This window comes from Schistocerca americana, unplaced genomic scaffold, assembly GCF_021461395.2.
Source record: "Schistocerca americana isolate TAMUIC-IGC-003095 unplaced genomic scaffold, iqSchAmer2.1 HiC_scaffold_33, whole genome shotgun sequence".
Classification (NCBI taxonomy): Eukaryota; Metazoa; Arthropoda; class Insecta; order Orthoptera; family Acrididae; genus Schistocerca; species Schistocerca americana.
The window spans coordinates 1,118,812-1,190,900 of record NW_025726049.1 but is presented as its reverse complement, the minus strand read 5'-3'; positions in this window follow the sequence as shown (position 1 = coordinate 1,190,900).

The following is a 72,089-nucleotide window of genomic DNA, read 5'->3' as shown; positions in this document are numbered from 1 at the left end:
AATTCCGATGCAATTTCTGTGTTTCATCGTCAATAAGAAGGTCCAAGGGATACAGTAAACCTGAAGTGAAGCATCGGAATCTATAACTAGTGTCACAGGAATGGTTCAAATCATAGTCAGTACGATGTGTCCGTCTTCATGTACTTAAGTCGGCATTGTGCCTTTTGTATTTAATTCCGATGCAATTTCTGTGTTTCATCGTCAATAAGAAGGTCCAAGGGATACAGTAAACCTGAAGTGAAGCATCGGAATCCATAACTAGTGTCACAGGAATGGTTCAAAACATAGTCAGTAAGAAGAGTCAGCCTTCTTGTACTTATGTCGGCATTGTGCCTTTTGTATTTAATTCCGATGCAATGTCTGTGTTTCATCATCAATAAGAAGGTCCAAGGGATACAGTAAACCTGAAGTGAAGCATCTGAATCTATAACTAATATCACAGGAATGGTTCAAAGCATAGTCAGTAAGAAGAATCAGTCTCTTGTACTTAAGTCGGCATTGTGCCTTTTTGTATTTAATTCCGATGCAATTTCTGTGTTTCATCGTCAATACGAAGGTCCAAGGGATACAGTAAACCTGAAGTGAAGCATTGGAATCTATAACTAGTGTCACAGGAATGGTTAAAAACATAGTCAGTAAGAAGAGTCAGTCTTCTTGTACTTAAGTCGTCATTGTGCCTTTTGTATTTAATTCCGATGCAATGTCTGTGTTTCATCATCAATAAGAAGGTCCAAGGGATACAGTAAACCTGAAGTGAAGCTTCGGAATCTATAACTAGTGTCACAGGAATGGTTCAAAACATAGTCAGTAAGAAGAGTCAGCCTTCTTGTACTTAAGTCGGCATTGTGCTTTTGTATTTAATTCCGATGCAATGTCTGTGTTTCATCATCAATAAGAAGGTCCAAGGGATACAGTAAACCTGAAGTGAAGCATCGGAATCTATAACTAATATCACAGGAATGGTTCAAAGCATAGTCAGTAAGAAGAATCAGTCTCTTGTACTTAAGTCGGCATTGTGCCTTTTGTTTTTAATTCCGATGCAATTTCTGTCTTTCATCGTCAATACGAAGGTCCAAGGGATACAGTAAACCTGAAGTGAAGCATCGGAATCTATAACTAGTGTTACAGGAATGGTTCAAAGCGTAGTCAGTAAAAAGTGTCGGTCTTCATGTACTTAAGTCGGCATTGTGCCTTTTGTATATATTCCGATGCAATTTCTGTGTTTCATCGTCAATAAGAAGGACCAAGGGATACAGTAAACCTGAAGTGAAGCATCGGAATCTATAACTAGTGTTACAGGACTGGTCAGTAGGAAGAGTCAGTCATCTTGTCCTTAAGTCGGCATAGTGCCTTTTGAATTTAATTCCGATGCAATTTCTGTGTTTCATCGTCAATAAGAGGGTCCAAGGGATACAGTAAACCTGAAGTGAAGCATCGGAATCTATTACTAGTATCACAGGAATGGTCAGTAGGAAGAGTCAGTCTTCTTGTCCTTAAGTTGGCAGTGTGCCTTTTGTATTTAATTCCGATGCAATTTCTGTGTTTCTTCGTCAATAAGAAGGTCCAAGGGATACAGTAAACCTGATGTGAAGCATCGGAATCTATAAGTAGTGTCACAGGAATGGTTCAAAACATAGTCAGTAAGAAGTGTCGGTCTTCATGTACTTAAGTCGGCATTCTGCCTTTTGTATTTAATTCCGATGCAATTTCTGTGTTTCATCGTCAATAAGAAGGTCCAAGGGATACAGTAAACCTGAAGTGAAGCATCGGAATCTATAACTAGTGTCACAGGAATGGTCAGTTGGAAGAGTCAGTCTTCTTGCCCTTAAGTCGGCATTGTGCCTTTTGTATTTAATTCCTATGCAATTTCTGTGTTTCATTGTCAATAAGATGGTCCAAGGGATACAGTAAACCTGAAGTCAAGCATCGGAATCTATAACTAGTGTCACAGGAATGGTTCAAAACATAGTCAGTAAGAAGTGTCGGTCTTCGTGTACTTAAGTCAGCATTGTACCTTTTATATTTAATTCCGATGCAATTTCTGTGTTTCATCGTCAATAAGAAGGTCCAAGGGATACAGTATACCTGAAGTTAAGCATCGGACTCTATAATTAGTGTCACAGGAATGGTCAGGAGGAAGAGTCAGTCTTTTTGCCCTTAAGTCGGCATTGTGCCTTTTGTATTTAATTCCTATGCTAGTTCTGTGTTTCATCCTCAATAAGATGGTCCAAGGGATACAGTAAACCTGAAGTGAAGCATCGGAATCTATAACTAGTGTCACAGGAATGGTTCAAATCATAGTCAGTACGATGCGTCCGTCTTCATGTACTTAAGTCGGCATTGTGCCTTTTGTATTTAATTCCGATGCAATTTCTGTGTTTCATCGTCATTAAGAAGGTCCAAGGGATACAGTAAACCTGAAGTGAAGCATCGGAATCCATAACTAGTGTTACAGGAATGGTTCAAAGCGTAGTCAGTAAAAAGTGTCGGTCTTCATGTACTTATGTCGGCATTGTGCCTTTTGTATTTATTCCGATGCAATTTCTGTGTTTCATCGTCAATAAGAAGGACCAAGGGATACAGTAAACCTGAAGTGAAGCATCGGAATCTATAACTAGTGGTACAGGACTGGTCAGTAGGAAGAGTCAGTCATCTTGTCCTTAAGTCGGCATAGTGCCTTTTGAATTTAATTCCGATGCAATTTCTGTGTTTCATCGTCAATAAGAAGGTCCAAGGGATACAGTAAACCTGAAGTGAAGCATCGGAATCTATAACTAGTGTCACAGGAATGGTTCAAATCATAGTCAGTACGATGTGTCCGTCTTCATGTACTTAAGTCGGCATTGTGCCTTTTGTATTTAATTCTGATGCAATTTCTGTGTTTCATCGTCAATAAGAAGGTCCAAGGGATACAGTAAACCTGAAGTGAAGCATCGCAATCTATAACTAGTGTCACAGGAATGGTCAGTAGGAAGAGTCAGTCTTCTTGACCTTAAGTCGGCGTTGTGCCTTTTGTATTTAATACCGATGCAATTTCTGTGTTTCATCGTCAATAAGAAGGTCCAAGGGATACAGTAAACCTGAAGTGAAGCATCGGAATCTATAACTAGTGTTACAGGAATGGTTTAAAGCGTAGTCAGTAAAAAGTGTCGGTCTTCGTGTACTTAAGTCGGCATTGTGCCTTTTGTATTTATTCCGATGCAATTTCTGTGTTTCATCGTCAATACGAAGGACCAAGGGATACAGTAAACCTGAAGTGAAGCATCGGAATCTATAACTAGTGGTACAGGACTGGTCAGTAGGAAGAGTCAGTCATCTTGTCCTTAAGTCGGCATAGTGCCTTTTGAATTTAATTCCGATGCAATTTCTGTGTTTCATCGTCAATAAGAAGGTACAAGGGATACAGTAAACCTGATGTGAAGCATCGAAATCTATAACTAGTGTCACAGGAATGGTTCAAAACATAGTCAGTATGAAGTGTCGGTCTTCATGTACTTAAGTCGGCATTGTGCCTTTTGTATTTAATTCCGATGCAATTTCTGTGTTTCATCGTCAATAAGAAGGTCCAAGGGATACAGTAAACCTGAAGTGAAGCATCGGAATCTATAACTAGTGACACAGGAATGGTCAGTTGGAAGAGTCAGTCTTCTTGCCCTTAAGTCGGCATTGTGCCTTTTGTATTTAATTCCTATGCATTTTCTGTGTTTCATCGTCAATAAGATGGTCCAAGGGATACAGTAAACCTGAAGTGAAGCATCGGAATCTATAACTAGTGTCACAGGAATGGTTCAAAACATAGTCAGTAAGAAGTGACGGTCTTCATGTACTTATGTCAGCATTGTACCTTTTATATTTAATTCCGATGCAATTCCTGTGTTTCATCGTCAATAAGAAGGTCCAAGGGATACAGTGTACCTGAAGTTGAGCATCGGAATCTATAATTACTGTCACAGGAATGGTCAGTAGGAAGAGTCAGTCTTCTTGCCCATAAGTCGGCATTGTGCCTTTTGTATTTAATTCCTATGCTAGTTCTGTGTTTCATCCTCAATAACATGGTCCGAGGGATACAGTAAACCTGAAGTGAAGCATCGGAATCTATAACTAGTGTCACAGGAATGGTCAGTGGGAAGAGTCAGTCTTCTTGACCTTAAGTCGGCGTTTAGCCTTTTGTATTTAATTCCGATGCAATTTCTGTGTTTCATCGTCAATAAGAAGGTCCAAGGGATACAGTAAACCTGAAGTGAAGCATCGGAATCTATAACTAGTGTCACAGGAATGGTCAGTAGGAAGAGTCAGTCTTCTTGACCTTAAGTCGGCGTTGTGCCTTTTGTATTTAATTCCGATACAATTTTTGTGTTTCATCGTCAATAAGAAAGTCCAAGGGATACAGTAAACCTGAAGTGAAGCATCGGAATCTATAACTAGTGTTACAGGAATGGTTCAAAGCGTAGTCAGTAAAAAGTGTCGGTCTTCATGTACTTAAGTCGGCATTGTGCCTTTTGTCTTTATTCCGATGCAATTTCTGTGTTTCATCGTCAATAAGAAGGACCAAGGGATACAGTAAACCTGAAGTGAAGCATCGGAATCTATAACTAGTGGTACAGGACTGGTCAGTAGGAAGAGTCAGTCATCTTGTCCTTAAGTCGGCATAGTGCCTTTTGAATTTAATTCCGATGCAATTTCTGTGTTGCATCGTCAATAAGAAGGTCCAAGGGATACAGTAAACCTGAAGTGAAGCATCGGAATCTATAACTAGTGTCACAGGAATGGTCAGTAGGAAGAGTCAGTCTTCTTGACCTTAAGTCGGCGTTGTGCCTTTTGTATCTAATTCCGATGCAATTTCTGTGTTTCATCGTCAATAAGAAGGTCCAAGGGATACAGTAAACCTGAAGTGAAGCATCGGAATCTATAACTAGTGTTACAGGAATGGTTTAAAGCGTAGTCAGTAAAAACTGTCGGTCTTCATGTACTTAAGTCGGCATTGTGCCTTTTGTATTTATTCCGATGCAATTTCTGTGTTTCATCGTCAATAAGAAGGACCAAGGGATACAGTAAACCTGAAGTGAAGCATCGGAATCTATAACTAGTGGTACAGGACTGGTCAGTGTGAAGAGTCAGTCATCTTGTCCTTAAGTCGGCATAGTGCCTTTTGAATTTAATTCCGATGCAATTTCTGTGTTTCATCGTCAATAAGAAGGTCCAAGGGATACAGTAAACCTGATGTGAAGCATCGAAATCTATAACTAGTGTCACAGGAATGGTTCATAACATAGTCAGTATGAAGTGTCGGTCTTCATGTACTTAAGTCGGCATTGTGCCTTTTGTATTTAATTCCGATGCAATTTCTGTGTTTCATCGTCAATAAGAAGGTCCAAGGGATACAGTAAAACTGAAGTAAAGCATCGGAATCTATAACTAGTGACACAGGAATGGTCAGTTGGAAGAGTCAGTCTTCTTGCCCTTAAGTCGGCATTGTGCCTTTTGTATTTAATTCCTATGCATTTTCTGTGTTTCATCGTCAATAAGATGGTCCAAGGGATACAGTAAACCTGAAGTGAAGCATCGGAATCTATAACTAGTGTCACAGGAATGGTTCAAAACATAGTCAGTAAGAAGTGACGGTGTTCATGTACTTATGTCGGCATTGTACCTTTTACATTTAATTCCGATGCAATTTCTGTGTTTCATCGTCCATAAGAAGGTCCAAGGGATACAGTGTTCCTGAAGTTAAGCATCGGTATCTATAATTAGTGTCACAGGAATGGTCAGTAGAAAGAGTCAGTCTTCTTGCCCATAAGTCGGCATTGTGCCTTTTGTATTTAATTCCTATGCTAGTTCTGTGTTTCATCCTCAATAAGATGGTCCGAGGGATACAGTAAACCTGAAGTGAAGCATCGGAATCTATAACTAGTGTCACAGGAATGGTCAGTAGGAAGAGTCAGTCTTCTTGACCTTAAGTCGGCGTTGTGCCTTTTGCATTTAATTCCGATGCAATTTTTGTGTTTCATCGTCAATAAGAAGGTCCAAGGGATATAGTAAACCTGAAGTGAAGCATCGGAATCTATAACTAGTGTTACAGGAATGGTTCAAAGCGTAGTCAGTAAAAAGTGTCGGTCTTCATGTACTTAAGTCGGCATTGTGCCTTTTGTCTTTATTCCGATGCAATTTCTGTGTTTCATCGTCAATAAGAAGGACCAAGGGATACAGTAAACCTGAAGTGAAGCATCGGAATCTATAACTAGTGGTACAGGACTGGTCAGTAGGAAGAGTCAGTCATCTTGTCCTTAAGTCGGCATAGTGCCTTTTGAATTTAATTCCGATGCAATTTCTGTTTTTCATCGTCATTAAGAAGGTCCAAGGGATACAGTAAACCTGAAGTGAAGCATCGGAATCTATAACTAGTGTCACAGGAATGGTCAGTAGGATGAGTCAGTCTTCTTGTCCTTAAGTCGGCATTGTGCCTTTTGTATTTAATTCCGATGCAATTTCAGTGTTTCATCGTCAATAAGAAGGTCCAAGGGATACAGTAAACCTGAAGTGAAGCATCGGAATCTATAACTAGTGTCACAGGAATGGTTCGAAACATAGTCAGTAAGAAGAGTCAGCCTTCTTGTACTTAAGTCGGCATTGTGCCTTTTGTATTTAATTCCGTTGCAATGTCTGTGTTTCATCATCAATAAGTAGGTCCAAGGGATACAGTAAACCTGAAGTGAAGCATCGGAATCTATAACTAATATCACAGGAATGGTTCAAAGCATAGTCAGTAAGAAGAATCAGTCTCTTGTACTTAAGTCGGCATTGTGCCTTTTGTATTTAATTCCGATGCAATTTCTGTGTTTCATCGTCAATACGAAGGTCCAAGGGATACAGTAAACCTGAAGTGAAGCATCGGAATCTATAACTAGTGTCACAGGAATGGTTAAAAACATAGTCAGTATGAAGAGTCAGTCTTCTTGTACTTAAGTCGGCATTGTGCCTTTTGTATTTATATCCGATGCAATGTCTGTGTTTCATCATCAATAAGAAGTTCCAAGGGATACAGTAAACCTGAAGTGAAGCATCGGAATCTATAACTAGTGTCACAGGAATGGTTCAAAACATAGTCAGTAAGAAGAGTCAGCCTTCTTGTACTTAAGTCGGCATTGTGCCTTTTGTATTTAATTCCGATGCAATGTCTGTGTTTCATCATCAATAAGAAGGTCCAAGAGATACAGTAAACCTGAAGTGAAGCATCGGAATCTATAACTAACATCACAGGAGTGGTTCAAACATAGTCAGTAAGAAGAATCAGTCTCTTGTACTTAAGTCGGCATTGTGCCTTTTGTATTTAATTCCGATGCAATTTCAGTGTTTCATCGTCAATACGAAGGTCCAAGGTATACAGTAAACCTGAAGTGAAGCATCGGAATCTATAACTAGTGTCACAGGAATGGTTCAAAGCATAGTCAGTAAGAAGTGTCGGTCTTCATGTACTTAAGTCGGCATTGTGCCTTTTGTATTTAATTCCGATGCAATATCTGTGTTTCATCGTCAATACGAAGATCCAAGGGATACAGAAAACCTGAAGTGAAGCGTCGGAATCTATAGCTAGCGTAACAGGAATGGTCAGTAGGAAGAGTCAGTCTTCTTGACCTTAAGTCGGCGTTGTGCCTTTTGTATTTAATTCCGATGCAATTTCTGTGTTTCATCGTCAATAAGAAGGTCCAACGGATACAGTAAACCTTAAGTGAAGCATCGGAATCTATAACTAGTGTTACAGGAATGGTTCAAAGCGTAGTCAGTAAAAAGTGTCGGTCTTCATGTACTTAAGTCGGCATTATGTCTTTTGTATTTATTCCGATGTAATTTCTGTGTTTCAACGTCAATAAGAAGGACCAAGGGATACAGTAAACCTGAAGTGAAGCATCGGAAGCAATAACTAGTGTTACAGGACTGGTCAGTAGGAAGAGTCAGTCATCTTGTCCTTAAGTCGGCATAGTGCCTTCTGAATTTAATTCCGATGCAATTTCTGTGTTTCATCGTCAATAAGAAGGTCCAAGGGATACAGTAAACCTGAAGTAAAGCATCGGAATCTATAACTAGTGTTACAGGAATGGTTCAAAACGTAGTCAGTAAGAAGTGTCGGACTTCTTGTACTTAAGTCGGCATTGTGCCTTTTGTATTTAATTCCGATGCAATTTCTGTGTTCCATCGTCAATACGAAGGTCCAAGGGATACAGTAAACATGGAGTGAGGCATCGGAATCTATAACTAGTGTCACAGGAGTGGTCAGTAGGAAGAGTCAGTCATCTTGTCCTTAAGTCAGCATTTTGCCTTTTGTATTTAATTCCGATGCAATTTCTGTGTTTCATCGTGAATAAGAAGGTCCAAGGGGTACAGTAAACCTGAAGTGAAGCTTCTGAATCTATAACTAGTGTTACAGGAATGGTTCAAAACGTAGTCAGTAAGAAGTGTCGGTCTTCATGTATTTAAGTCGGCATTGTTCATTTTGTAATTAATTCCGATGCAATTTCTGTGTTTCATCGGCAATAAGAAGATCCAAGGGATACAGCAAACCTGAAGTGAAGCATCGGAATCTATTACTAGTATCACAGGAATGGTCAGTTTGAAGAGTCAGTCTTCTTGTCCTTAAGTTGGCAGTGTGCCTTTTGTATTTAATTCCGATGCAATTTCTGTGTTTCTTCGTCAATAAGAAGGTCCAAGGGATACAGTAAACCTGATGTGAAGCATCGGAATCTATAACTAGTGTCACAGGAATGGTTCAAAACATAGTCAGTAAGAAGTGTCGGTCTTCATGTACTTAAGTCGGCATTGTGCCTTTTGTATTTAATTCCGATGCAATTTCTGTGTTTCATCGTCAATAAGAAGGTCCAAGGGATACAGTAAACCTGAAGTGAAGCACCGGAATCTATAACTAGTGTCACAGGAATCTTCAGTTGGAAGAGTCAGTCTTCTTGCCCTTAAGTCGGCATTGTGCCTTTTGTATTTAATTCCTATGCTATTTCTGTGTTTCATCGTCAATAAGATGGTCCAAGGGATACAGTAAACCAGAAGTGAAGCATCGGAATCTATAACTAGCGTCACAGGAATGGTTCAAAACATAGTCAGTAAGAAGTGTCGGTCTTCATGTACTTAAGTCGGCATTGTACCTTTTATATTTAATTCCGATGCAATTTCTGTGTTTCATCGTCAATAAGAAGGTCCAAGGGATACAGTGTACCTGAAGTTAAGCATCGGAATCTATAATTAGTGTCACAGGACTGGTCAGTAGGAAGAGTCAGTCTTCTTGCCCTTAAGTCGGCATTGTGCCTTTTGTATTTAATTCCTATGCTAGTTCTGTGTTTCATCCTCAATAAGATGGTCCAAGGGATACAGTAAACCTGAAGTGAGCATCGGAATCTATAACTAGTGTTACAGGAATGGTTCAAAGCGTAGTCAGTAAAAAGTGTCGGTCTTCATGTACTTAAGTCGGCATTGTGCCTTTTGTATTTATTCCGATGCAATTTCTGTGTTTCATCGTCAATAAGAAGGACCAAGGGATACAGTAAACCTGAAGTGAAGCATCGGAATCTATAACTAGTGGTACAGGACTGGTCAGTAGGAAGAGTCAGTCATCTTGTCCTTAAGTCGGCATAGGGCCTTTTGAATTTAATTCCGATGCAATTTCTGTGTTTCATCGTCAATAAGAAGGTCCAAGGGATACAGTAAACCTGAAGTGAAGCATCGGAATCTATAACTAGTGTCACAGGAGTGGTTCAAATCATAGTCAGTACGATGTGTCCGTCTTCATGTACTTAAGACGGCATCGTGCCTTTTGTATTTAATTCCGATGCAATTTCTGTGTTTCATCGTCAATAAGAAGGTCCAAGGGATACACTACACCTGAAGTGAAGCATCGGAATCTATAACTAGTGTCTCAGGAATGGTCAGTAGGAAGAGTCAGTCTTCTTGACCTTAAGTCGGCGTTGTGCCTTTTGTATTTAATTCCGATGCAATTTCTGTGTTTCATCGTTAATAAGAAGGTCCAAGGGATACAGTAAACCTGAAGTGAAGCATCGGAATCTATAACTAGTGTTACAGGAATGGTTCAAAGCGTAGTCAGTAAAAAGTGTCGGTCTTCATGTACTTAAGTCGGCATTGTGCCTTTTGTATTTATTCCGATGCAATTTCTGTGTTTCATCGTCAATACGAAGAACCAAGGGATACAGTAAACCTGAAGTGAAGCATCGGAATCTATAACTAGTGGTACAGGACTGGTCAGTAGGAAGAGTCAGTCATCTTGTCCTTAAGTCGGCATAGTGCCTTTTGAATTTAATTCCGATGTAATTTCTGTGTTTCATCGTCAATAAGAAGGTCCAAGGGATACAGTAAACCTGATGTGAAGCATCGAAATCTATAACTAGTGTCACAGGAATGGTTCAAAACATAGTCAGTAAGAAGTGTCGGTCTTCATGTACTTAAGTCGGCATTGTGCCTTTTGTATTTAATTCCGATGCAATTTCTGTGTTTCATCGTCAATAAGAAGGTCCAAGGGATACAGTAAACCTGAAGTGATGCATCGGAATCTATAACTAGTGTCACAGGAAGGTCAGTTGGAAGAGTCAGTCTTCTTGCCCTTAAGTCGGCTTTGTGCCTTTTATATTTAATTCCTATGCATTTTCCCTATTTCATCGTCAATAAGATGGTCCAAGGGATACAGTAAACCTGAAGTGAAGCATCGGAATCTAAAACTAGTGTCACAGGAATGGTTCAAAACATAGTCAGTAAGAAGTGTCGGTCTTGATGTACTTAAGTCGGCATTGTATCTTTTATATTTAATTCCGATGCAATTTCTGTGTTTCATCGTCAATAAGAAGGTCCAAGGGATACAGTGTACCTGAAGTTAAGCATCGGAATCTATAATTAGTGTCACAGGAATGGTCAGTAGGAAGAGTCAGTCTTCTTGCCCTTACGTCGGCATTGTGCCTTTTGTATTTAATTCCTATGCTAGTTCTGTGTTTCATCCTCAATAAGATGGTCCAAGGGATACAGTAAACCTGAAAAGAAGCATCGGAATCTATAACTAGTGTCACAGGAATGGCCAGTAGGAAGAGTCAGTCTTCTTGACCTTAAGTCGGCGTTGTGCCTTTTGTATTTAATTCCGATGCAATTTCTGTGTTTCATCGTCAATAAGAAGGTCCAAGGGATACAGTAAACCTGAAGTGAAGCATCGGAATCTATAACTAGTGTTACAGGAATGGTTCAAAGCGTAGTCAGTAAAAAGTGTCGGTCTTCATGTACTTAAGTCGGCATTGTGCCTTTTGTATTTATTCCGATGCAATTTCTGTGTTTCATCGTCAATAAGAAGGTCCAAGGGATACAGTAAACCTGAAGTGAAGCATCGGAATCTATAACTAGTGTCACAGGAATGGTCAGTAGGAAGAGTCAGTCTTCTTGACCTTAAGTCGGCGTTGTGCCATTTTTGTATTTAATTCCGATGCAATTTCAGTGTTTCATCGTTAATAAGAAGGTCCAAGGGATACAGTAAACCTGAAGTGAAGCATCGGAATCTATAACTAGTGGTACAGGACTGGTCAGTAGGAAGAGTCAGTCATCTTGTCCTTAAGTCGGCATAGTGCCTTTTGAATTTAATTCCGATGCAATTTCTGTGTTTCATCGTCAATAAGAAGGTCCAAGGGATACAGTAAACCAGAAGTGAAGCATCGGAATCTATAACTAGTGTTACAGGAATGGTTCAAAACGTAGTCAGTAAGAAGTGTCGGTCTTCTTGTACATAAGTCGGCATTGTGCCTTTTGTATTTAATTCCGATGCAATTTCTGTGTTTCATCGTCAATACGAAGGTCCAAGCGATACAGTAAACATGGAGTGAGGCATCGGAATCTATAACTAGTGTCACAGGAATGGTCAGTAGGAAGAGTCAGTCATCTTGTCCTTAAGTCAGCATTTTGCCTTTTGTATTTAATTCCGATGCAATTTCTGTGTTTCATCGTGAATAAGAAGGTCCAAGGGATACAGTAAACCTGAAGTGAAGCTTCTGATTCTACAACTAGTGTTACAGGAATGGTTCAAAACGTAGTCAGTAAGAAGTGTCGGTCTTCATGTATTTAAGTCGGCATTGTTCATTTTGTAATTAATTCCGATGCAATTTCTGTGTTTCATCGCCAATAAGAAGGTCCAAGGGATACAGTACACCTGAAGTGAAGCATCGGAATCTATTACTAGTATCACAGGAATGGTCAGTTGGAGGAGTCAGTCTTCTTGTCCTTAAGTTGGCAGTGTGCCTTTTGTATTTAATTCCGATGCTATTTCTGTGTTTCTTCGTCAATAAGAAGGTCCAAGGGATACAGTAAACCTGATGTGAAGCATCGGAATCTATAACTAGTGTCACAGGAATGGTTCAAAACATAGTCAGTAAGAAGTGTCGGTCTTCATGTACTTAAGTCGGCATTGTGCCTTTTGTATTTAATTCCGATGCAATTTCTGTGTTTCATCGTCAATAAGAAGGTCCAAGGGATACAGTAAACCTGAAGTGAATCACCGGAATCTATAACTAGTGTCACAGGAATGGTCAGTTGGAAGAGTCAGTCTTCTTGCCCTTAAGTCGGCATTGTGCCTTTTGTATTTAATTCCTATGCTATTTCTGTGTTTCATCGTCAATAAGATGGTCCAAGGGATACAGTAAACCGGAAGTGAAGCATCGGAATCTATAACTAGCGTCACAGGAATGGTTCAAAACATAGTCAGTAAGAAGTGTCGGTCTTCATGTACTTAAGTCGGCATTGTGCCTTTTGTATTTATTCTGATGCAATTTCTGTGTTTCATCGTCAATAAGAAGGACCAAGGGATACAGTAAACCTGAAGTGAAGCATCGGAATCTATAACTAGTGGTACAGGACTGGTCAGTAGGAAGAGTCAGTCATCTTGTCCTTAAGTCGGCATAGTGCCTTTTGAATTTAATTCCGATGTAATTTCTGTGTTTCATCGTCAATAAGAAGGTCCAAGGGATACAGTAAACCTGATGTGAAGCATCGAAATCTATAACTAGTGTCACAGGAATGGTTCAAAACCTAGTCAGTAAGAAGTGTCGGTCTTCATGTACTTAAGTCGGCATTGTGCCATTTGTATTTAATTCCGATGCAATTTCTGTGTTTCATCGTCAATAAGAAGGTCCAAGGGATACAGTAAACCTGAAGTGAAGCATCGGAATCTATAACTAGTGTCACAGGAAGGTCTGTTGGAAGAGTCAGTCTTCTTGCCCTTAAGTCGGCTTTGTGCCTTTTATATTTAATTCCTATGCATTTTCCCTATTTCATCGTCAATAAGATGGTCCAAGGGATACAGTAAACCTGAAGTGAAGCATCGGAATCTAAAACTAGTGTCACAGGAATGGTTCAAAACATAGTCAGTAAGAAGTGTCGGTCTTTATGTACTTAAGTCGGCATTGTATCTTTTATATTTAATTCCGATGCAATTTCTGTGTTTCATCGTCAATAAGAAGGTCCAAGGGATACAGTGTACCTGAAGTTAAGCATCGGAATCTGTAATTAGTGTCACAGGAATGGTCAGTAGGAAGAGTCAGTCTTCTTGCCCTTACGTCGGCATTGTGCCTTTTGTATTTAATTCCTATGCTAGTTCTGTGTTTCATCCTCAATAAGATGGTCCAAGGGATACAGTAAACCTGAAAAGAAGCATCGGAATCTATAACTAGTGTCACAGGAATGGCCAGTAGGAAGAGTCAGTCTTCTTGACCTTAAGTCGGCGTTGTGCCTTTTGTATTTAATTCCGATGCAATTTCAGTGTTTCATCGTCAATAAGAAGGTCCAAGGGATACAGTAAACCTGAAGTGAAGCATCGGAATCTATAACTAGTGTTACAGGAATGGTTCAAAGCGTAGTCAGTAAAAAGTGTCCGTCTTCATGTACTTAAGTCGGCATTGTGCCTTTTGTATTTATTCCGATGCAATTTCTGTGTTTCATCGTCAATAAGAAGGTCCAAGGGATACAGTAAACCTGAAGTGAAGCATCGGAATCTATAACTAGTGTCACAGGAATGGTCAGTAGGAAGAGTCAGTCTTCTTGACCTTAAGTCGGCGTTGTGCCTTTTGTATTTAATTCCGATGCAATTTCTGTGTTTCATCGTCAATAAGAAGGTCCAAGGGATACTGTAAACCTGAAGTGAAGCATCGGAATCTATAACTAGTGTCACAGGAATGGTCAGTAGGAAGAGTCAGTCTTCTTGACCTTAAGTCGGCGTTGTGCCTTTTGTATTTAATTCCGATGCAATTTCTGTGTTTCATCGTCAATAAGAAGGTCCATGGGATACAGTAAACCTGAAGTGAAGCATCGGAATCTATAACTAGTGTTACAGGAATGGTTCAAATCGTAGTCAGTAAAAAGTGTCGGTCTTCATGTACTTAAGTCGGCATTGTGCCTTTTGTATTTATTCCGATGCAATTTCTGTGTTTCATCGTCAATAAGAAGGACCAAGGGATACAGTAAACCTGAAGTGAAGCATCGGAATCTATAACTAGTGGTACAGGACTGGTCAGTAGGAAGAGTCAGTCATCTTGTCCTTAAGTCGGCATAGTGCCTTTTGAATTTAATTCCGATGCAATTTCTGTGTTTCATCGTCAATAAGAAGGTCCAAGGGATACAGTAAACCTGAAGTGAAGCATCGGAATCTATAACTTGTCTCACAGGAATGGTCAGTAGGAAGAGTCAGTATTCTTGTCCTTAAGTCGGCATTGTGCCTTTTGTATTTAATTCCGATGCAATTTCAGTGTTTCATCGTCAATAAGAAGGTCCAAGGGATACAATAAACCTGAAGTGAAGCATCTGAATCTATAACTAGTGTTACAGGAATGGTTCAAAACGTAGTCAGTAAGAAGTGTCGGTCTTCATGTATTTAAGTCGGCATAGTGCCTTTTGTATTTAATTCCGATGCAATTTCTGTGTTTCATCGTCAATAAGAAGGTACAAGGGATACAGTAAACCTGAAGTGAAGCGTCGGAAACTATAACTAGTGTCACAGGAATGGTTCAAAACATAGTCAGTAAGAAGTGTCGGTTTTCATGTACTTAATTCGGCATTGTGCCTTTTGTTTTTAATTCCGATGCAATTTCTGTGTTTCATCGTCAATAAGTAGGTCCAAGGGATACAGTAAACCTAAAGTGAAGCATCGGAATCTATAACTAGTGTCACAGGAGTAGTCAGTAGGAAGAGTCAGTCTTCTTGCCCTTAAGTCGGCATTGTGCCTTTTGTATGTAATTCCTATGCAATTTCTGTGTTCCACCGTCAATAAGATGGTCCAAGGTATACAGTAAACCTGAAGTGAAGCGTCGGAATCTATAACTAGTGTCCCAGGAATGGTTCAAAACATAGTCAGTAAGAAGTGTCGGTCTTCATGTGCTTAAGTCGGCATTGTGTCTTTTGTATTTAATTCCGATGCAATTACTGTGTTTCATCGCCAATAAGAAGGTCCAAGGGATACAGTGTACCTGAAGTGAAGCATCGGAATCTATAACTAGTGTCACAGGAATGGTCAGTAGGAAGAGTCAGTCTTCTTGCCCTTTAGTCGGCATTGTGCCTTTTGCATTTAATTCCTATGCAATTTTTGTATTTCATCGACAATAGGATGGTCCAAGGGATACAGTATACCTGATGTGAAGCATCGGAATCTATAACTAGTGTCACAGGAATGATTCAAAACATACTCAGTAGGATGTGTATGTCCTCATGTACTTAAGTCATCATTGTGCCTTTTGTATTTAATTCCGATGCAATTTCTGAGTTTCATCGTCAATAAGAAGGTCCAAGGGATACAGTAAATCTGAAGTCAAGCATCGGAATCTATATCTAGTGTCGCAGGAATGGTTCAAAACATAGTCAGTAAGAAGTGTCGGCCTTCATGTACTTAATTCGGCATTGTGCCTTTTGCATTTAATTCCGATGCAATATCTGTGTTTCATCGTCAATAAGAAGATCAAAGGGGTACAGAAAACCTGAAGTGAAGCGTCGGAATCTATAACTAGCGTAACAGGAATGGTCAGTAGGAAGAGTCAGTCTTCTTGACCTTAAGTCGGCGTTTTGCCTTTTGTATTTAATTCCGATGCAATTTCTGTGTTTCATCGTCAATAAGAAGGTCCAAGGGATACAGTAAACCTGAAGTGAATCATCGGAATCTATATCTAGTGTCGCAGGAATGGTTTAAAGCGTAGTCAGTAAAAAGTGTCGGTCTTCATGTACTTAAGTCGGCATTGTGCCTTTTGTATTTATTCCGATGCAATTACTGTGTTTCATCGTCAATAAGAAGGATTAAGGGATACAGTAAACCTGAAGTGAAGCATCGGAATCTATAACTAGTGTTACAGGACTGGTCAGTAGGAAGAGTCAGTCATCTTGTCCTTAAGTCGGCATAGTGCCTTTTGAATTTAATTCCGATGCAATTTCTGTGTTTCATCGTCAATACGAAGGTCCAAGGGATACAGTAAACCTGAAGTGAAGCATCGGAATCTATAACTAGTGTTACAGGAATGGTTCAAAACGTAGTCAGTAAGAAGTGTCGGTCTTCTTGTACTTAAGTCGGCATTGTGCCTTTTGTATTTACATCCGATGCAATTTCTGTGTTACATCGTCAATTAGAAGGTCCAAGGGATACAGTAAACCTGAAGTGAAGCATCGGAATCTATAACTAGTGTCACAGGAATGGTCAGTACGAAGAGTCAGTCTTCTTGTCCTTAAGTCGGCATTGTGCCTTTTGTATTTCATTCCGATGCAATTTCAGTGTTTCATCGTCAATAAGAAGGTCCAAGGGATGCAGTAAACCTGAAGTGAAGCATCTGAATCTATAACTAGTGTTACAGGAATGGTTCAAAACGTAGTCAGTAAGAAGTGTCGGTCTTCATGTATTTAAGTCGGCATTGTGCCTTTTGTATTTAATTCCGATGCAATTTCTGTGTTTCTTCGTCAATTAGAAGGTCCAAGGGATACAGTAAACCTGAAGTGAAGCATCGGAAACTATAACTAGTGTCACAGGAATGGTTCAAAACATAGTCAGTAAGAAGTGTCGGTCTTCATGTACTTAATTCGGCATTGTGCCTTTTGTATTTAATTCCGATGCAATTTCTGCGTTTCATCGTCAATAAGAAGGTCCAAGGGATACAGTAAACTTAAAGTGAAGCATCGGAATCTATAACTAGTGTCACAGGAGTAGTCAGTAGGAAGAGTCAGTCTTCTTGCCCTTAAGTCGGCATTGTGCCTTTTGTATGTAATTCCTATGCAATTTCTGTGTTTCACCGTCAATAAGATGGTCCAAGGGATACAGTAAACCTGAAGTGAAGCATCGGAATCTATAACTAGTGTCACAGGAATGGTTCGAAACATAGTCAGTAAGAAGTGTCGGTCTTCATGTACTTAAGTCATCATTGTGCCTTTTGTATTTAATTCCGATGCAATTTCTGAGTTTCATCGCCAATAAGAAGGTCCAAGGGATACAGTAAATCTGAAGTCAAGCATCGGAATCTATATCTAGTGTCGCAGGAATGGTTCAAAACATAGACAGTAAGAAGAGTCAGTCCTCTTGTACTTAAGTCGGCATTGTGCCTTTTGTATTTAATTCCGATGCAATGTCTGTGTTTCATCATCATTAAGAAGGTCCAAGGGATACAGTAAACCTGACGTGAAGCATCGGAATCTATAACTAGTGTCACAGGAATGGTTAAAACCACAGTCAGTAAGAAGAGTCAGTCTTCTTGTACTTAAGTCGGCATTGTGCCTTTTGTATTTAATTCCGATGCAATGTCTGTGTTTCATCATCAATAAGAAGGTCCAAGGGATACAGTAAACCTGAAGTGAAGCATCGGAATCTATAACTAGTGTCACAGGAATGGTTCAAACATAGTCAGTAAGAAGAGTCAGCATTCTTGTACTTAAGTCGGCATTGTGCCTTTTGTATTTAATTCCGATGCAATTTCTGTGTTTCATCGTCAATACGAAGGTCCAAGGGATACAGTAAACCTGAAGTGAAGCATCGGAATCTATAACTAGGGTCACAGGAATGGTTCAAAGAATAGTCAGTAAGAAGTGTCGGTCTTCATGTACTTAAGTCGGCATTGTGCCTTTTGCATTTAATTCCGATGCAATTTCTGTCTTCCATCGTCAATAAGAAGGTCCAAGGGATACAGTAAACCTGAAGAGAAGCTTCGGAATCTATAACTAGTGTCACAGGAATGGTTCAAAACATAGTCAGTAAGAAGTGTCGGCCTTCATGTACTTAATTCGGCATTGTGCCTTTTGTATTTAATTCCGATGCAATATCTCTGTTTCATCGTCAATAAGAAGATCCAAGGGATACAGAAAACCTGAAGTGAAGCGTCGGAATCTATAACTAGCGTAACATGAATGTTCAGTAAGAAGAGTCAGTCTTCTTGACCTTAAGTCGGCGTTGTGCCTTTTGTATTTAATTCCGATGCAATTTCTGTGTTTCATCGTCAATAAGAAGGTCCAAGGGATACAGTAAACCTGAAGTGAGGCATCGGAATCTATAACTAGTTTTACAGGAATGGTTCAAAACGTAGTCAGTAAAAAGTGTCGGTCTTCATGTACTTAAGTCGGCATTGTGCCTTTTGTATTTATTCGGATGAAATTTCTGTGTTTCATCGTCAATAAGAAGGACCAAGGGATACAGTAAACCTGAAGTGAAGAATCGGAATCTATAACTAGTTTTACAGGACTGGTCAGTAGGAAGAGTCAGTCATCTTGTCCTTAAGTCGGCATAGTGCCTTTTGAATTTAATTCCGATGCAATTTCTGTGTTTCATCGTCAATACGAAGGTCCAAGGGATACAGTAAACCTGAAGTGAAGCATCGGAATCTATAACTAGTGTTACAGGAATGGTTCAAAACGTAGTCAGTAAGAAGTGTCGGTCTTCTTGTACTTAAGTCGGCATTGTGCCTTTTGTATTTACATCCGATGCAATTTCTGTGTTACATCGTCAATTAGAAGGTCCAAGGGATACAGAAAACTTGAAGTGAAGCATCGGAATCTATAACTAGTGTCACAGGAATGGTCAGTACGAACAGTCAGTCTTCTTGTACTTAAGTTGGCATTGTGCCTTTTGTATTTAATTCCGATGCAATTTCAGTGTTTCATCGTCAATAAGAAGGTCCAAGGGATACAGTAAACCTGAAGTGAAGCATCTGAATCTATAACTAGTGTTACAGGAATGGTTCAAAACGTAGTCAGTAAGAAGTGTCGGTCTTCATGTATTTAAGTCGGCATTGTGCCTTTTGTATTTAATTCCGATGCATTTTCTGTGTTTCTTCGTCATTTAGAAGGTCCAAGGGATACAGTAAACCTGAAGTGAAGCATCGGAAACTATAACTAGTGTCACAGGAATGGTTCAAAACATAGTCAGTAAGAAGTGTCGGTCTTCATGTACTTAATTCGGCATTGTGCCTTTTGTATTTAATTCCGATGCAATTTCTGTGTTTCATCGTCAATAAGAAGGTCCAAGGGATACAGTAAACTTAAAGTGAAGCATCGGAATCTATAACTAGTGTCACAGGAGTAGTCAGTAGGAAGAGTCAGTCTTCTTGCCCTTAAGTCGGCATTGTGCATTTTGTATGTAATTAATATGCAATTTCTGTGTTTCACCGTCAATAAGATGGTCCAAGGGATACAATAAACCTGAAGTGAAGCATCGGAATCTATAACTAGTGTCACAGGAATGGTTCAAAACATAGTCAGTAAGAAGTGTCGGTCTTCATGTACATAAGTCGGCATTGTGTCTTTTGTATTTAATTCCGATGCAATTTCTGTGTTCCATCGTCAATAAGAAGGTCCAAGGGATACAGTATACCTGATGTGAAGCTTTGGAATCTATAACTAGTGTCACAGGAATGGTTCAAAACATACTCAGTAGGAAGTGTCCGTCTTCATGTACTTAAGTCATCATTGTGCCTTTTGTATTTAATTCCGATGCAATTTCTGAGTTTCATCGCCAATAAGAAGGTCCAAGGGATACAGTAAATCTGAAGTCAAGCATCGGAATCTATATCTAGTGTCGCAGGAATGGTTCAAAACATAGACAGTAAGAAGAGTCAGTCCTCTTGTACTTAAGTCGGCATTGTGCCTTTTGTATTCAATTCCGATGCAATGTCTGTGTTTCATCATCATTAAGAAGGTCCAAGGGATACAGTAAACCTGACGTGAAGCATCGGAATCTATAACTAGTGTCACAGGAATGGTTAAAAACATAGTCAGTAAGAAGAGTCAGTCTTCTTGTACTTAAGTCGGCATTGTGCCTTTTGTATTTAATTCCGATGCGATGTCTGTGTTTCATCATCAATAAGAAGGTCCAAGGGATACAGTAAACCTGAAGTGAAGCATCGGAATCTATAACTAGTGTCACAGGAATGGTTCAAAACATAGTCAGTAAGAAGAGTCAGCATTCTTGTACTTAAGTCGGCATTGTGCCTTTTGTATTTAATTCCGATGCAATGTCTGTGTTTCATCATCAATAAGAAGGTCCAAGGGATACAGTAAACCTGAAGTGAAGCATCGGAATCTATAACTAATATCACAGGAATGGTTCAAAGCATAGTCAGTAAGAAGAATCAGTCTCTTGTACTTAAGTCGGCATTGTTCCTTTTGTATTTAATTCCGATGCAATTTCTGTGTTTCATCGTCAATACGAAGGTCCAAGGGATACAGTAAGCCTGAAGTGAAGCATCGGAATCTATAACTAGGGTCACAGGAATGGTTCAAAACATAGTCAGTAAGAAGTGTCGGTCTTCATGTACATAAGTCGGCATTGTGTCTTTTGTATTTAATTCCGATGCAATTTCTGTGTTCCATCGTCAATAAGAAGGTCCAAGGGATACAGTATGCCTGATGTGAAGCATCGGAATCTATAACTAGTGTCACAGGAATGGTTCAAAACATACTCAGTAGGAAGTGTCCGTCTTCATGTACTTAAGTCATCATTGTGCCTTTTGTATTTAATTCCGATGCAATTTCTGAGTTTCATCGCCAATAAGAAGGTCCAAGGGATACAGTAAATCTGAAGTGAAGCATCGGAATCTATAACTAATATCACAGGAATGGTTCAAAGCATAGTCAGTAAGAAGAATCAGTCTCTTGTACTTAAGTCGGCATTGTTCCTTTTGTATTTAATTCCGATGCAATTTCTGTGTTTCATCGTCAATACGAAGGTCCAAGGGATACAGTAAGCCGGAAGTGAAGCATCGGAATCTATAACTAGGGTCACAGGAATGGTTCAAAGAATAGTCAGTAAGAAGTGTCGGTCTTCATGTACTCAAGTCGGCATTGTGCCTTTTGCATTTAATTCCGATGCAATTTCTGTGTTCCATCGTCAATAAGAAGGTCCAAGGGATACAGTAAACCTGAAGAGAAGCTTCGGAATCTATAACTAGTGTCACCGGAATGGTTCAAAACATAGTCAGTAAGAAGTGTCGGCCTTCATGTACTTAATTCGGCATTGTGCCTTTTGTATTTAATTCCGATGCAATATCTCTGTTTCATCGTCAATAAGAAGATCCAAGGGATACTGAAAACCTGAAGTGAAGCGTCGGAATCTATAACTAGCGTAACAGGAATGTTCAGTAGGAAGAGTCAGTCTTCTTGACCTTAAGTCGGCGTTGTGCCTTTTGTATTTAGTTCCGATGCAATTTCTGTGTTTCATCGTCAATAAGAAGGTCCAAGGGATACAGTAAACCTGAAGTGAGGCATCGGAATCTATAACTAGTGTTACAGGAATGGTTCAAAGCGTAGTCAGTAAAAAGTGTCGGTCTTCATGTACTTAAGTCGGCATTGTGCCTTTTGTATTTATTCCGATGCAATTTCTGTGTTTCATCGTCAATAAGAAGGACCAAGGGATACAGTAAACCTGAAGTGAAGCATCGGAATCTATAACTAGTTTTACAGGACTGGTCAGTAGGAAGAGTCAGTCATCTTGTCCTTAAGTCGGCATAGTGCCTTTTGAATATAATTCCGAAGCAATTTCTGTGTTTCATCGTCAATAAGAAGGTCCAAGGGATACAGTAAACTTGAAGTGAAGCATCGGAATCTATAACTAGTGTTACATCAATGGTTCAAAACGTAGTCAGTAAGAAGTGTCGGTCTTCTTGTACTTAAGTCGGCATTGTGCCTTTTGTATTTAATTCCTATGCAATTTCTGTGTTTCATCGTCAATACGAAGGTACAAGGGATACAGTAAACATGGAGTGAGGCATCGGAATCTATAACTAGTGTCACAGGAATGGTCAGTAGGAAGAGTCAGTCTTCTTGTCCTTAAGTCAGCATTTTGCCGTTTGTATTTAATTCCGATGGCATTTCTGTGTTTCATCGTCAATAAGAAGGTCCAAGGGATACAGTAAACCTGAAGTGAAGCTCCTGAATCTATAACTAGTGTTACAGGAATGGTTCAAGACGTAGTCAGTAAGAAGTGTCGGTCTTCACGTATTTAAGTCGGCATTGTGCATTTTGTATTTAATTCCGATGCAATATCTGTGTTTCATCAGCAATAAGGAGGTCCAAGGGATACAGTAAACCTGAAGTGAAGCATCGGAATCTATTACTAGTATCACAGGAATGGTCAGTAGGAAGAGTAAGTCTTCTTGTCCTTAAGTTGGCAGTGTGCCTTTTGTATTTAATTCCGATGCAAATTCTGTGTTTCTTCGTCAATAAGAAGGTCCAAGGGATACAGTAAACCTGATGTGAAGCATCGGAATCTATAACTAGTGTCACAGGAATGGTTGAAAACATAGTCAGTAAGAAGTGTCGGTCTTCATGTACTTAAGTCGGCATTGTGCCTTTTGTATTTAACTCCGATGCAATTTCTGTGTGTTTCATCGTCAATAAGAAGGTTCAAGGGATACAGTAAACCTGATGTGAAGCATCCGAATCTATAACTAGTGTCACTGGAATGGTCGGTAGGAAGAGTCAGTCTTCTTGGCCTTAAGTCGGCATTGTGCCTTTTGTATTTAATTCCGATGCAATTTCTGTGTTTGATCATCAATAAGAAGGTCCAAGGGATACAGTAAACCTGAAGTGAAGCATCGGAACCTATAACTAGTGTTACAGGAATGATTCAAATCATAATCAGTAAGAAGTGTCGGTCTTCATGTACTTAAGTCGGCATTGTGCCTTTTGTATTTAATTCCGATGCAATTTCTGTGTTTCATCGTCAATAAGAAGGTCCGAGGGATACAGTAAACCTAGAGTGTAGCATCGGAATCTATAACTAGTTTCACAGTATTGGTTCAAAACATAGTCAGTAAGAAGTGTCGGTCTTCATGTACTTAAGTCGGCATTGTGCCTTTTGTATTTAATTCCGATGCAATTTCTGTGTTTCACCGTCAATAAGAAGGTCCAAGGGATACAGTAAACCTGAAGTGAAGCATCGGAATCTATAACTAGTGTCACAGGAATGGTCAGTCGGAAGAGTCAGTTATCTCGTCCTTAAGTCGGCATTGTGAGTTTTGTACTTAATTCCGATGCAAATTCTGTGTTTCATCGTCAATAAGAAGGACCAAGGGATACAGTAAACCTGAAGTGAAGCATCGAAATCTATAACTAGTGTCACAGGAATGGTTCAAAACATAGTCAGTAAGAAGTGTCGGTCTTCATGTGCTTAAGTCGGCATTGTGCCTTTTGTATTTAAATCCGATGCAATATCTGTGTTTCATCGTCAATACGAAGGTCCAAGGGATACAGTATACCTGAAGTAAGGCATCGGAATCTATAACTAGTGTCACAGGAATGGTCAGTAGGAAGAGTCAGTCTTCTTGTCCTTAAGTCGGCATTGTGCCTTTTGTATTTAATTCCGATGCAATTTCTGTGTTTCATCGTCAATAAGAAGGTCCAAGGGATACAGTAAACCAGAAGTGAAGCATCGGAATCTATTACTAGTATCACAGGAATGGTCAGTAGGAAGAGTCAGTCTTCTTGTCCTTAAGTTGGCAGTGTGCCTTTTGCATTTCGTTCCGATGCAATTTCTGTGTTTCTTCGTCAATAAGAAGGTCCAAGGGATACACTAAACCTGATGTGAAGCATCGGAATCTATAACTAGTGTCACAGGAATGATTCAAAACATAGTCAGTAAGAAGTGTCGGTCTTCATGTACTTAAGTCGGCAATGTGCCTTTTGTATTTAATTCCGATGCAATTTCTGTGTTTCATCGTCAATAAGAAGGTCCAAGGGATACAGTAAACCAGAAGTGAAGCATCGGAATCTATAACTAGTGTCACAGGAATGGTCAGTTGAAAGCGTCAGTCTTCTTGCCCTTAAGTCGGCATTGTGCCTTTTGTATTTAATTCCTATGCTATTTCTGTGTTTCATCCTCAATAAGATGGTCCAAGGGATACAGTAAACCTGAAGTGAAGCATAGGAATCTATAACTAGTGTCACAGGAATGGTTCAAATCATAGTCAGTACTATGTGTCCGTCTTCATGTACTTAAGTCGGCATTGTGCCTTTTGTATTTAATTCCGATGCAATTTCTGTGTTTCATCGTCAATAAGAAGGTCCAAGGGATACAGTAAACCTGGAGTGAAGCATTGGAATCTATAACTAGTGTCACAGGAATGGTTCAAAAGAAAGTCAGTAAGAGGTGTCAGTCTTCATGTACTTCAGTCGGCGTTGTGCCTTTTGTATTTAATTCCGATGCAATTTCTGTGTTTCATCGTCAATAAGAAGGTCCAAGGGATACAGTAAACCTGATGTGAAGCATCGGAATCTATAACTAGTGTCCCTGGAATGGTCAGTAGGAAGAGTCAGTCTTCTTGGCCTTAAGTCGGCATTGTGCCTTTTGTATTTAATTCCGATGCAATTTCTGTGTTTCATCGTCAATAAGAAGGTCCAAGGGATACAGTAAACCTGAAGTGAAGCATCGGAATCTATAACTAGTGTTACAGGAATGATTCAAATCATAATCAGTAAGAAGTGTCGGTCTTCATGTACTTAAGTCGGCATTGTGCCTTTTGTATTTAATTCCGATGCAATTTCTGTGTTTCAGCGTCAATAAGAAGGTCCAAGGGATACAGTAAACCTAGAGTGTAGCATCGGAATCTATAACTAGTTTCACAGGAATGGTTCAAAGCATAGTCAGTAAGAAGTGTCGGTCTTCATGTACTTAAGTCGGCATTGTGCCTTTTGTATTTAATTCCGATGCAATTTCTGTGTTTCATCGTCAATAAGAAGGTCCAAGGGATACAGTAATCCTGAAGTGAAGCATCGGAATCTATTACTAGTGTCACAGGAATGGTCAGCAGGAAGAGTCAGTCTTCTCGTCCTTAAGTCGGCATAGTGCCTTTAGTATTTAATTCCGATGCAATTTCTGTCTTTCATCGTCAATAAGAAGGTCCAAGGGATACAGTAAACCTGAAGTGATGCATCGGAATCTATAATTAGTGTTACAGGAATGGTTCAAAGATAGTCAGTAAGAAGTGCGGTCTTCATGTACTTAAGTCGGCATTGTGCCTTTTGTATTTAATTTCGATACAATTTCTGTGTTTCATCGTCACTAAGAAGGTCCAAGGTATACAGTAATCCTGAGGTGAAGCATCGGAATCTATAACTAGTGTCACAGGAATGGTTCAAAACATAGTCAGTAAGAAGTGTCGGTCTTCATGTACTTAAGTCGGCATTGTGCATTTTGATTATAATTCCGATGCAATTTCTGTGTTTCATCGTCAATAAGAAGGTCCAAGGGATACAGTAAACCTGAAGTGAAGCATCGGAATCTATAACTAGTATCACAGGAATGGTCAGTAGGAAGAGTCAGTCTTCTTGTCCTTAAGTTGGCAGTTTGCCTTTTGTATTTAATTCCGATGCAATTTCTGTGTTTCTTCGTCAATAAGAAGGTCCAAGGGATACAGTAAACCTGATGTGAAGCATCGGAATCTATAACTAGTGTCACAGGAATGGTTCAAAACATAGTCAGTAAGAAGTGTCGGTCTTCATGTACTTAAGTCGGCATTGTGCCTTTTGTATTTAATTCCGATGCAATTTCTGTGTTTCATCGTCAATAAGAAGGTCCAAGGGATACAGTAAACCTGAAGTGAAGCATCGGAATCTATAACTAGTGTCACAGGAATGGTCAGTTGGAAAAGTCAGTCTTCTTGCCCTTAAGCTGGCATTGTGCCTTTTGTATTTAATTCCTATGCAATTTCTGTGTTTCATCGTCAATAAGAAGGTCCAAGGGATACAGTAAACCTGAAGTGAAGCATCGGAATCTATAACTAGTGTCACAGGAATGGTTCAAAACTTAGTCTGTAAGAAGTGTCGGTCTTCATGTTCTCAAGTCGGCATTGTACCTTTTATATTTAATTCCGATGCAATTTCTGTGTTTCATCGTCAATAAGAAGGTCCAAGGGATACAGTGTACCTGAAGTGAAGCATCGGAATCTATAATTAGTGTCACAGGAATGGTCAGTAGGAAGAGTCAGTCTTCTTGCCCTTAAGTCGGAATTGTGCCTTTTGTATTTAATTCCTATGCTATTTCTGTGTTTCATAATCAATAAGATGGTCCAAGGGATACAGTAAACCTGAAGTAAAGCATCGGAATCTATAACTAGTGTCACAGGAATGGTTCAAAACATAGTCAGTACGATGTGTCCGTCTTCATTTACTTAAGTCGGCATTGTGCGTTTTGTATTTAATTCCGATGCAATTTCTGTGTTTCATCGTCAATAAGAAGCTCCAAGGGATACAGTAAACCTGGAGTGAAGCATCGGAATCTATAACTAGTGTCACAGGAATGGTTCAAAACATAGTCAGTAAGAAGTGTCGGTCTTCATGTTCTCAAGTCGGCATTGTACCTTTTATATTTAATTCCGATGCAATTTCTGTGTTTCATCGTCAATACGAAGGTCCAAGGGATACAGTATACCTGAAGTAAGGCATCGGAATCTATAACTAGTGTCACAGGAATGGTCAGTAGGAAGAGTCAGTCTTCTTGTCCTTAAGTCGGCATTGTGCCTTTTGTATTTAATTCCGATGCAATTTCTGTGTTTCATCGTCAATAAGAAGGTCCAAGGGATACAGTAAACCAGAAGTGAAGCATCGGAATCTATTACTAGTATCACAGGAATGGTCAGTAGGAAGAGTCAGTCTTCTTGTCCTTAAGTTGGCAGTGTGCCTTTTGCATTTCGTTCCGATGCAATTTCTGTGTTTCTTCGTCAATAAGAAGGTCCAAGGGATACACTAAACCTGATGTGAAGCATCGGAATCTATAACTAGTGTCACAGGAATGATTCAAAACATAGTCAGTAAGAAGTGTCGGTCTTCATGTACTTAAGTCGGCAATGTGCCTTTTGTATTTAATTCCGATGCAATTTCTGTGTTTCATCGTCAATAAGAAGGTCCAAGGGATACAGTAAACCAGAAGTGAAGCATCGGAATCTATAACTAGTGTCACAGGAATGGTCAGTCGGAAGAGTCAGTTATCTCGTCCTTAAGTCGGCATTGTGCCTTTTGTATTTAATTACCGATGCAAATTCTGTGTTTCATCGTCAATAAGAAGGACCAAGGGATACAGTAAACCTGAAGTGAAGCATCGGAATCTATAACTAGTGTCACAGGAATGGTACAAAACATAGTCAGTAAGAAGTGTCGGTCTTCATGTGCTTAAGTCGGCATTCTGCCTTTTGTATTTAAATCCGATGCAATTTCTGTGTTTCATCGTCAATAAGAAGGTCCAAGGGATACAGTATACCTGAAGTGAAGCATCGGAATCTATAACTAGTGTCACAGGAAAGGTCAGTAGGAAGAGTCAGTCATCTGGTCCTTAAGTCGGCATTGTGCCTTTTGTATTTAATTCCGATGCAATTTCTGTGTTTCATCGTCAATAAGAACGTCCAAGGGATACAGTAAACCAGAAGTGAAGCATCGGAATCTATAACTAGTGTCACAGGAATGGTTCAAAACATAGTCTGTAAGAAGTGTCGGTCTTCATGTACTTAAGTCGGCATTGTGCCTTTTGTATTTAATTCCGATTCAATTTCTGTGTTTCATCGTCAATAAGAAGGTCCAAGGGATACAGTAATCCTGAAGTGAAGCATCGGAATCTATAACTAGTGACACAGGAATGGCCAGCAGGAAGAGTCAGTCTTCTCGTAATTAAGTCGGCATAGTGCCTTTTGTATTTAATTCCGATGCAATTTCTGTCTTTTATCGTCAATAAGAAGGTCCAAGGGATACAGTAAACCTGAAGTGAAGCATCGGAATCTATAACTAGTGTTACAGGAATGGTTCAAAAGATAGTCAGTAAGAAGTGCGGTCTTCATGTACTTAAGTCGGCATTGTGCCTTTTGTATTTAATTTCGATACATTTTCTGTGTTTCATCGTAACTAAGAAGGTCCAAGGGATACAGTAAACCTGAGGTGAAGCATCGGAATCTATAACTAGTGTCACAGGAATGGTTCAAAACATAGTCAGTAAGAAGTGTCGGTCTTCATGTACTTAAGTCGGCATTGTGCCTTTTGTATTTAATTCCGATGCAATTTCTGTGTTTCATCGTCAATAAGAAGGTCCAAGGGATACAGTAAACCTGAAGTGAAGCATCGGAATATATAACTAGTGTCACAGGAATGGTCAGTAGGAAGAGTCAGTCTTCTCGTCCTTAAGTCGGCATAGTGCCTTTTGTATTTAATTCCGATGCAATTTCTGTCTTTCATCGTCAATAAGAAGGTCCAAGGGATACAGTAAACCTGAAGTGAAGCATCGGAAACTATAACTAGTGTTACAGAAATGGTTCAAAAGATAGTCAGTAAGAAGTGTCGGTCTTCATGTATTTAAGTCGGCATTGTGCCTTTTGTATTTAATTTCGATACAATTTCTGTGTTTCATCGTCACTAAGAAGGTCCAAGGGATACAGTAAACCTGGAGTGAAGCATCGGAATCTATAACTAGTGTTACAGGATTGGTTCTAAACATAGTCAGTAAGAAGTGTCGGTCTTCATGTACTCAAGTCGGCATTGTGCCTTTTGTATTTAATTCCGATGCAATTTCTGTGTTTCATCGTCCATAAGAAGGTCCAAGGGATACAGTAAACCAGAAGTGAAGCATCGGAATCTATAACTAGTGTCACAGGAGTGGTCAGTAGGAAGAGTCAGTCTTCTTGTCCTTAAGTCGGCATTGTGCCCTTTGTATTTAATTCCGATGCAATTTCTGTGTTTCATCGTCAATAATAAGGTCCAAGGGATACAGTAAACCTGAAGTGAAGCATCGGAATCTATAACTAGTGTTACAGGAATGGTTCAAAGCATAGTCAGTAAGAAGTATCGGTCTTCATGTACGTAATTCGGCATTGTGCCTTTTGTATTCAATTCCGAAGCAATTTCTGTGTTTCATCGTCAATAAGAAGGTCCAAGGGATACAGTAATCCTGAAGTGAAGCATCGGAATCTATAACTAGTGTCACAGGAATGGTTCAAAATAATAGTCAGTAAGAAGTGTCGGTCTTCATGTACTTAAGTCGGCATTGTGCCTTTTGTATTTAATTCCGATGCAATTTCTGTGTTTCATCGTCAATAAGATGGTCCAACGGTTACAGTAAACCTAGAGTGAAGCATCGGAATCTATAACTAGTGTCACAGGAATGGTTTATAACACAGTCAGTAAGAAGTGTCGGTCTTCATGTACTTAAGTCGGCATTGTGCCTTTTGTATTTAATTCCTATGCTATTTCTGTGTTTCATAATCAATAAGATGGTCCAAGGGATACAGTAAACCTGAAGTAAAGCATCGAAATCTATAACTAGTGTCACAGGAATGGTTCAAAACATAGTCAGTAAGAAGTGTCGGTCTTCATGTGCTTAAGTCGGCATTGTGCCTTTTGTATTTAAATCCGATGCAATATCTGTGTTTCATCGTCAATAAGAAGGTCCAAGGGATACAGTATACCTGAAGTAAGGCATCGGAATCTATAACTAGTGTCACAGGAATGGTCAGTAGGAAGAGTCAGTCTTCTTGTCCTTAAGTCGGCATTGTGCCTTTTGTATTTAATTCCGATGCAATTTCTGTGTTTCATCGTCAATAAGAAGGTCCAAGGGATACAGTAAACCAGAAGTGAGGCATCGGAATCTATTACTAGTATCACAGGAATGGTCAGTAGGAAGAGTCAGTCTTCTTGTCCTTAAGTTGGCAGTGTGCCTTTTGCATTTCGTTCCGATGCAATTTCTGTGTTTCTTCGTCAATAAGAAGGTCCAAGGGATACACTAAACCTGATGTGAAGCATCGGAATCTATAACTAGTGTCACAGGAATGATTCAAAACATAGTCAGTAAGAAGTGTCGGTCTTCATGTACTTAAGTCGGCAATGTGCCTTTTGTATTTAATTCCGATGCAATTTCTGTGTTTCATCGTCAATAAGAAGGTCCAAGGGATACAGTAAACCAGAAGTGAAGCATCGGAATCTATAACTAGTGTCACAGGAATGGTCAGTTGAAAGCGTCAGTCTTCTTGCCCTTAAGTCGGCATTGTGCCTTTTGTATTTAATTCCTATGCTATTTCTGTGTTTCATCCTCAATAAGATGGTCCAAGGGATACAGTAAACCTGAAGTGAAGCATCGGAATCTATAACTAGTGTCACAGGAATGGTTCAAATCATAGTCAGTACTATGTGTCCGTCTTCATGTACTTAAGTCGGCATTGTGCCTTTTGTATTTAATTCCGATGCAATTTCTGTGTTTCATCGTCAATAAGAAGGTCCAAGGGATACAGTAAACCTGGAGTGAAGCATTGGAATCTATAACTAGTGTCACAGGAATGGTTCAAAAGAAAGTCAGTAAGAGGTGTCAGTCTTCATGTACTTCAGTCGGCGTTGTGCCTTTTGTATTTAATTCCGATGCAATTTCTGTGTTTCATCGTCAATAAGAAGGTCCAAGGGATACAGTAAACCTGATGTGAAGCATCGGAATCTATAACTAGTGTCCCTGGAATGGTCAGTAGGAAGAGTCAGTCTTCTTGGCCTTAAGTCGGCATTGTGCCTTTTGTATTTAATTCCGATGCAATTTCTGTGTTTCATCGTCAATAAGAAGGTCCAAGGGATACAGTAAACCTGAAGTGAAGCATCGGAATCTATAACTAGTGTTACAGGAATGATTCAAATCATAATCAGTAAGAAGTGTCGTTCTTCATGTACTTAAGTCGGCATTGTGCCTTTTGTATTTAATTCCGATGCAATTTCTGTGTTTCAGCGTCAATAAGAAGGTCCAAGGGATACAGTAAACCTAGAGTGTAGCATCGGAATCTATAACTAGTTTCACAGGAATGGTTCAAAGCATAGTCAGTAAGAAGTGTCGGTCTTCATGTACTTAAGTCGGCATTGTGCCTTTTGTATTTAATTCCGATGCAATTTCTGTGTTTCATCGTCAATAAGAAGGTCCAAGGGATGCAGTAATCCTGAAGTGAAGCATCGGAATCTATTACTAGTGTCACAGGAATGGTCAGCAGGAAGAGTCAGTCTTCTCGTCCTTAAGTCGGCATAGTGCCTTTTGTATTTAATTCCGATGCAATTTCTGTCTTTCATCGTCAATAAGAAGGTCCAAGGGATACAGTAAACCTGAAGTGATGCATCGGAATCTATAATTAGTGTTACAGGAATGGTTCAAAGATAGTCAGTAAGAAGTGCGGTCTTCATGTACTTAAGTCGGCATTGTGCCTTTTGTATTTAATTTCGATACAATTTCTGTGTTTCATCGTCACTAAGAAGGTCCAAGGTATACAGTAATCCTGAGGTGAAGCATCGGAATCTATAACTAGTGTCACAGGAATGGTTCAAAACATAGTCAGTAAGAAGTGTCGGTCTTCATGTACTTAAGTCGGCATTGTGCATTTTGATTATAATTCCGATGCAATTTCTGTGTTTCATCGTCAATAAGAAGGTCCAAGGGATACAGTAAACCTGAAGTGAAGCATCGGAATCTATAACTAGTATCACAGGAATGGTCAGTAGGAAGAGTCAGTCTTCTTGTCCTTAAGTTGGCAGTGTGCCTATTGTATTTAATTCCGATGCAATTTCTGTGTTTCTTCGTCAATAAGAAGGTCCAAGGGATACAGTAAACCTGATGTGAAGCATCGGAATCTATAACTAGTGTCACAGGAATGGTTCAAAACATAGTCAGTAAGAAGTGTCGGTCTTCATGTACTTAAGTCGGCATTGTGCCTTTTGTATTTAATTCCGATGCAATTTCTGTGTTTCATCGTCAATAAGAAGGTCCAAGGGATACAGTAAACCTGAAGTGAAGCATCGGAATCTATAACTAGTGTCACAGGAATGGTCAGTTGGAAAAGTCAGTCTTCTTGCCCTTAAGTCGGCATTGTGCCTTTTGTATTTAATTCCTATGCAATTTCTGTGTTTCATCGTCAATAAGAAGGTCCAAGGGATACAGTAAACCTGAAGTGAAGCATCGGAATCTATAACTAGTGTCACAGGAATGGTTCAAAACTTAGTCTGTAAGAAGTGTCGGTCTTCATGTTCTCAAGTCGGCATTGTACCTTTTATATTTAATTCCGATGCAATTTCTGTGTTTCATCGTCAATAAGAAGGTCCAAGGGATACAGTGTACCTGAAGTGAAGCATCGGAATCTATAATTAGTGTCACAGGAATGGTCAGTAGGAAGAGTCAGTCTTCTTGCCCTTAAGTCGGAATTGTGCCTTTTGTATTTAATTCCTATGCTATTTCTGTGTTTCATAATCAATAAGATGGTCCAAGGGATACAGTAAACCTGAAGTAAAGCATCGGAATCTATAACTAGTGTCACAGGAATGGTTCAAAACATAGTCAGTACGATGTGTCCGTCTTCATTTACTTAAGTCGGCATTGTGCGTTTTGTATTTAATTCCGATGCAATTTCTGTGTTTCATCGTCAATAAGAAGGTCCAAGGGATACAGTAAACCTGGAGTGAAGCATCGGAATCTATAACAAGTGTCACAGGAATGGTTCAAAACATAGTCAGTAAGAAGTGTCGGTCTTCATGTTCTCAAGTCGGCATTGTACCTTTTATATTTAATTCCGATGCAATTTCTGTGTTTCATCGTCAATAAGAAGGTCCAAGGGATACAGTAAACCTGATGTGAAGCATCGGAAACTATAACTTGTGTCACTGGAATGGTCAATAGGAAGAGTCAGTCTTCTTGGCCTTAAGTCGGCATTGTGCCTTTTCTATTTATTTCCGATGCAATTTCTATGTTTCATCGTCAATAAGAAGGTCCAAGGGATACAGTAAACCTGAAGTGAAGCTTCGGAATCTATAACTAGTGTTACAGGAATGATTCAAAACATAATCAGTAAGAAGTGTCGGTCTTCATGTACTTAAGTCGGCATTGTGCCTTTTGTGTTAAATTCCGATGCAATTTCTGTGTTTCATCGTCAATAAGAAGGTCCAAGGGATACAGTAAACCTAGAGTGTGGCATCGGAATCTATAACTAGTGTCACAGGAATGCTTCAAAACGTAGTCAGTAAGATGAGTCGGTCTTCATGTACTTAAGTCGGCATTGTGCCTTTTGCATTTAATTCCGATGCAATTTCTGTGTTTCACCGTCAATAAGAAGGTCCAAGGGATACAGTAAACCTGAAGTGAAGCATCGGAATCTATAACTAGTGTCACAGGAATGGTCAGTCGGAAGAGTCAGTTATCTCGTCCTTAAGTCGGCATTGTGCCTTTTGTATTTAATTACCGATGCAAATTCTGTGTTTCATCGTCAATAAGAAGGACCAAGGGATACAGTAAACCTGAAGTGAAGCATCGGAATCTATAACTAGTGTCACAGGAATGGTACAAAACATAGTCAGTAAGAAGTGTCGGTCTTCATGTGCTTAAGTCGGCATTCTGCCTTTTGTATTTAAATCCGATGCAATTTCTGTGTTTCATCGTCAATAAGAAGGTCCAAGGGATACAGTATACCTGAAGTGAAGCATCGGAATCTATAACTAGTGTCACAGGAAAGGTCAGTAGGAAGAGTCAGTCTTCTGGTCCTTAAGTCGGCATTGTGCCTTTTGTATTTAATTCCGATGCAATTTCTGTGTTTCATCGTCAATAAGAACGTCCAAGGGATACAGTAAACCAGAAGTGAAGCATCGGAATCTATAACTAGTGTCACAGGAATGGTTCAAAACATAGTCTGTTAGAAGTGTCGGTCTTCATGTACTTAAGTCGGCATTGTGCCTTTTGTATTTAATTCCGATTCAATTTCTGTGTTTCATCGTCAATAAGAAGGTCCAAGGGATACAGTAATCCTGAAGTGAAGCATCGGAATCTATAACTAGTGACACAGGAATGGCCAGCAGGAAGAGTCAGTCTTCTCGTAATTAAGTCGGCATAGTGCCTTTTGTATTTAATTCCGATGCAATTTCTGTCTTTTATCGTCAATAAGAAGGTCCAAGGGATACAGTAAACCTGAAGTGAAGCATCGGAATCTATAACTAGTGTTACAGGAATGGTTCAAAAGATAGTCAGTAAGAAGTGCGGTCTTCATGTACTTAAGTCGGCATTGTGCCTTTTGTATTTAATTTCGATACATTTTCTGTGTTTCATCGTAACTAAGAAGGTCCAAGGGATACAGTAAACCTGAGGTGAGGCATCGGAATCTATAACTAGTGTCACAGGAATGGTTCAAAACATAGTCAGTAAGAAGTGTCGGTCTTCATGTACTTAAGTCGGCATTGTGCCTTTTGTATTTAATTCCGATGCAATTTCTGTGTTTCATCGTCAATAAGAAGGTCCAAGGGATACAGTAAACCTGAAGTGAAGCATCGGAATATATAACTAGTGTCACAGGAATGGTCAGTAGGAAGAGTCAGTCTTCTCGTCCTTAAGTCGGCATAGTGCCTTTTGTATTTAATTCCGATGCAATTTCTGTCTTTCATCGTCAATAAGAAGGTCCAAGGGATACAGTAAACCTGAAGTGAAGCATCGGAAACTATAACTAGTGTTACAGAAATGGTTCAAAAGATAGTCAGTAAGAAGTGTCGGTCTTCATGTATTTAAGTCGGCATTGTGCCTTTTGTATTTAATTTCGATACAATTTCTGTGTTTCATCGTCACTAAGAAGGTCCAAGGGATACAGTAAACCTGGAGTGAAGCATCGGAATCTATAACTAGTGTTACAGGATTGGTTCTAAACATAGTCAGTAAGAAGTGTCGGTCTTCATGTACTTAAGTCGGCATTGTGCCTTTTGTATTTAATTCCGATGCAATTTCTGTGTTTCATCGTCCATAAGAAGGTCCAAGGGATACAGTAAACCAGAAGTGAAGCATCGGAATCTATAACTAGTGTCACAGGAGTGGTCAGTAGGAAGAGTCAGTCTTCTTGTCCTTAAGTCGGCATTGTGCCTTTTGTATTTAATTCCGATGCAATTTCTGTGTTTCATCGTCAATAATAAGGTCCAAGGGATACAGTAAACCTGAAGTGAAGCATCGGAATCTATAACTAGTGTTACAGGAATGGTTCAAAGATAGTCAGTAAGAAGTGCGGTCTTCATGTACTTAAGTCGGCATTGTGCCTTTTGTATTTAATTTCGATACAATTTCTGTGTTTCATCGTCACTAAGAAGGTCCAAGGTATACAGTAATCCTGAGGTGAAGCATCGGAATCTATAACTAGTGTCACAGGAATGGTTCAAAACATAGTCAGTAAGAAGTGTCGGTCTTCATGTACTTAAGTCGGCATTGTGCATTTTGATTATAATTCCGATGCAATTTCTGTGTTTCATCGTCAATAAGAAGGTCCAAGGGATACAGTAAACCTGAAGTGAAGCATCGGAATCTATAACTAGTATCACAGGAATGGTCAGTAGGAAGAGTCAGTCTTCTTGTCCTTAAGTTGGCAGTGTGCCTTTTGTATTTAATTCCGATGCAATTTCTGTGTTTCTTCGTCAATAAGAAGGTCCAAGGGATACAGTAAACCTGATGTGAAGCATCGGAATCTATAACTAGTGTCACAGGAATGGTTCAAAACATAGTCAGTAAGAAGTGTCGGTCTTCATGTACTTAAGTCGGCATTGTGCCTTTTGTATTTAATTCCGATGCAATTTCTGTGTTTCATCGTCAATAAGAAGGTCCAAGGGATACAGTAAACCTGAAGTGAAGCATCGGAATCTATAACTGGTGTCACAGGAATGGTCAGTTGGAAAAGTCAGTCTTCTTGCCCTTAAGTCGGCATTGTGCCTTTTGTATTTAATTCCTATGCAATTTCTGTGTTTCATCGTCAATAAGAAGGTCCAAGGGATACAGTAAACCTGAAGTGAAGCATCGGAATCTATAACTAGTGTCACAGGAATGGTTCAAAACTTAGTCTGTAAGAAGTGTCGGTCTTCATGTTCTCAAGTCGGCATTGTACCTTTTATATTTAATTCCGATGCAATTTCTGTGTTTCATCGTCAATAAGAAGGTCCAAGATATACAGTGTACCTGAAGTGAAGCATCGGAATCTATAATTAGTGTCACAGGAATGGTCAGTAGGAAGAGTCAGTCTTCTTGCCCTTAAGTCGGAATTGTGCCTTTTGTATTTAATTCCTATGCTATTTCTGTGTTTCATAATCAATAAGATGGTCCAAGGGATACAGTAAACCTGAAGTAAAGCATCGGAATCTATAACTAGTGTCACAGGAATGGTTCAAAACATAGTCAGTACGATGTGTCCGTCTTCATTTACTTAAGTCGGCATTGTGCGTTTTGTATTTAATTCCGATGCAATTTCTGTGTTTCATCGTCAATAAGAAGGTCCAAGGGATACAGTAAACCTGGAGTGAAGCATCGGAATCTATAACAAGTGTCACAGGAATGGTTCAAAACATAGTCAGTAAGAAGTGTCGGTCTTCATGTTCTCAAGTCGGCATTGTACCTTTTATATTTAATTCCGATGCAATTTCTGTGTTTCATCGTCAATAAGAAGGTCCAAGGGATACAGTAAACCTGATGTGAAGCATCGGAAACTATAACTTGTGTCACTGGAATGGTCAATAGGAAGAGTCAGTCTTCTTGGCCTTAAGTCGGCATTGTGCCTTTTCTATTTATTTCCGATGCAATTTCTATGTTTCATCGTCAATAAGAAGGTCCAAGGGATACAGTAAACCTGAAGTGAAGCTTCGGAATCTATAACTAGTGTTACAGGAATGATTCAAAACATAATCAGTAAGAAGTGTCGGTCTTCATGTACTTAAGTCGGCATTGTGCCTTTTGTGTTAAATTCCGATGCAATTTCTGTGTTTCATCGTCAATAAGAAGGTCCAAGGGATACAGTAAACCTAGAGTGTGGCATCGGAATCTATAACTAGTGTCACAGGAATGCTTCAAAACGTAGTCAGTAAGATGAGTCGGTCTTCATGTACTTAAGTCGGCATTGTGCCTTTTGCATTTAATTCCGATGCAATTTCTGTGTTTCACCGTCAATAAGAAGGTCCAAGGGATACAGTAAACCTGAAGTGAAGCATCGGAATCTATAACTAGTGTCACAGGAATGGTCAGTCGGAAGAGTCAGTTATCTCGTCCTTAAGTCGGCATTGTGCCTTTTGTATTTAATTACCGATGCAAATTCTGTGTTTCATCGTCAATAAGAAGGACCAAGGGATACAGTAAACCTGAAGTGAAGCATCGGAATCTATAACTAGTGTCACAGGAATGGTACAAAACATAGTCAGTAAGAAGTGTCGGTCTTCATGTGCTTAAGTCGGCATTCTGCCTTTTGTATTTAAATCCGATGCAATTTCTGTGTTTCATCGTCAATAAGAAGGTCCAAGGGATACAGTATACCTGAAGTGAAGCATCGGAATCTATAACTAGTGTCACAGGAAAGGTCAGTAGGAAGAGTCAGTCTTCTGGTCCTTAAGTCGGCATTGTGCCTTTTGTATTTAATTCCGATGCAATTTCTGTGTTTCATCGTCAATAAGAACGTCCAAGGGATACAGTAAACCAGAAGTGAAGCATCGGAATCTATAACTAGTGTCACAGGAATGGTTCAAAACATAGTCTGTAAGAAGTGTCGGTCTTCATGTACTTAAGTCGGCATTGTGCCTTTTGTATTTAATTCCGATTCAATTTCTGTGTTTCATCGTCAATAAGAAGGTCCAAGGGATACAGTAATCCTGAAGTGAAGCATCGGAATCTATAACTAGTGACACAGGAATGGCCAGCAGGAAGAGTCAGTCTTCTCGTAATTAAGTCGGCATAGTGCCTTTTGTATTTAATTCCGATGCAATTTCTGTCTTTTATCGTCAATAAGAAGGTCCAAGGGATACAGTAAACCTGAAGTGAAGCATCGGAATCTATAACTAGTGTTACAGGAATGGTTCAAAAGATAGTCAGTAAGAAGTGCGGTCTTCATGTACTTAAGTCGGCATTGTGCCTTTTGTATTTAATTTCGATACATTTTCTGTGTTTCATCGTAACTAAGAAGGTCCAAGGGATACAGTAAACCTGAGGTGAGGCATCGGAATCTATAACTAGTGTCACAGGAATGGTTCAAAACATAGTCAGTAAGAAGTGTCGGTCTTCATGTACTTAAGTCGGCATTGTGCCTTTTGTATTTAATTCCGATGCAATTTCTGTGTTTCATCGTCAATAAGAAGGTCCAAGGGATACAGTAAACCTGAAGTGAAGCATCGGAATATATAACTAGTGTCACAGGAATGGTCAGTAGGAAGAGTCAGTCTTCTCGTCCTTAAGTCGGCATAGTGCCTTTTGTATTTAATTCCGATGCAATTTCTGTCTTTCATCGTCAATAAGAAGGTCCAAGGGATACAGTAAACCTGAAGTGAAGCATCGGAAACTATAACTAGTGTTACAGAAATGGTTCAAAAGATAGTCAGTAAGAAGTGTCGGTCTTCATGTATTTAAGTCGGCATTGTGCCTTTTGTATTTAATTTCGATACAATTTCTGTGTTTCATCGTCACTAAGAAGGTCCAAGGGATACAGTAAACCTGGAGTGAAGCATCGGAATCTATAACTAGTGTTACAGGATTGGTTCTAAACATAGTCAGTAAGAAGTGTCGGTCTTCATGTACTTAAGTCGGCATTGTGCCTTTTGTATTTAATTCCGATGCAATTTCTGTGTTTCATCGTCCATAAGAAGGTCCAAGGGATACAGTAAACCAGAAGTGAAGCATCGGAATCTATAACTAGTGTCACAGGAGTGGTCAGTAGGAAGAGTCAGTCTTCTTGTCCTTAAGTCGGCATTGTGCCTTTTGTATTTAATTCCGATGCAATTTCTGTGTTTCATCGTCAATAATAAGGTCCAAGGGATACAGTAAACCTGAAGTGAAGCATCGGAATCTATAACTAGTGTTACAGGAATGGTTCAAAGCATAGTCAGTAAGAAGTATCGGTCTTCATGTACGTAATTCGGCATTGTGCCTTTTGTATTCAATTCCGAAGCAATTTCTGTGTTTCATCGTCAATAAGAAGGTCCAAGGGATACAGTAATCCTGAAGTGAAGCATCGGAATCTATAACTAGTGTCACAGGAATGGTTCAAAATAATAGTCAGTAAGAAGTGTCGGTCTTCATGTACTTAAGTCGGCATTGTGCCTTTTGTATTTAATTCCGATGCAATTTCTGTGTTTCATCGTCAATAAGATGGTCCAACGGATACAGTAAACCTAGAGTGAAGCATCGGAATCTATAACTAGTGTCACAGGAATGGTTCATAACACAGTCAGTAAGAAGTGTCGGTCTTCATGTACTTAAGTCGGCATTGTGCCTTTTGTATTTAATTCCGATGCAATTTCTGTGTTCCATCGTCACTAAGAAGGTCCAAGGGTAACAGTAAACCTGAAGTGAAGCATCGGAATCTATAACTAGTGTCACAGGAGTGGTTCAAAACATAATCAGTAAGAGGTGTCGGCCTTCATGTACTTAATTCGGCATTGTGCCTTTTGTATTTAATTCCGATGCAATTTCTGTGTTTCATCGTCAATAAGAAGATCCAAGTGATACAGAAAACCTGAAGTGAAGCGTCGGAATCTATAACTAGCGTAACAGGAATGGTCAGTAGGAAGAGTCAGTCTTCTTGACCTTAAGTCGGCGATGTGCCTTTTGTATTTAATTCCGATGCAATTTCTGTGTTTCATCGTCAATAAGAAGGTCCAAGGGATACAGTAAACCTGAAGTAAAGCATCGGAATCTATAACTAGTGTTACAGGAATGGTTCAAAGAGTAGTCAGTAAAAAGTGTCGGTCTTCATGTACTTAAGTCGGCATTGTGCCTTTTGTATTTAATTCCGACGCAATTTCTGTTTTTCATCGTCAATAAGAAGGTCCAAGGGATACAGTAAACCTGAAGTGAAGCATCGGAATCTATAACTAGTGTCACAGGACTGGTCAGTAGGAAGAGTCTGTCATCTTGTGCTTAAGTCGGCATTGTGCCTTTTGAATTTAATTTCGATGCAATTTCTGTGTTTCATCGTCAATAAGAAGGTCCAAGGGATACAGTAAACCTGAAGTGAGGCATTGGAATCTATAACTAGTGTTACAGGAATGGTTCAAAACGTAGTCAGTAAGAAGTGTCGGTCTTCTTGTACTTAAGTCGGCATTGTGCCTTTTGTATTTAATTCCGATGCAATTTCTGTGTTTCATCGTCAATAAGAACGTCCAAGGGATACAGTAAACCTGAAGTGAAGCATCGGAATCTATAACTAGTGTCACAGGAATGGTCAGTTGGAAAAGTCAGTCTTCTTGCCCTTAAGTCGGCATTGTGCCTTTTGTATTTAATTCCGATGCAATTTCTGTGTTTCATCGTCAATAAGAAGGTGCAAGGGATACAGTAAACCTGATGTGAAGCATCGGAAACTATAACTTGTGTCACTGGAATGGTCAGTAGGAAGAGTCAATCTTCTTGGCCTTAAGTCGGCATTGTGCCTTTTCTATTTATTTCCGATGCAATTTCTATGTTTCATCGTCAATAAGAAGGTCCAAGGGATACAGTAAACCTGAAGTGTAGCTTCGGAATCTATAACTAGTGTTACAGGAATGATTCAAAACATAATCAGTAAGTAGTGTCGGTCTTCATGTACTTAAGTCGGCATTGTGCCTTTTGTGTTTAATTCCGATGCAATTTCTGTGTTTCATCGTCAATAAGGAGGTCCAAGGGATACAGTAAACCTAGAGTGTAGCATCGGAATCTATAACTAGTGTCACAGGAATGCTTCAAAACGTAGTCAGTAAGAAGTGTCGGGGTTTATGTACTTAAGTCGGCATTGTGCCTTTTGTATTTAATTACGATGCAATTTCTGTGTTTCACCGTCAATAAGAAGGTCCAAGGGATACAGTAAACCTGAAGTGAAGCATCGGAATCTATAACTAGTGTCACAGGAATGGTCAGTCGGAAGAGACAGTTATCTCGTCCTTAAGTCGGCATTGTGCCTTTTGTATTTAATTACCGATGCAAATTCTGTGTTTCATCGTCAATAAGAAGGACCAAGGGATACAGTAAACCTGAAGTGAAGCATCGGAATCTATAACTAGTGTCACAGGAATGGTACAAAACATAGTCAGTCAGAAGTGTCGGTCTTCATGTGCTTAAGTCGGCATTGTGCCTTTTGTATTTAAATCCGATGCAATTTCTGTGTTTCATCGTCAATAAGAAGGTCCGAGGGATACAGTATACCTGAAGTGAAGCATCGGAATCTATAACTAGTGTCACAGGAATGGTCAGTAGGAAGAGTCAGTCTTCTGGTCCTTAAGTCGGCATTGTGCCTTTTGTATTTAATTCCGATGCAATTTCTGTGTTTCATCGTCAATAAGAACGTCCAAGGGATACAGTAAACCAGAAGTGAAGCATCGGAATCTATAACTAGTGTCACAGGAATGGTTCAAAACATAGTCTGTAAGAAGTGTCGGTCTTCATGTACCTAAGTCGGCATTGTGCCTTTTGTATTTAATTCCGATTCAATTTCTGTGTTTCATCGTCAATAAGAAGGTCCAAGGGATACAGTAATCCTGAAGTGAAGCATCGGAATCTATAACTAGTGACACAGGAATGGTCTGCAGGAAGAGTCAGTCTTCTCGTAATTAAGTCGGCATAGTGCCTTTTGTATTTAATTCCGATGCAATTTCTGTCTTTTATCGTCAATAAGAAGGTCCAAGGGATACAGTAAACCTGAAGTGAAGCATCGGAATCTATAACTAGTGTTACAGGAATGGTTCAAACGATAGTCAGTAAGAAGTGCGGTCTTCATGCACTTAAGTCGGCATTGTGCTTTTGTATTTAATTTTGATACATTTTCTGTGTTTCATCGTAACTAAGAAGGTCCAAGTGATACAGTAAACCTGAGGTGAAGCATCGGAATCAATACTAGTGTCACAGGAATGGTTCAAAACATAGTCAGTAAGAAGTGTCGGTCTTCATGTACTTAAGTCGGCATTGTGCCTTTTGTATTTAATTCCGATGCAATTTCTGTGTTTCATCGTCCATAAGAAGGTCCAAGGGATACAGTAAAAAAGAAGTGAAGCATCGGAATCTATAACTAGTGTCACAGGAGTGGTCAGTAGGAAGAGTCAGTCTTCTTGTCCTTAAGTCGGCATTGTGCCTTTCGTATTTAATTCCGATGCAATTTCTGTGTTTCATCGTCAATAATAAGGTCCAAGGGATACAGTAAACCTGAAGTGAAGCATCGGAATCTATAGCTAGTGTTACAGGAATGGTTCAAAGCATAGTCAGTAAGAAGTATCGGTCTTCATGTACGTAATTCGGCATTGTGCCTTTTGTATTCAATTCCGAAGCCATTTCTGTGTTTCATCGCCAATAAGAAGGTCCAAGGGATACAGTAATCCTGAAGTGAAGCATCGGAATCTATAACTAGTGTCACAGGAATGGTTCAAAATAATAGTCAGTAAGAAGTGTCGGTCTTCATGTACTTAAGTCGGCATTGTGCCTTTTGTATTTAATTCCGATGCAGTTTCTGTGTTTCATCGTCAATAAGATGGTCCAAGGGATACAGTAAACCTAGAGTGAAGCATCGGAATCTATAACTAGTGTCACAGGAATGGTTTATAACATAGTCAGTAAGAAGTGTCGGTCTTCATGTACTTAAGTCGGCATTGTGCCTTTTGTATTTAATTCCGATGCAATTTCTGTGTTCCATCGTCACTAAGAAGGTCCAAGGGATACAGTAAACCTGAAGTGAAGCATCGGAATCTATAACTAGTGTCACAGGAGTGGTTCAAAACATAATCAGTAAGAGGTGTCGGCCTTCATGTACTTAATTCGGCATTGTGCCTTTTGTATTTAATTCCTATAAAATTTCTGTGTTTCATCGTCAATAAGAAGATCCAAGGGATACAGAAAACCTGAAGTGAAGCGTCGGAATCTATAACTAGCGTAACAGGAATGGTCAGTAGGAAGAGTCAGTCTTCTTGACCTTAAGTCGGCGTTGTGCCTTTTGTATTTAATTCCGATGCAATTTCTGTGTTTCATCGTCAATAAGAAGGTCCAAGGGATACAGTAAACCTGAAGTAAAGCATCGGAATGTATAACTAGTGTTACAGGAATGGTTCAAAGCGTAGTCAGTAAAAAGTGTCGGTCTTCATGTACTTAAGTCGGCATTGTGCCTTTTGTTTTTAATTCCGACGCAATTTCAGTTTTTCATCGTCAATAAGAAGGTCCAAGGGATGCAGTAAACCTGAAGTGAAGCATCGGAATCTATAACTAGTGTCACAGGACTGGTCAGTAGGAAGAGTCTGTCATCTTGTGCTTAAGTCGGCATTGTGCCTTTTGAATTTAATTCCGATGCAATTTCTGTGTTTCATCGTCAATAAGAAGGTCCAAGGGATACAGTAAACCTGAAGTGAGGCATTGGAATCTACAACTAGTGTTACAGGAATGGTTCAAAACGTAGTCAGTAAGAAGTGTCGGTCTTCTTGTACTTAAGTCGGCATTGTGCCTTTTGTATTTAATTCCGATGCAATTTCTGTGTTTCATCGTCAATAAGAACGTCCAAGGGATACAGTAAACCAGAAGTGAAGCATCGGAATCTATAACTAGTGTCACAGGAATGGTTCAAAACATTGTCTGTAAGAAGTGTCGGTCTTCATGTACTTAAGTCGGCATTGTGCCTTTTGTATTTAATTCCGATTCAATTTCTGTGTTTCATCGTCAATAAGAAGGTCCAAGGGATACAGTAAATCTGAAGTGAAGCATCGGAATCTATAACTAGTGACACAGGAATGGTCAGCAGGAAGAGTCAGTCTTCTCGTAATTAAGTCGGCATAGTGCCTTTTGTATTTAATTCCGATGCAATTTCTGTCTTTTATCGTCAATAAGAAGGTCCAAAGGATACAGTAAACCTGAAGTGAAGCATCGGAATCTATTACTAGTGTTACAGGAATGGTTCAAAAGATAGTTAGTAAGAAGTGCGGTCTTCATGTACATAAGTCGGCATTGTGCCTTTTGTATTTAATTTCGATACATTTTCTGTGTTTCATCGTAACTAAGAAGGTCCAAGGGATACAGTAAACCTGAGGTGAAGCATCGGAATCTATAACTAGTGTCACAGGAATGGTTCAAAACATGGTCAGTAAGAAGTGTCGGTCTTCATGTACTTAAGTCGGCATTGTGCCTTTTGTATTTAATTCCGATGCAATTTCTGTGTTTCATCGTCAATAAGAAGGTCCAAGGGATACAGTAAACCTGAAGTGAAGCATCGGAATATATAACTAGTGTCACAGGAATGGTCAGTAGGAAGTGTCAGTCTTCTCGTCCTTAAGTCGGCATAGTGCTTTTTGTATTTAATTCCGATGCAATTTCTGTCTTTCATCGTCAATAAGAAGGTCCAAGGGATACAGTAAACCTGACGTGAAGCATCGGAAACTATAACCAGTGTTACAGAAATGGTTCAAAAGATAGTCAGTAAGAAGTGTCGGTCTTCATGTATTTAAGTCGGCATTGTGCCTTTTGTATTTAATTTCGATACAATTTCTGTGTTTCATCGTCACTAAGAAGGTCCAAGGGATACAGTAAACCTGGAGTGAAGCATCGGAATCTATAACTAGTGTTACAGGATTGGTTCAAAACATAGTCAGTAAGAAGTGTCGGTCTTCATGTACTTAAATCGGCATTGTGCCTTTTGTACTTAATTCCGATCAATTTCTGTGTTTCATCGTCCATAAGAAGGTCCAAGGGATACAGTAAACCAGAAGTGAAGCATCGGAATCTATAACTAGTGTCACAGGAGTGGTCAGTAGGAAGAGTCAGTCTTCTTGTCCTTAAGTCGGTATTGTGCCTTTTGTATTTAATTCCGATGCAATTTCTGTGTTTCATCGTCAATAATAAGGTCCAAGGGATACAGTAAACCTGAAGTGAAGCATCGGAATCTATAACTAGTGTTACAGGAATGGTTCAAAGCATAGTCAGTAAGAAGTATCGGTCTTCATGTACGTAATTCGGCATTGTGCCTTTTGTATTCAATTCCGAAGCCATTTCTATGTTTCATCGTCAATAAGAAGGTCCAAGGGATACAGTAATCCTGAAGTGAAGCATCGGAATCTATAACTAGTGTCACAGGAATGGTTCAAAATAATAGTCAGTAAGAAGTGTCGGTCTTCATGTACTTAAGTCGGCATTGTGCCTTTTGTATTTAATTCCGATGCAATTTCTGTGTTTCATCGTCAATAAGATGGTCCAAGGGATACAGTAAACCTAGAGTGAAGCATCGGAATCTATAACTAGTGTCACAGGAATGGTTTATAACATAGTCAGTAAGAAGTGTCGGTCTTCATGTACTTAAGTCGGCATTGTGCCTTTTGTATTTAATTCCGATGCAATTTCTGTGTTCCATCGTCACTAAGAAGGTCCAAGGGATACAGTAAACCTGAAGTGAAGCATCGGAAACTATAACTAGTGTCACAGGAGTGGTTCAAAACTTAATCAGTAAGAGGTGTCGGCCTTCATGTACTTAATTCGGCATTGTGCCTTTTGTATTTAATTCCTATGCAATTTCTGTGTTTCATCGTCAATAAGAAGATCCAAGGGATACAGAAAACCTGAAGTGAAGCGTCGGAATCTATAACTAGCGTAACAGGAATGGTCAGTAGGAAGAGTCAGTCTTCTTGACCTTAAGTCGGCGTTGTGCCTTTTGTATTTAATTCCGATGCAATTTCTGTGTTTCATCGTCAATAAGAAGGTCCAAGGGATACAGTAAACCTGAAGTAAAGCATCGGAATCTATAACTAGTGTTACAGGAATGGTTCAAAGCGTAGTCAGTAAAAAGTGTCGGTCTTCATGTACTTAAGTCGGCATTGTGCCTTTTGTATTTAATTCCGACGCAATTTCTGTTTTTCATCGTCAGTAAGAAGGTCCAAGGGATACAGTAAACCTGAAGTGAAGCATCGGAATCTATACCTAGTGTCACAGGACTGGTCAGTAGGAAGAGTCTGTCATCTTGTGCTTAAGTCGGCATTGTGCCTTTTGAATTTAATTCCGATGCAATTTCTGTGTTTCATCGTCAATAAGAAGGTCCAAGGGATACAGTAAACCTGAAGTGAGGCATTGGAATCTACAACTAGTGTTACAGGAATGGTTCAAAACGTAGTCAGTAAGAAGTGTCGGTCTTCTTGTACTTAAGTCGGCATTGTGCCTTTTGTATTTAATTCCGATGCAATTTCTGTGTTTCATCGTCAATAAGAACGTCCAAGGGATACAGTAAACCAGAAGTGAAGCATCGGAATCTATAACTAGTGTCACAGGAATGGTTCAAAACATTGTCTGTAAGAAGTGTCGGTCTTCATGTACTTAAGTCGGCATTGTGCCTTTTGTATTTAATTCTGATTCAATTTCTGTGTTTCATCGTCAATAAGAAGGTCCAAGGGATACAGTAAATCTGAAGTGAAGCATCGGAATATATAACTAGTGTCACAGGAATGGTCAGTAGGAAGAGTCAGTCTTCTCGTCCTTAAGTCGGCATAATGCCTTTTGTATTTAATTCTGATGCAATTTCTGTCTTTCATCGTCAATAAGAAGGTCCAAGGGATACAGTAAACCTGACGTGAAGCATCGGAAACTATAACTAGTGTTACAGAAATGGTTCAAATGATAGTCAGTAAGAAGTGTCGGTCTTCATGTATTTAAGTCGGCATTGTGCCTTTTGTATTTAATTTCGGTACAATTTCTGTGTTTCATCGTCACTAAGAAGGTCCAAGGGATACAGTAAACCTGGAGTGAAGCATCGGAATCTATAACTAGTGTTACAGGATTGGTTCAAAACATAGTCAGTAAGAAGTGTCGGTCTTCATGTACTTAAGTCGGCATTGTGCCTTTTGTATTTAATTCCGATGCAATTTCTGTGTTTCATCGTCCATAAGAAGGTCCAAGGGATACAGTAAACCAGAAGTGAAGCATCGGAATCTATATGTAGTGTCACAGGAGTGGTCAGTAGAATGAGTCAGTCTTCTTGTCCTTAAGTCGGCATTGTACCTTTTGTATTTAATTCCGATGCAATTTCTGTGTTTGATCGTCAATAATAAGGTCCAAGGGATACAGTAAACCTGAAGTGAAGCATCGGAATCTATAACTAGTGTTACAGGAATGGTTCAAAGCATAGTCAGTAAGAAGTATCGGTCTTCATGAACGTAATTCGGCATTGTGCCTTTTGTATTCAATTCCGAAGCAATTTCTGTGTTTCATCGTCAATAAGAAGGTCCAAGGGATACAGTAATCCTGAAGTGAAGCATCGGAATCTATAACTAGTGTCACAGGAAAGGTTCAAAATAATAGTCAGTAAGAAGTGTCGGTCTTCATGTACTTAAGTCGGCATTGTGCCTTTTGTATTTAATTCCGATGCAATTTCTGTGTTTCATCGTCAATAAGAAGGTCCAAGGGATACAGTAATCCTGAAGTGAAGCATCGGAATCTATAACTAGTGTCACAGGAATGGTTCAAAATAATAGTCTGTAAGAAGTGTCGGTCTTCATGTACTTAAGTCGGCATTGTGCCTTTTGTATTTAATTCCGATGCAATTTCTGTGTTCCATCGTCACTAAGAAGGTCCAAGGGATACAGTAAACCTGAAGTGAAGCATCGGAAACTACAACTAGTGTCACAGGAGTGGTTCAAAACATAATCAGGAAGAGGTGTCGGCCTTCATGTACTTAATTCGGCATTGTGCCTTTTGTATTTAATTCCTATGCAATTTCTGTGTTTCATCGTCAATAAGAAGATCCAAGGGATACAGAAAACCTGAGGTGAAGCGTCGGAATCTATAACTAGCGTAACAGGAATGGTCAGTAGGAAGAGTCAGTCTTCTTGACCTTAAGTCGGCGTTGTGCCTTTTGTATTTAATTCCGATGCAATTTCTGTGTTTCATCGTCAATAAGAATGTCCAAGGGATACAGTAAACCTGAAGTAAAGCATCGGAATCTATAACTAGTGTTACAGGAATGGTTCAAAGCGTAGTCAGTAAAAAGTGTCGGTCTTCATGTACTTAAGTCGGCATTGTGCCTTTTGTATTTAATTCCGACGCAATTTCTGTTTCTCATCGTCAATAAGAAGGTCCAAGGGATACAGTAAACCTGAAGTGAAGCATCGGAATCTATAACTGGTGTCACAGGACTGGTCAGTAGGAAGAGTCTGTCATCTTGTGCTTAAGTCGGCATTGTGCCTTTTGAATTTAATTCCGATGCAATTTCTGTGTTTCATCGTCAATAAGAAGGTCCAAGGGATACAGTAAACCTGAAGTGAGGCATTGGAATCTACAACTAGTGTTACAGGAATGGTTCAAAACGTAGTCAGTAAGAAGTGTCGGTCTTCTTGTACTTAAGTCGGCATTGTGCCTTTTGTATTTAATTCCGATGCAATTTCTGTGTTTCATCGTCAATAAGAACGTCCAAGGGATACAGTAAACCAGAAGTGAAGCATCGGAATCTATAACTAGTGTCACAGGAATGGTTCAAAACATTGTCTGTAAGAAGTGTCGGTCTTCATGTACTTAAGTCGGCATTGTGCCTTTTGTATTTAATTCCGATTCAATTTCTGTGTTTCATCGTCAATAAGAAGGTCCAAGGGATACAGTAAATCTGAAATGAAGCATCGGAATCTATAACTAGTGACACAGGAATGGTCAGCAGGAAGAGTCAGTCTTCTCGTAATTAAGTCGGCATAGTGCCTTTTGTATTTAATTCCGATGCAATTTCTGTCTTTTATCGTCAATAAGAAGGTCCAAAGGATACAGTAAACCTGAAGTGAAGCATCGGAATCTATAACTAGTGTTACAGGAATGGTTCAAAAGATAGTTAGTAAGAAGTGCGGTCTTCATGTACATAAGTCGGCATTGTGCCTTTTGTATTTAATTTCGATACATTTTCTGTGTTTCATCGTAACTAAGAAGGTCCAAGGGATACAGTAAACCTGAGGTGAAGCATCGGAATCTATAACTAGTGTCACAATAATGGTTCAAAACATAGTCAGTAAGAAGTGTCGGTCTTCATGTGCTTAAGTCGGCATTGTGCCTTTTGTATTTCATTCCCATGCAATTTCTGTGTTTCATCGTCAATAAGAAGGTCCAAGGGATACAGTAAACCTGAAGTGAAGCATCGGAATATATAACTAGTGTCACAGGAATGGTCAGTAGGAAGAGTCAGTCTTCTCGTCCTTAAGTCGGCATAGTGCCTTTTGTATTTAATTCCGATGCAATTTCTGTCTTTCATCGTCAATAAGAAGGTCCAAGGGATACAGTAAACCTGACGTGAAGCATCGGAAACTATAACTAGTGTTACAGAAATGGTTCAAAAGATAGTCAGTAAGAAGTGTCGGTCTTCATGTATTTAAGTCGGCATTGTGCCTTTTGTATTTAATTTCGATACAATTTCTGTGTTTCATCGTCACCAAGAAGGTCCAAGGGATACAGTAAACCTGGAGTGAAGCATCGGAATCTATAACTAGTGTTACAGGATTGGTTCAAAACATAGTCAGTAAGAAGTGTCGGTCTTCATGTACTTAAGTCGGCATTGTGCCTTTTGTATTTAATTCCGATGCAATTTCTGTGTTTCATCGTCCATAAGAAGGTCCAAGGGATACAGTAAACCTGAAGTGAAGCATCGGAATCAATATGTAGTGTCACAGGAGTGGTCAGTAGAATGAGTCAGTCTTCTTGTCCTTAAGTCGGCATTGTACCTTTTGTATTTAATTCCGATGCAATTTCTGTGTTTCATCGTCAATAATAAGGTCCAAGGGATACAGTAAACCTGAAGTGAAGCATCGGAATCTATAACTAGTGTTACAGGAATGGTTCAAAGCATAGTCAGTAAGAAGTATCGGTCTTCATGTACGTAATTCGGCATTGTGCGTTTTGTATTCAATTCCGAAGCAATTTCTGTGTTTCATCGTCAATAAGAAGGTCCAAGGGATACAGTAATCCTGAAGTGAAGCATCGGAATCTATAACTAGTGTCACAGGAAAGGTTCAAAATAATAGTCAGTAAGAAGTGTCGGTCTTCATGTACTTAAGTCGGCATTGTGCCTTTTGTATTTAATTCCGATGCAATTTCTGTGTTTCATCGTCAATAAGATGGTCCAAGGGATACAGTAAACCTAGAGTGAAGCATCGGAATCTATAACTAGTGTCACAGGAATGGTTTATAACATAGTCAGTGAGAATTGACGGTCTTCATGTACTTCAGTCGGCATTGTGCCTTTTGTATTTAATTCCGATGCAATTTCTGTGTTCCATCGTCAATAAGAAGGTCCAAGGGATACAGTAAACCTGAAGTGAAGCATCGGAATCTATAACTAGTGTCACAGGAGTGGTTCAAAACATAATCAGTAAGAGGTGTCGGCCTTCATGTACTTAATTCGGCATTGTGCCTTTTGTATTTAATTCCGATGCAATTTCTGTGTTTCATCGTCAATAAGAAGATCCTAGGGATACAGAAAACCTGAAGTGAAGAGTCGGAATCTATAACTAGTGTTACAGGAATGGTTCAAAGCGTAGTCAGTAAAAAGTGTCGGTCTTCATGTACTTAAGTCGGCATTGTGCCTTTTGTATTTAATTCCGACGCAATTTCTGTTTTTCATCGTCAATAAGAAGGTCCAAGGGATACAGTAAACCTGAAGTGAAGCATCGGAATCTATAACTAGTGTCACAGGACTGGTCAGTAGGAAGAGTCTGTCATCTTGTGCTTAAGTCGGCATTGTGCCTTTTGAATTTAATTCCGATGCAATTTCTGTGTTTCATCGTCAATAAGAAGGTCCAAGGGATACAGTAAACCTGAAGTGAGGCATTGGAATCTATAACTAGTGTTACAGGAATGGTTCAAAACGTAGTCAGTAAGAAGTGTCGGTCTTCTTGTACTTAAGTCGGCATTGTGCCTTTTGTATTTAATTCCGATGCAATTTCCGTGTTTCATCGTCAATACGAAGGTCCAAGAGATACAGTAAACCTGGAGTGAGGCATCGGAATCTATAACTAGTGTCACAGGAATGGTCAGTAGGAAGAGTCAGTCTTCTTGTCCTTAAGTCGGCATTTTGCGTTTTGTATTTAATTCCGATGCAATTTCTGTGTTTCATCGTCAATAAGAAGGTCCAAGGGATACTGTGAACCTGAAGAGAAGCTTCTGAAGTTATAACTAGTGTTACAGGAATGGTTCAAAGCGTAGTCAGTAAAAAGTGTCGGTCTTCATGTACTTAAGTCGGCATTGTGCATTTTGTATTTAATTCCGACGCAATTTCTGTTTTTCATCGTCAATAAGAAGGTACAAGGGATACAGTAAACCTGAAGTGAAGCATCGGAATCTATAACTAGTGTCACAGGACTGGTCAGTAGGAAGAGTCTGTCATCTTGTGCTTAAGTCGGCATTGTGCATTTTGATTATAATTCCGATGCAGTTTCTGTGTTTCATCGTCAATAAGAAAGTCCAAGGGATGCAGTAAACCTGAAGTGAAGCATCGGAATCCATAACTAGTATCACAGGAATGTTCAGTAAGGAGAGTCAATCTTCTTGTCCTTAAGTTGGCAGCGTGCCTTTTCTATTTAATTCCGATGCAATTTCTATGTTTCTTCGTCAATAAGAAGGTCCAAGGGATACAGTAAACCTGATGTGAAGCATCGGAATCTATAACTGGTGTCACAGGAATGGTTCAAAACATAGTCAGTAAGAAGTGTCGGTCTTCATGTACTTAAGTCAGCATTGTGCCTTTTGTATTTCATTCCGATGCAATATCTGTGTTTCATCGTCAATAAGAAGGTCCAAGGGATACAGTTAACCTGAAGTGAAGCATCGGAATCTATAACTAGTGTCATAGGAATGGTCAGTTGGAAGAGTCAGTCTTCTTGTCCTTAAGTCGGCATTGTGCCTTTTGTATTTAATTCCTATGCAATTTCTGTGTTTCATCGTCAATAAGATGGGCCAAGGGATACAGTAAACCTGAAGTGAAGCATCGGAATCTATAACGAGTGTCACAGGAATGGTTCAAAACATAGTCAGTACAATGTGTCCGTTTTCATGTACTTAAGTCCGCATTGTGCCTTTTATATTTAATTTCGATACAATTTCTGGGTTTCATCGTCACTAAGAAGGTCCAAGGGATACAGTAAACCTGATGTGAAGCATCGGAATCTATAACTAGTGTCACATGATCGGTTCAAAACATAGTCAGTAAGAAGAGTCACTCTTTTTGTACTTGTGTCCTCATTGTGCCTTTTGTATTTAATTACGATGCAATTTCTGTGTTTAATCGTCAATAAGAAGGTCAAAGGGATGCAGTAAACCTGAACTGAAGCATCGGAATCTCTAACTAGTAACACAGGAATGATTCAAAACATAATAAGTAAGAAGTGTCGGTCTTCATGTACTTAAGTCGGGATTGTGCCTTTTGTATTTAATTCCGATGCAATTTCTGTGTTTCATCGCCAATAAGAAGGTCCAAGGGATACAGTAAACCTAAAGTGTATCGTCGGAATCTATAACTAGTGTCACAGGAATGGTTCAAAACATAGTCAGTAAGAAGTGTCGGTCTTCATGTACTTAAGTCGGCATTGTGCCTTTTGTATTTCATTCCGATGCAATTTCTGTGTTTCACCGTCAATAAGAAGGTCCAAGGGATACAGTAAACCTGAAGTGAAGCATCGGAATCTATAACTAGTGTCACAGGAGTGGTTCAAATCATAGTCAGTAAGAAGTGTCCGTCTTCATGTGGTTAAGTCGGCATTGTGCCTTCTGTATTTAAATCCGATGCAATTTCTGTGTTTCATCGTCAATAAGAACGTTCAAGGGATACAGTTTACCTGAAGTGAAGCATCGGAATCTATAACTAGTGTCACAGGAATGGTCAGCAGGAAGAGTCAGTCTTCTCGTCCTTAAGTCGGCATAGTGCCTTTTGTATTTAATTCCGATGCAATTTCTGTCTTTCATCGTCAATAAGAAGGTCCAAGGGATACAGTAAACCTGGAGTGAAGCATCGGAATCTATAACTAGTGTCACAGGAATGGTTCAAAACATAGTCAGTAAGAAGTGTCGGTCTTCGTGTACTTAAGTCGGCATTGTGCCTTTTGTATTTAATTCCGATGGAATTTCTGTGTTTCATCGTCAATAAGAAGGTCCAAGGGATACAGTAAACCTGGAGTGAAGCATCGGAATCTATAACTAGTGTCACAGGAATGGTTCAAAACATTGTCAGTAAGAAGTGTCGGTCTTCATGTACATAAGTCGGCATTGTGCCTTTTGTATTTAATTCCGATGCAATTTCTGTGTTTCATCGTCAACAAGAAGGTCCAAGGGATACAGTAAACCTGAAGTGAAGCATCGGAATCTATAACTAGTGTCACAGGAATGGTCAGTAGGAAGAGTCAGTTATCTCGTCCTTAAGTCGGCATTGTGCCTTTTGTATTTAATTCCGATGCAAATTCTGTGTTTCATCGTCAATAAGAAGGACCAAGGGATGCAGTAAACCTGAAGTGAAGCATCGGACACTATAACTAGTGTCACAGGAGTGGTTTAAAACATAGTCAGTAAGAAGTGTCGGTCTTCATGTGGTTAAGTCGGCATTGTGCCTTTTGTACTTAAATCCGATGCAATTTCTGTGTTTCATCGTCAATAAGAAGGTCCAAGGGATACAGTATACCTGAAGTGAAGCATCGGAATCTGTAACTAGTGTCACAGGAATGGTCAGTAGGAAGAGTCAGTCTTCTTGTCCTTAAGGCGGCATTGTGCCTTTTGTATTTAATTCCGATGCAATTTCAGTGTTTAATCGTCAATAAGAAGGTCCAAGGGATACAGTAAACCTGAAGTGAAGCATCGGAATATATAACTAGTGTCACAGGAATGGTTCAAAACATAGTCATTGAGAAGTGGCGGTCTTCATGTACTTAAGTCGGCATTGTGCCTTTTGTATTTAATTCCGATGCAATTTCTGTGTTTCATCGTCAATAAGAAGGTCCAAGGGATACAGTTATAAAGAAGTGAAGCATCGGAATCTATAACTAGTGTCACAGGGAAGGTCAGTAGGAAGAGTCAGTCTTCTCGTAATTAAGTCGGCATAGTGCCTTTTGTATTTAATTCCGATGCAATTTCTGTCTTTTATCGTCAATAAGAAGGTCCAAGGGACAGAGTAAACCTGAAGTGAAGCATCGGAATCTATAACTAGTGTTACAGGAATGGTTCAAAAGATAGTCAGTAAGAAGTGTCGGTCTTCATGTACTTAAGTTGGCATTGTGCCTTTTATATTTAATTTCGATACAATTTCTGTGTTTCATCGTCACTAAGAAGGTCCAAGGGGATACAGTTAACCTGAGGTGAAGCATCGGAATCTATAACTAGTGTCACAGGAATGGTTCAAAACATAGTCAGTAAGAAGTGTCGGTTTTCATGTACTTAAGTCGGCATTGTGCCTTTTGTATTTCATTCCGATGAAATTTCTGTGTTTCATCGTCAATAAGAAGGTCCAAGGGATATAGTAAACCTGAAGTGAAGCATCGGAATATATAACTAGTGTCACAGGAATGGTCAGTAGGAAGAGTCTGTCTTCTCGTCCTTAAGTCGGCATAGTGCATTTTGTATTTCATTCCGATGCAACTTCTGTCTTTCATCGTCAAAAAGAAGGTCCAAGGGATACATTAAACCTGAAGTGAAGCACCGGAAACTATAACTAGTGTTACAGGAATGGTTCAGAAGATAGTCAGTAAGAAGTGTCGGTCTTCATGTACTTAAGTCGGCATTGTGCCTTTTGTATTTAATTTCGATACAATTTCTGTGTTTCATCGTCACTAAGAAGGTTCAAGGGATACAGTAAACCTGGAGTGAAGCATCGGAATCTATAAATAGTGTTACAGGAGTGGTTCAAATCATAGTCAGTCAGAAATGTCGGTCTTCATGTACGTAAGTCGGCATTGTGCCTTTTGTATTTAATTCCGATGCAATTTCTGTGTTTAATCGTCCATAAGAAGGTCCAAATTATACAGTAAACCAGAAGTGAAGCATCGGAATCTATAACTAGTGTCACAGGAATGGTCAGTAGGAAGAGTCAGTCTTCTTGTCCTTAAGTCGGCATTGTGCCTTTTGTATTTAATTCCGATGCAATTTCTGTGTTTCATCGTCAATAATAAGGTCCAAGGATACAGTAAATCTGAAGTGAAGCATCGGAGTCTATAACTAATGTTACAGGAATGGTTCAAAACATAGTCAGTAAGAAGTATCGGTCTTCATGTACGTAAGTCGGCATTGTGCCTTTTGTATTCAATTCCGAAGCAATTTCTGTGCTTCATCGTCAATAAGAAGGTCCAAGGGATACAGTAATCTTGAAGTGAAGCATCGGAATCTATAACTAGTGTCACAGAAATGGTTCAAAATAATAGTCAGTAAGAAGTATCGGTCTTCATGTACTTAAGTCGGCATTGTGCCTTTTGTATTTAATTCCGATGCAATTTCTGTGTTTCGTCGTCAATAAGAAGGTCCAAGGGATGTAGTAAACCTGGAGTGAAGTATCGGAATCTATAACTAGTGTCACTGGAATGGTTCAAAACATAGTAAGTAAGAAGTGTCGGTCTTAATGTACTTAGGTCGGCATTGTGCCTTTTGTATTTAATTCCGATGCAAATTCTGTGTTTCATCGTCAATAAGATGGCCCAAGGGATACAGTAAACCAGAAGTGATGCATCGGAAACTATAACTAGTGTCACAGGAATGGTTAAAAACATAGTCAGTAAAAAGTGTCGGTCTTCATGTACTTAAGTCGGCATTGTGCCTTTTGTATTTAATTCCGATGCAATTTCTGTGTTTCATCATCAATAAGAAGGTCCAAGGGATACAGTAAAACTGAAGTCAAACATCGGAATCTATAACTAGTGTCACAGGAATGGTTCAAAACATAGACAGTAAGAAGAGTCAGTCTTCTTGAACTTAAGTCGGCATTGTGCATTTTTATTTAATTCCGTTGCAATTTCTGTGTTTCATGGTCAATTAGAAGGTCAGAGGGATACAGCAAACCTAAAGTGAAGCATCGGAATCTATAACTAGTGTCCCAAAAATGGTTCAAATCATAGTCAGTAAGAAGAGTCAGTCTTTTTGTACTTAAGTCTGCATTGTGCCTTTTGTATTTAATTCCGATGCAATTTCTGTGATTCATCGTCAATAAGAAGGACGGAAGGGACAAAATAAACCTGAAGAGAAGCATCGGAATCTATAACTAGTGTCACAGGATTGGTTCATAACATAGACAGTAAGAAGAGTCAGTCTTCTTGTACTTAAGACGGCATTGTGCTTTTCTATTTAATTCCGATGTAATTTCAGTGTTTCATCGTCAATAAGATGGTCAGAGGGATACAGTAAACCTGAAGTAAAGCATCGCAATCTATAACTAGTGTTACAGAAATGGTTCAAAAGATAGTCAGTAAGTAGTGGCGGTCTTCATGTACTTAGGTCGGCATTGTGAATTTTGTATTTAATTTCGATACAATTTCTGTGTTTCAACGTCACTAAGAAGGTCCAAGGGATATAGTAAACCTGGAGTGAAGCATCGGAATCTATAACTCGTGTTACAGGAATGGTTCAAAACATAGTCAGTAAGAAGTGTCGGTCTTCATGTACTTAAGTCGGCATTGTGCCTTTTGTATTTCATTCCGATGCAATTTCTGTGATTCATCGTCCATAAGAAGGTCCAAGCTATACAGTAAGCCAGAGGTGAAGCATCGGAATCTATAACTAGTGTCACAGGAATGGTCAGTAAGAAGAGTCAGTCTTCTTGTCCTTAAATCGGCATTGTGCCTTTTGTATTTAATTCCGATGCAATTTCTGTGTTTCATCGTCAATAATAAGGTCCAAGGGATACAGTAAACCAGAAGTGAAGCATCGGAATCTATAACTAGTGTTACAGGAATGGTTCAAAACATAGTCAGTAAGAAGTATCGGTCTTCATGTACGTAAGTCGGCATTGTGCCTTTTGTATTCAATTCCGAAGCAATTTCTGTGTTTCATCGTCAACAAGAAGGTCCAAGGGATACAGTAATCTTGAAGTGAAGCATCGGAATCTATAACTAGTGTCACAGAAATGTTTCAAAATAATAGTCAGTAAGAAGTGTCGGTCTTCATGTACTTAAGTCGGCATTGTGCCTTTTGTATTTAATTCCGATGCAATTTCTGTGTTTCGTCGTCAATAAGAAGGTCCAAGGGATGTAGTAAACCTGGAGTGAAGCATCGGAATCTATACTTATTGTCACTGGAATGGTTCAAAACATAGTAAGTAAGAAGTGTCGGTCTTCATGTACTTAGGTAGGCATTGTGCCTTTTGTATTTAATTCCGATGCAATTTCTGTCTTTCATCGTCAATAAGAAGGTCCAAGGGATACAGTAAACCTGAAGTGAAGCATCGGAAACTATAACTAGTGTTACAGAAATGGTTCAAAAGATAGTCAGTAAGAAGTGTCGGTCTTCATGTACTTAAGTCGGCATTGTGCCTTTTGTATTTAATTCCGATGCAATTTCTGTGTTTCATCGTCAATAATAAGGTCCAAGGGATACAGTAAACCTGAAGTGAAGCATCGGAATCTATAACTAGTGTTACAGGTATGGTTCAAACCATAGTCAGTAAGAAGTATCGGTCTTCATGTACGTAATTCGGCATTGTGCCTTTTGTATTCAATTCCGAAGCAATTTCTGTGTTTCATCGTCAATAAGAAGGTCCAAGGGATACAGTAATACTGAAGTGAAGCATCGGAATCTATAACTAGTGTCACAGGAAAGGTTCAAAATAATAGTCAGTAAGAAGTGTCGGTCTTCATGTACTTAAGTCGGCATTGTGCCTTTTGTATTTAATTCCGATGCAATTTCTGTGTTTCATCGTCAATAAGATGTCCAAGGGATACAGTAAACCTAGAGTGAAGCATCGGAATCTATAACTAGTGTCACAGGAATGGTTTATATCATAGTCAGTAAGATGTGTCGGTCCTCATGTACTTAAGTCGGCTTTGTGCCTTTTGTATTTAATTCCGATGCAATTTCTGTGTTTCATCGTCAATAAGAAGGTCCAAGGGATACAGTAAACCTGAAGTGAAGCATCGGAATCTATAACTAGTGTCACAGGAGTGGTTCAAAACATAATCAGTAAGAGGTGTCGGCCTTCATGTACTTAATTCGGCATTGTGCCTTTTGTATTTAATTCCGATGCAATTTCTGTGTTTCATCGTCAATAAGAAGATCCAAGGGATACAGAAAACCTGAAGTGAAGCGTCGGAATTTATAACTAGCGTAACAGGAATGGTCAGATGGAAGAGTCAGTCTTCTTGACCTTAAGTCGGCGTTGTGCCTTTTGTATTTAATTCCGATGCAATTTCTGTGTTTCATCGTCAATAAGAAGGTCCAAGGGATACAGTAAACCTGAAGTAAAGCATCGGAATCTATAACTAGTGTTACAGGAATGGTTCAAAGCGTAGTCAGTAAATAGTGTCGGTCTTCATGTACTTAACTCGGCATTGTGCCTTTTGCATTTAATTCCGACGCAATTTCTGTTTTTCATCGTCAATAAGAAGGTCCAAGGGATACAGTAAACCTGAAGTGAAGCATCGGAATCTATAACTAGTGTCACAGGACTGGTCAGTAAGAAGAGTCTGTCATCTTGTGCTTAAGTCGGCATTGTGCCTTTTGAATTTAATTCCGATGCAATTTCTGTGTTTCATCGTCAATAAGAAGGTCCAAGGGATACAGTAAACCTGAAGTGAGGCATTGGAATCTATAACTACTGTTACAGGAATGGTTCAAAACGTAGTCAGTAAGAAGTGTCGGTCTTCTTGTAATTAAGTCGGCATTGTGCCTTTTGTATTTAATTCCGATGCAATTTCCGTGTTTCATCGTCAATACGAAGGTCCAAGAGATACAGTAAACCTGGAGTGAGGCATCGGAATCTATAACTAGTGTCACAGGAATGGTCAGTAGGAAGAGTCAGTCTTCTTGTCCTTAAGTCGGCATTTTGCCTTTTGTAGTTAATTCCGATGCAATTTCTGTGTTTCATCGTCAATAAGAAGGTCCAAGGGATACTGTGAACCTGAAGAGAAGCTTCTGAAGTTATAACTAGTGTTACAGGAATGGTTCAAATCGTAGTCAGTAAGAAGTGTCGGTCTTCATGTATTTAAGTCGGCATTGTGCATTTTGTATTTAATTCCGATGCAGTTTCTGTGTTTCATCGTCAATAAGAAGGTCCAAGGGATACAGTAAACCTGAAGTGAAGCATCGGAATCTATAACTAGTATCACAGGAATGTTCAGTAAGGAGAGTCAATCTTCTTGTGCTTAAGTTGGCAGCGTGCCTTTTCTATTTAATTCCGATGCAATTTCTGTGTTTCTTCGTCAATAAGAAGGTCCAAGGGATACAGTAAACCTGATGTGAAGCATCGGAATCTATAACTAGTGTCACAGGAATGGTTCAAAACATAGTCAGTAAGAAGTGTCGGTCTTCATGTACTTAAGTCAGCATTGTGCCTTTTGTATTTCATTCCGATGCAATTTCTGTGTTTCATCGTCAATAAGAAGGTCCAAGGGATACAGTTAACCTGAAGTGTAGCATCGGAATCTGTAACTAGTGTCACAGGAATGGTCAGTTGGAAGAGTCAGTCTTCTTGCACTTAAGTCGGCATTGTGCCCTTTGTATTTAATTCCTATGCTATTTCTGTGTTTCATCCTCAATAAGATGGTCCAAGGGATACAGTAAACCTGAAGTGAAGCATCGGAATCTATAACTAGTGTCACAGGAATGGTTCAAAACATAGTCAGTACAATGTGTCCGTTTTCATGTACTTAAGTCGGCATTGTGCCTTTTATATTTAATTTCGATACAATTTCTGTGTTTCATCGTCACTAAGAAGGTCCAAGGGATACAGTAAACCTGATGTGAAGCATCGGAATCTATAACTAGTGTCACTGGAATGGTCAATAGGAAGAGTCAGTCGTCTTGTCCTTAAGTCGGCATTGTGCCTTTTGTATTTAATTCCGATGCAATTTCTATGTTTCATGGTCAATAAGAAGGTCCTAGGGATACAGTACACCTGAAGTGAAGCATCGGAATCTATAACTAGTGTTACAGGAATGATTCAAAACATAATAAGTAAGAAGTGTCGGTCTTCATGTACTTAAGTCGGGATTGTGCCTTTTGTATTTAATTCCGATGCAATTTCTGTGTTTCATCGTCAATAAGAAGGTCCAAGGGATACAGTAAACCTAGAGTGTAGCATCGGAATCTATAACTAGTGTCACAGGAATGGTCAGTAGGAAGAGTCAGTCTTCTCGTCCTTATGTCTTCATAGTGCATTTTGTATTTCATTCCGATGCAACTTTTGTCTTTCATCGTCAAAAAGAAGGTCCAAGGGATACATTAAACCTGAAGTGAAGCACCGGAAACTATAACTAGTGTTACAGGAATGGTTCAAAAGATAGTCAGTAAGAAGTGTCGGTCTTCATGTACTTAAGTCGGCATTGTGCCTTTTGTATTTAATTTCGATACAATTTCTGTGTTTCATCGTCACTAAGAAGGTCCAAGGGATACAGTAAACCTGGAGTGAAGCATCGGAATCTATAAATAGTGTTACAGGAGTGGTTCAAATCATAGTCAGTCAGAAGTGTCGGTCTTCATGTACTTAAGTCGGCATTGTGCCTTTTGTATTTAATTCCGATGCAATTTCTGTGTTTAATCGTCCATAAGAAGGTCCAAAGGATACAGTAAACCAGAAGTGAAGCATCGGAATCTATAACTAATGTTACAGGAATGGTTCAAAATATAGTCAGTAAGAAGTATCGGTCTTCATGTACGTAAGTCGGCATTGTGCCTTTTGTATTCAATTCCGAAGCAATTTCTGTGCTTCATCGTCAATAAGAAGGTCCAAGGGATACAGTAATCTTGAAGTGAAGCATCGGAATCTATAACTAGTGTCACAGAAATGGTTCAAAATAATAGTCAGTAAGAAGTATCGGTCTTCATGTACTTAAGTCGGCATTGTGCCTTTTGGATTTAATTCCGATGCAATTTCTGTGTTTCGTCGTCAATAAGAAGGTCCAAGGGATGTAGTAAACCTGGAGTGAAGCATCGGAATCTATAACTAGTGTCACTGGAATGGTTCAAAACATAGTAAGTAAGAAGTGTCGGTCTTCATGTACTTAGGTCGGCATTGTGCCTTTTGTATTTAATTCCGATGCAAATTCTGTGTTTCATCGTCAATAAGATGGCCCAAGGGATACAGTAAACCAGAAGTGAAGCATCGGAAACTATAACTAGTGTCACAGGAATGGTTAAAAACATAGTCAGTAAGAAGTGTCGGTCTCCATGTACTTAAGTCGGCATTGTGCCTTTTGTATTTAATTCCGATGCAATTTCTGTGTTTCATCATCAATAAGAAGGTCCAAGGGATACAGTAAAACTGAAGTCAAACATCGGAATCTATAACTAGTGTCACAGGAATGGTTCAAAACATAGACAGTAAGAAGAGTCAGTCTTCTTGAACTTAAGTCGGCATTGTGCATTTTTATTTAATTCCGTTGCAATTTCTGTGTTTCATGGTCAATTAGAAGGTCAGAGGGATACAGCAAACCTAAAGTGAAGCATCGGAATCTATAACTAGTGTCCCAAAAATGGTTCAAATCATAGTCAGTAAGAAGAGTCAGTCTTTTTGTACTTAAGTCTGCATTGTGCCTTTTGTATTTAATTCCGATGCAATTTCTGTGATTCATCGTCAATAAGAAGGACGGAAGGGATAAAATAAACCTGAAGAGAAGCATCGGAATCTATAACTAGTGTCACAGGATTGGTTCATAACATAGACAGTAAGAAGAGTCAGTGTTCTTGTACTTAAGACGGCATTGTGCTTTTCTATTTAATTCCGATGCAATTTCAGTGTTTCATCGTCAATAAGATGGTCAGAGGGATACAGTAAACCTGAAGTAAAGCATCGCAATCTATAACTAGTGTTACAGAAATGGTTCAAAAGATAGTCAGTAAGAAGTGGCGGTCTTCATGTACTTAGGTCGGCATTGTGAATTTTGTATTTAATTTCGATACAATTTCTGTGTTTGAACGTCACTAAGAAGGTCCAAGGGATATAGTAAACCTGGAGTGAAGCATCGGAATCTATAACTCGTGTTACAGGAATGGTTCAAAACATAGTCAGTAAGAAGTGTCGGTCTTCATGTACTTAAGTCGGCATTGTGCCTTTTGTATTTCATTCCGATGCAATTTCTGTGATTCATCGTCCATAAGAAGGTCCAAAGGATACAGTAAGCCAGAGGTGAAGCATCGGAATCTATAACTAGTGTCACAGGAATGGTCAGTAAGAAGAGTCAGTCTTCTTGTCCTTAAATCGGCATTGTGCCTTTTGTATTTAATTCCGATGCAATTTCTGTGTTTCATCGTCAATAATAAGGTCCAAGGGATACAGTAAACCAGAAGTGAAGCATCGGAATCTATAACTAGTGTTACAGGAATGGTTCAAAACATAGTCAGTAAGAAGTATCGGTCTTCATGTACGTAAGTCGGCATTGTGCCTTTTGTATTCAATTCCGAAGCAATTTCTGTGTTTCATCGTCAATAAGAAGGTCCAAGGGATACAGTAATCTTGAAGTGAAGCATCGGAATCTATAACTAGTGTCACAGAAATGGTTCAAAATAATAGTCAGTAAGAAGTGTCGGTCTTCATGTACTTAAGTCGGCATTGTGCCTTTTGTATTTAATTCCGATGCAATTTCTGTGTTTCGTCGTCAATAAGAAGGTCCAAGGGATGTAGTAAACCTGGAGTGAAGCATCGGAATCTATACTTATTGTCACTGGAATGGTTCAAAACATAGTAAGTAAGAAGTGTCGGTCTTCATGTACTTAGGTCGGCATTGTGCCTTTTGTATTTAATTCCGATGCAATTTCTGCCTTTCATCGTCAATAAGAAGGTCCAAGGGATTCAGTAAACCTTAAGTGAAGCATCGGAAACTGTAACTAGTGTTACAGAAATGGTTCAAAAGATAGTCAGTAAGAAGTGTCGGTCTTCATGTACTTAAGTCGGCATTGTGCCTTTTGTATTTAATTCCGATGCAATTTCTGTGTTTCATCGTCAATAATAAGGTCCAAGGGATACAGTAAACCTGAAGTGAAGCACCGGAATCTATAACTAGTGTTACAGGAATGGTTCAAAGCATAGTCAGTAAGAAGTATCGGTCTTCATGTACGTAATTCGGCATTGTGCCTTTTGTATTCAATTCCGAAGCAATTTCTGTGTTTCATCGTCAATAAGAAGGTCCAAGGGATACAGTAATACTGAAGTGAAGCATCGGAATCTACAACTAGTGTCACAGGAAAGGTTCAAAATAATAGTCAGTAAGAAGTGTCGGTCTTCATGTACTTAAGTCGGCATTGTGCCTTTTGTATTTAATTCCGATGCAATTTCTGTGTTTCATCGTCAATAAGATGGTCCAAGGGATACAGTAAACCTAGAGTGAAGCATCGGAATCTATAACTAGTGTCACAGGAATGGTTTATATCATAGTCAGTAAGAAGTGTCGGTCTTCATGTACTTAAGTCGGCATTGTGCCTTTTGTATTTAATTCCGATGCAATTTCTGTGTTCCATCGTCAATAAGAAGGTCCAAGGGATACAGTAAACCTGAAGTGAAGCATCGGAATCTATAACTAGTGTCACAGGAGTGGTTCAAAACATAATCAGTAAGAGGTGTCGGCCTTCATGTACTTAATTCGGCATTGTGCCTTTTGCATTTAATTCCGATGCAATTTCTGTGTTTCATCGTCAATAAGAAGATCCAAGGGATACAGAAAACCTGAAGTGAAGCGTCGGAATCTATAACTAGCGTAACAGGAATGGTCAGTAGGAAGAGTCAGTCTTCTTGACCTTAAGTCGGCGTTGTGCCTTTTGTATTTAATTCCGATGCAATTTCTGTGTTTCATCGTCAATAAGAAGGTCCAAGGGATACAGTAAACCTGAAGTAAAGCATCGGAATCTATAACTAGTGTTACAGGAATGGTTCAAAGCGTAGTCAGTAAAAAGTGTCGGTCTTCATGTACTTAACTCGGCATTGTGCCTTTTGCATTTAATTCCGACGCAATTTCTGTTTTTCATCGTTAATAAGAAGGTCCAAGGGATACAGTAAACCTGAAGTGAAGCATCGGAATCTATAACTAGTGTCACAGGACTAGTCAGTAAGAAGAGTCTGTCATCTTGTGCTTAAGTCGGCATTGTGCCTTTTGAATTTAATTCCGATGCAATTTCTGTGTTTCATCGTCAATAAGAAGGTCCAAGGGATACAGTAAACCTGAAGTGAGGCATTGGAATCTATAACTACTGTTACAGGAATGGTTCAAAACGTAGTCAGTAAGAAGTATCGGTCTTCTTGTACTTAAGTCGGCATTGTGCCTTTTGTATTTAATTCCGATGCAATTTCCGTGTTTCATCGTCAATACGAAGGTCCAAGAGATACAGTAAACCTGGAGTGAGGCATCGGAATCTATAACTAGTGTCACAGGAATGGTCAGTAGGAAGAGTCAGTCTTCTTGTCCTTAAGTCGGCATTTTGCCTTTTGTAGTTAATTCCGATGCAATTTCTGTGTTTCATCGTCAATAAGAAGGTCCAAGGGATACTGTGAACCTGAAGAGAAGCTTCTGAAGTTATAACTAGTGTTACAGGAATGGTTCAAATCGTAGTCAGTTAGAAGTGTCGGTCTTCATGTATTTAAGTCGGCATTGTGCATTTTGTATTTAATTCCGATGCAGTTTCTGTGTTTCATCGTCAATAAGAAGGTCCAAGGGATACAGTAAACCTGAAGTGAAGCATCGGAATCTATATTTAGTATCACAGGAATGTTCAGTAAGGAGAGTCAATCTTCTTGTGCTTAAGTTGGCAGCGTGCCTTTTCTATTTAATTCCGATGCAATTTCTGTGTTTCTTCGTCAATAAGAAGGTCCAAGGGATACAGTAAACCTGATGTGAAGGATCGGAATCTATAACTAGTGTCACAGGAATGGTTCAAAACATAGTCAGTAAGAAGTGTCGGTCTTCATGTACTTAAGTCAGCATTGTGCCTTTTGTATTTCATTCCGATGCAATTTCTGTGTTTCATCGTCAATTAGAAGGTCCAAGGGATACAGTTAACCTGAAGTGTAGCATCGGAATCTATAACTAGTGTCACAGGAATGGTCAGTTGGAAGAGTCAGTCTTCTTGTCCTTAAGTCGGCATTGTGCCTTTTGTATTTAATTCCTATGCAATTTCTGTGTTTCATCGTCAATAAGATGGGCCAAGGGATACAGTAAACCTGAAGTGAAGCATCGGAATCTATAACTAGTGTCACAGGAATGGTTCAAAATATAGTCAGTCAGAAGTGTCGGTCTTCATGTACTTAAGTCGGCATTGTACCTTTTGTATTTAATTCCGATCCAATTTCTGTGTTTCATCGTCAATAAGAAGGTCCAAGGCATACAGTGTATCAGAAGTGAAGCATCGGAATCTGTAATTAGTGTCACAGGGATGGTCAGTAGGAAGAGTCAGTCTTCTTGCACTTAAGTCGGCATTGTGCCCTTTGTATTTAATTCCTATGCTATTTCTGTGTTTCATCCTCAATAAGATGGTCCAAGGGATACAGAAAACCTGAAGTGAAGCATCGGAATCTATAACTAGTGTCACAGGAATGGTTCAAAACATAGTCAGTACAATGTGTCCGTTTTCATGTACTTAAGTCGGCATTGTGCCTTTTATCGTTAATTTCGATACAATGTCTGTGTTTCATCGTCACTAAGAAGATCCAAGGGATACAGTAAACCTGAGGTGAAGCATCGGAATCTATAACTAGTGTCACAGGAATGGTTCAAAACATAGTCAGTAAGAAGTGTCGGTCTTCGTATACTTAAGTCGGCATTGTGCCTTTTGTATTTAATTCCGATGGAATTTCTGTGTTTCATCGTCAATAAGAAGGACCAAGGGATACAGTAAACCTGAAGTGAAGCATCGGACACTATAACTAGTGTCACAGGAGTGGTTCAAAACATAGTCAGTAAGAAGTGTCGGTCTTCATGTGGTTAAGTCGGCATTGTGCCCTTTGTATTTAAATCCGATGCAATTTCTGTGTTTCATCGTCAATAAGAAGGTCCAAGGGATACAGTATACCTGAAGTGAAGCATCGGAATCTGTAACTAGTGTCACAGGAATGGTCAGTAGGAAGAGTCAGTCTTATTGTCCTTAAGTCGGCATTGTGCCTTTTGTATTTAATTCCGATGCAATTTCAGTGTTTAATCGTCAATAAGAAGGTCCAAGGGATACAGTAAACCTGAAGTGAGCATCGGAATCTATAACTAGTGTCACAGGAATGGTTCAAAACATAGTCAGTAAGAAGCGGCGGTCTTCATGTACTTAAGTCGGCATTGTGCCTTTTGTATTTAATTCCTATGCAATTTCTGTGTTTCATCGTCAATAAGAAGGTCCAAGGGATACAGTTATAAAGAAATGAAGCATCGGATTCTATAACTAGTGTCACAGGGATGGTCAGCAGGAAGAGTCAGTCTTCTCGTCCTTAAGTCGGCATTGTGCTTTTTGTATTTAATTCCGATGCAATTTCTGTCTTTCATCGTCAATAAGAAGGTCCAAGGGACAGAGTAAACCTGAAGTGAAGCATCGGAATCTATAACTAGTGTTACAGGAATGGTTCAAAAGATAGTCAGTAAGAAGTGTCGGTCTTCATGTACTTAAGTCGGCATTGTGCCTTTTATATTTAATTTCGATACAATTTCTGTGTTTCATCGTCACTAAGAAGGTCCAGGGGATACAGTAAACCTGAGGTGAAGCATCGGAATCTATAACTAGTGTCACAGGAATGGTTCAAAACATAGTCAGTAAGAAGTGTCGGTTTTCATGTACTTAAGTCGGCATTGTGCCTTTTGTATTTAATTCCGATGAAATTTCTGTGTTTCATCGTCAATAAGAAGGTCCAAGGGATATAGTAAACCTGAAGTGAAGCATCGGAATATATAACTAGTGTCACAGTAATGGTCAGTAGGAAGAGTCAGTCTTCTCGTCCTTAAGTCGGCATAGTGCATTTTGTATATAATTCCGATGCAACTTCTGTCTTTCATCGTCAATAAGAAGGTCCAAGGGATACATTAAACCTGAAGTGAAGCACCGGAAACTATAACTAGTGTTACAGGAATGGTTCAAAAGATAGTCAGTAAGAAGTGTCGGTCTTCATGTCATTAAGTCGGCATTGTGCCTTTTGTATTTAATTTCGATACAATTTCTGTGTTTCATCGTCACTAAGAAGGTCCAAGGGATACAGTAAACCTGGAGTGAAGCATCGGAATCTATAAATAGTGTTACAGGAGTGGTTCAAATCATAGTCAGTCAGAAGTGTCGGTCTTCATGTACTTAAGTCGGCATTGTGCCTTTTGTATTTAATTCCGATGCAATTTCTGTGTTTAATCGTCCATAAGAAGGTCCAAAGGATACAGTAAACCAGAAGTGAAGCATCGGAATCTATAACTAGTGTCACAGGAATGGTCAGTAGGAAGAGTCAGTCTTCTTGTCCTTAAGTCGGCATTGTGCCTTTTGTATTTAATTCCGATGCAATTTCTGTGTTTCATCGTCAATAATAAGGTCCAAGGATACAGTAAACCTGAAGTGAAGCATCGGAATCTATAACTAATGTTACAGGAATGGTTCAAAACATAGTCAGTAAGAAGTATCGGTCTTCATGTACGTAAGTCTTCATTGTGCCTTTTGTATTCAATTCCAAAGCAATTTCTGTGCTTCATCGTCAATAAGAAGGTCCAAGGGAGACAGTAATCTTGAAGTGAAGCATCGGAATCTATAACTAGTGTCACAGAAATGGTTCAAAATAATAGTCAGTAAGAAGTATCGGTCTTCATGTACTTAAGTCGGCATTGTGCCTTTTGTATTTAATTCCGATGCAATTTCTGTGTTTCGTCGCCAATAAGAAGGTCCAAGGGATGTAGTAAACCTGGAGTGAAGCATCGGAATCTATAACTAGTGTCACTGGAATGGTTCAAAACATAGTAAGTAAGAAGTGTCGGTCTTCATGTACTTAGGTCGGCATTGTGCCTTTTGTATTTAATTCCGATGCAATTTCTGTGTTTTATCGTCAATAAGATGGCCCAAGGGATACAGTAAACCAGAAGTGAAGCATCGGAAACTATAACTAGTGTCACAGGAGTGGTTAAAAACATAGTCAGTAAGAAGTGTCGGTCTTCATATACTTAAGTCGGCATTGTGCCTTTTGTATTTAATTCCGATGCAATTTCTGTGTTTCATCATCAATAAGAAGGTCCAAGGGATACAGAAAAACTGAAGTCAAACATCGGAATCTATAACTAGTGTCACAGGAATGGTTCAAAACATAGACAGTAAGAAGAGTCAGTCTTCTTGAACTTAAGTCGGCATTGTGCCTTTTGCATTTAATTCCGATGCAATTTCGGTGTTTCATCGTCAATAAGTAGATCAGAGGGATACAGTAAACCTGAAGTGAAGCATCGGAATCCATAACTAGTGTCACAGGAATGGTTCAAAACATAGACAGTAAGAAGAGTCAGTCTTCTGGTACTTAATTCGGCATTGTGCATTTTTATTTAATTCCGTTGCAATTTCTGTGTTTCATGGTCAATTAGAAGGTCAGAGGGATACAGCAAACCTAAAGTGAAGCATCGGAATCTATAACTAGTGTCCCAAAATGGTTCAAATCATAGTCAGAAAGAAGAGTCAGTCTTTTTGTACTTAAGTCTGCATTGTGCCTTTTGTATTTAATTCCGATGCAATTTCTGTGACTCATCGTCAATAAGAAGGACGGAAGGGATAAAGTAAACCTGAAGAGAAGCATCGGAATCTATAACTAGTGTCACAGGATTGGTTCATAACATAGACAGTAAGAAGAGTCAGTCTTCTTGTACTTAAGACGGCATTGTGCTTTTCTATTTAATTCCGATGCAATTTCAGTGTTTCATCGTCAATAAGATGGTCAGAGGGATACAGTAAACCTGAAGTAAAGCATCGGAATCTATAACCAGTGTTACAGAAATGGTTCAAAAGATAGTCAGTAAGAAGTATCGGTCTTCATGTACTTAGGTCGGCATTGTGAATTTTGTATTTAATTTCGATACAATTTCTGTGTTTCAACGTCACTAAGAAGGTCCAAGGGATATAGTAAACCTGGAGTGAAGCATCGGAATCTATAACTCGTGTTACAGGAATGGTTCAAAACATAGTCAGTAAGAAGTGTCGGTCTTCATGTACTTAAGTCGGCATTGTGCCTTTTGTATTTCATTCCGATGCAATTTCTGTGATTCATCGTCCATAAGAAGGTCCAAGGGATACAGTAAGCCAGAGGTGAAGCATCGGAATCTATAACTAGTGTCACAGGAATGGTCAGTAAGAAGAGTCAGTCTTCTTGTCCTTAAGTCGGCATTGTGCCTTTTGTATTCAATTCCGAAGCAATTTCTGTGTTTCATCGTCAATAAGAAGGTCCCAGGGATACAGTAATCTTGAAGTGAAGCATCGGAATCTATAACTAGTGTCACAGAAATGGTTCAAAATAATAGTCAGTAAGAAGTGTCGGTCTTCATGTACTTAAGTCGGCATTGTGCCTTTTGTATTTAATTCCGATGCAATTTCTGTGTTTCGTCGTCATTAAGAAGGTCCAAGGGATGTAGTAAACCTGAAGTGAAGCATCGGAATCTATACTTATTGTCACTGGAATGGTTCAAAACATAGTAAGTAAGAAGTGTCGGTCTTCATGTACTTAGGTCGGCATTGTGCCTTTTGTATTTAATTCCGATGCAATTTCTGTGTTTCATCGTCAATAAGATGGCCCAAGGGATACAGTAAACCAGAAGTGAAGCATCGGAGACTATAACTAGTGTCACAGGAATGGTTAAAAACATAGTCAGTAAGAAGTGTCGGTCTTCATGTACTTAAGTCGGCATTGTGCCGTTTGTATTTAATTCCGATGCAATTTCTGTGTTTCATCATCAATAAGAAGGTCCAAGGGATACAGTAAAACTGAAGTCAAACATCGGAATCTATAACTAGTGTCACAGGAATGGTTCAAAACATAGACAGTGAGAAGAGTCAGTCTTCTTGAACTTAAGTCGGCATTGTGCCTTTTGCATTAAATTCCGATGCAATTTCGGTGTTTCATCGTCAATAAGAAGATCAGAGGGATACAGTAAACCTGAAGTGAAGCATCGGAATCCATAACTAGTGTCACAGGAATGGTTCAAAACATAGTCAGTAAGAAGAGTCAGTCTTCTGGTACTTAATTCGGCATTGTGCATTTTTATTTAATTCCGTTGCAATTTCTGTGTTTCATGGTCAATTAGAAGGTCAGAGGGATACAGCAAACCTAAAGTGAAGCATCGGAATCTATAACTAGTGTCACAAAAATGGTTCAAATCATAGTCAGTAAGAATAGTCAGTCTTTTTGTACTTAAGTCTGCATTGTGCCTTTTGTATTTAATTCCGATGCAATTTCTGTGAGTCATCGTCAATAAGAAGGACGGAAGGGATACAGTAAACCTGAAGAGAAGCATCGGAATCTATAACTAGTGTCACAGGATTGGTTCATAACATAGACAGTAAGAAGAGTCAGTCGTCTTGTGCTTAAGACGGCATTGTGCTTTTCTATTTAATTCCGATGCAATTTCAGTGTTTCATCGTCAATAAGATGGTCAGAGGGATACAGTAAACCTGAAGTAAAGCATCTTAATCTATAACTAGTGTTACAGAAATGGTTCAAAAGATAGTCAGTAAGAAGTGTCGGTCTTCATGTACTTAGGTCGGCATTGTGAATTTTGTATTTAATTTCGATACAATTTCTGTGTTTCAACGTCACTAAGAAGGTCCAAGGGATATAGTAAACCTGGAGTGAAGCATCGGAATCTGTAACTCGTGTTACAGGAATGGTTCAAAACATAGTCAGTAAGAAGTGTCGGTCTTCATGTACTTAAGTCGGCATTGTGCCTTTTGTATTTAATTCCGATGCAATTTCTGTGTTTCATCGTCCATAAGAAGGTCCAAGGGATACAGTAAGCCAGAGGTGAAGCATCGGAATCTATAACTAGTGTCACAGGAATGGTCAGTAAGAAGAGTCAGTCTTCTTGTCCATAAGTCGGCATTGTGCCTTTTGTATTTAATTCCGATGCAATTTCTGTGTTTCATCGTCAATAATAAGGTCCAAGGGATACAGTAAACCAGAAGTGAAGCATCGGAATCTATAACTAGTGTTACAGGAATGGTTCGAAACATAGTCAGTAAGAAGTATCGGTCTTCATGTACGCAAGGCGGCATTGTGCCTTTTGTATTCAATTCCGAAGCAATTTCTGTGTTTCATCGTCAATAAGAAGGTCCAAGGGATACAGTAATCCTGAAGTGAAGTATCGGAATCTATAACTAGTGTCACAGGAATGGTTCAAAATAATAGTCAGTAAGAAGTGTCGGTCTTCATGTCCTTAAGTCGGCATTGTGAGTTTTTGTATATAATTCCGATGCAATTTCTTTGTTTCATCGTCAGTAAGATGGCCCAAGGGATACAGTAAACCAGAAGTGAAGCATCGGAAACTATAACTAGTGTCACAGGAATGGTTAAAAACATAGTCAGTAAGAAGTGTCGGTCTTCATGTACTTAAGT